Source organism: Periplaneta americana, chromosome 11, assembly GCF_040183065.1.
Source record: "Periplaneta americana isolate PAMFEO1 chromosome 11, P.americana_PAMFEO1_priV1, whole genome shotgun sequence".
Taxonomy (NCBI): Eukaryota; Metazoa; Arthropoda; class Insecta; order Blattodea; family Blattidae; genus Periplaneta; species Periplaneta americana.
The window spans coordinates 38516452-38588540 of record NC_091127.1 but is presented as its reverse complement, the minus strand read 5'-3'; positions in this window follow the sequence as shown (position 1 = coordinate 38588540).

Below are 72089 nucleotides of genomic sequence, written 5' to 3'. Positions count from 1 at the left end.
ATATCCACATGCTTCAAGTGGGTTGACAAGACGTCAAAGATTCAGCATTGAGTGCACATTTTTTCTGTGAGACTTAAATTTCGTTTCTTGTTAATGAACAGTGACGTGTATTATACAAATCTGACTTTTAACGAATAGTGCCCTGTAAAGTTCCTGGGTAGCTCAGTCGGGTCCACACCTGTGGAGTAACGACTAGCGCGTCTGGCCGCGAAACTAGGTGACCCGGGTTCGAATCCCGGCCGGGGGCAAGTTACCTGGTTGAGGTTTTTTCCGTGGTTTTCCCTCAACCCAATATGGGCAAATGCTGGATAATTATCGGTGCTGAACCTCGGACTCATTCAACCGGCATTATCACATTCACTTCATTCAGACGCTAAATAACCTGAGATGTTGATACAGCGTCGTAAAATAACCCATAAAAAACTCATTCGGTAGAGCGCTGGCATACTCAGCCAAAAGGTCCTGGGTTCTATATCCGGCCCCAGAACAATTTTTCCATAATCAGGCAAACAGAAGAAGCTGTATCAAATCTAAGTAAAACGCTTCTCAGCACGACTTCAGATCGATACTTCTGAGCTAAAGTGAGGATCACGTAAGAGTAGTAACTAAGGGTGCTATTCATAGACATTTCGCAGCACGCGCTACGAGCGTATTAAGCTAGCCCCGGCTATCCACTGGTTACTTGTACAGAATTCAAATCATATCCTATCGCTAACACTGGTTTATGAATACGAAAAGCGCTGATCATCCACCGAAAGCTCGCGCTAAATATGTCTATGAATACGGCCCTAAAAGGCTAATTTGGCCTTCTCTTCAGTGTTGCCAACTAATACCAGATATCACTAAAGAGCGTAAAGTTACAATGCCATGTACTCAAATATTGTAATAATAATAGTAATAGTGATAATAATAATAATAATAATAATAATAATAATAATAATAATATAATAACATGGTATTAACAATAACAAATAATAACAATGTCTTGCTTATTGACTTATTTACCACATCTCATCTTTATGCTGAGAGGCGTTTTCTAAATGGTTCAATAATTTTTGAGAGTATATTTTCCTCCTGGACTTCTCGCGCATTATATTGGTAATTAGTAGATTATTATGATCTAATGTTAAAATTTATTTTGTCTCACAAGGTGACTAAACATGTTACGATTCACGAGACCTAACCTAAAAATGTATTTTGTTTGATTACGTGAAATGATTAGTACGAATTCCGAAAACAGAACACCACTTCGAAATGTATACCCTACTTAAAAATTTTAAGTATGTATTTAAGTTAAAATGTTTCTAAGTCACTACCATGCTATTTCCTCTCTTGGAGATGTTAATACAAATCTGTCCATTAGCCACATGCATGTTTCATTCTAAGAAGATCTATAAGTTAGGCTTACTTACTTACTGGCTTTTAAGGAACCCGGAGGTTCATTGCCGCCCTCACATAAGCCCGCCATTGGTCCCTATCCTGAGCAAGATTAATCCAGTCTCTACCATCATATCCCACCTCCCTCAAATCCATATTAATATCTTCCCACCTACGTCTCGGCCTCCCCAAAGGTCTTTTTCTCTCTGGCCTCCCAATTAACACTCTATATGCATTTCTGGATTCACCCATACGTGCTACATGTCCTGCCCATCTCAAACGTCTCGATTTTATGTTCCTAATTATCTCAGGTGAAGAATACAATGCGTGCAGCTCTGCGTTGTGTAACTTTCTCCATTCTCCTGTAACTTCATCCCTCTTAGCCCCAAATATTTTCCTAAGAACCTTTCTATAAGTTATATCTTATTTAATTATACTTATCTGAATATAGTGTTGAATTGGAATCACAACGCAACACAACTGAATTTTGTATTGATATTAATATTAATACCGGCATTATTAATTAATTATTATGTTCAAATTCCACAAAGTTAGTTATACCACAGTGTAGTATATACAGTCACGAAGCTCAATACGTACTAAATATGTATCCATAGATAGTTGCTAACCACTAGGATCGCTACTATCGCTTCATTACAGACAATGCGAAATAGTACCTGCACAGTCTATTGTTCCTAACCCTCAAAACTCAAGCTTCGTGACTGTATATACTAGACTGTGGTTTTACTTCCTTTTCATCAGTTGTCTATACTGCAAACCAAAATTATTGCTTCCAACATAACAATTAGAAAATAGCTGCCGATTGTCATATTTGTTAGCACTCGAAATTCGAAATAAAGTTGGTAAAAGAAAATTCAACCTGACATCTATAAAATCACTATAATCCACTAGCATATGTAGTAATAGTGAAAAATTGGTTAGGTTTCACCCTTAGGTTATTAAGTAAGCTGGTCTAGAGTATACCTCATATCATCACGCTATTAACTGATTTTGTTAGAGAAATGTAACTTGAAATGATTTGCGACTATATTCTTAGTGATGATTAAGGAGCGGATTCCTATGTAATTAAATATTCTTTTTGCGTGTAATAAAACACAATTAACGAAGTTAAAAATTCCGAAGATGAAGTTTCAAGTTTAAAACCCGAATTTTATTTCGCATAAAAACACATATTTTCACAAAAAATTATGTAAATATATATTTTCAAGAAATCTATTATAAACACATTAATCTTGGATTTTTTACTTAAAACATTTTTTTACAAGAACTTTTAAATATTTTAAAACTAAATCAATTATATCACTCATGTCAGAAGTACGTTTTCTTTTTTTAAGAACTCTTCGTCACTTCGTGTTTCTAAGCGCTGTGTGATGTATCCGTGATCCATTTTCGTAATAGTATCACCTCATGTTCTGAGAACTGTTAGGCAGCATATCAATGCTATTATTAGAGAATAAATTAACATGGACAAAAAGGAGAAATCTTGCAACACATAATTAGGAATGTTTATTGTTACTGAAGATTATTTCATTCCACGCTTTGTTTGTGGAACACAACAGATAAGAGCTCCTGTATAAATATTATTTAATTTAAACAAATATCTCGTATTTCGCTCATGTCTATCAAGTAAGGCAATACATATTGTAATTCCCTGTTATCGGGCTTCGTCAATCGATATTCTTCAAGATATATTGAAAGATGGTTGTTTAAGAAACGATTTGGCTTTCCTATTAGCAAATTTAAACTTTTTGTGAGACACCATAAAAAACTCGAAACATCCAAAAACCTGTTGTCTGAAACAGGGAGGTGCGTGCCGTGGAAATTAAACTAGACTCGCTATCAGGTTCAGAAGCACAATTACTAAAGGACAAATTCCAGAATGTGTTTGGGAAAAACAGTGGATATAAAAAAATGTGTAAGTTGCTCAAGTATTGGAGGATGTGCCTGTAGGTGAAATTGACGGTGTATGTGTTTGTGACATTCTTCTCTTTAAATATGCACGTCTGACGTCCTGTGATGTGGAAAGATCGTTTTCACAGTATAAGTCGTTCAGAGATAATCGGTATGCATTTGTGATTTAGAATTTGGAGATGACCTTTGTTGTTTACTGTAATTCTCTGCCAACTAATAACACTCAAGTGTGGTTGGTGAGTACCTAGTAACATTTTTTTTCAAGCTAAGTAAGGTATTTTTGTTATATTTAAATATATATATATATATATATATATATATATATATATATATATATATATAGTGATGATTACAGAAACAATTATTAGACATCACTTACCTATACTTTCAAGTAATGTCATGTATATCTGTCCCGTTGTGGACATGTCAAACCGCTCGCGAGACCCGCTCTTTAAAGCACACAGCGCTTATTTCTCAGAATCACGTAATGTGCCTGCCCTGATCTAATTACCTATAGCAGTTTGTTTTTGAACTTCATACATTATAAGGAAACATCATGTCTTATTGCTGTGTTTTATAATACCGTATTATCATTTACGTAAGTAATTCGGGTTTGCAAGTTATTTAATTTTATTCGTTGAATACCTTATAGATGTTTAAATATTGTGATGGAATTTATTTAAACGCCGTCTTCCAGACTTTAATACAATACGGAGTTCGGACATTTTCTTCACATGTGGCAAGAGCGTCGAAGACATTTATTAAAGTGACGACCCCAAGTGCTGTGAAATTGAAGCAGTCCGCTGGAAGACTATTGGAAACGGAATTTAAGACCTTTCCTTCCTTAAAAAAGACAGTGCGAGATAGCTTACGTGATACTGGTGGGCATACGAGAGGAAATTTCCTGTTAGGAGCACTAAAAGTATTAGTAGTACTACCCTGCTACTACCCTTTAGGAATGATGCTTTTAATGTAATCAATGAAGACACTGTTCATTTGAATAGCTAGGTCAAGTATGGGCTGTGGACCGTGTAAAACCGCAGTTGGTCGAGTGAGTTTAAAGGACTATTCAACTTGTAGGATGAATTTGTGATATTGGCCAATAACGTTTCAGAACCGTCTTAAAATCAACCACAACTGTGTTTCTTGATAAGATGCTTTGTAAGGAAGCGTCTTTTCAGATAAGACAGAAACTCAAGAAATGTCAACAAAATTTAACTTTGAAAATTGCGTTTTAAATAACTATTACTTCAAGAAATAAATAAATGTACTGTGTGACAGCGACGTGAGATTCGAACTCACGACCAGCGTCCCGCAAGAGAGAAGATCGCGCGGAGCACTTTGTGATGGCGCGCGGCGGAGAGGGGAAAAGGGCCAACGCGGCGAGAGAGTGGAGAGAGAGTGCGCGCGCATCTGGTGCTGGTAGAGAGGAGAGGGCTCGGGATTTTTCTGGAGTGCCATCTCTAGAGACGCGTGGAACCTTCGAGGCTACGTCGCTGTGGTTATAAATTACGGACGCGAAAGAACGACAGCAGTTTTCAGAGTTTTCAGTTATTCAGTCAGTGAGTAAGCCAGAGCAAGCAAGCCAGACTTGTGTGCCGGAGTTCGACTCGAGTGTGCGTCCGCATCTGCGTCAGCATCCGAAGGCCTGAGTTCGAGTGCAGTGGACCGCAGTCGGAGGGACCTGAGTTCGAGTGCAGTGGACCGCAGTTGGAGGGACCCGAGTTCGAGTACAGTGAACTGTCTCTGAAGGTCTGTGGTTCGAGATACTGTGAACTCGAGTGACTGAGATAGAAGAACTGTGAACTGAGAACTGGTAGTTCTGATTTGTAAATAGTACTGTGTAAATATTAGTTAAGATTAACAGTTCATTGTTGTGCGTAATAGTCCAAGTAAGTTGTCATTGTCGTCGGTGGAGTGCTATAACGAATACTGTGTTGAGTGAAGATCCAATTGTTGACGAGAGCGTTTAAGGTGGATTGTAGAAAGGAATTATTGTGGCGAATAAATTACATTGTTGTTACTAATAAAATTCACAGTACTTATATAAAAAACCTTTCGTGTTTTTATTCTGTTAATGTAACATTTCAGCTTATCTTACTTTTCAGGTTAAGTACAGTAAAGTTGTTTCGTATTCCCCTCTGAGTAGTAGACAATAGTATTTGAAGAGTCCACTGCAAGAATGATGGATGTCATTTGGAATACATTTTGCAGGAGAAGCAATTGAAAGTTTGAAATGCTTAGCGCTCAAAGCTTAACTGTGATTTTCCGATCATTACTGGACAATGACTATCAGTGTTAATGCCATATAACTCTGTATGTACATTCTATATGTCTTAAGCTATGCATTGACAGTCTTGGATCATTTTCGACAAGAAAGTGACATCCATTATTCTTGCAGTGGACTCTTCATCTAGTACAGGGCCGGGCATGAGAGCGGCTCAGACTAGTCGGCCAGAGCTGCTCTCGCTCCGAAAGGCACTTCAATTCCAAGCCATAGCAGAACGCTCACGCAGTGGCGGACTCGCAATACAGCTACCTTCCTGCATTAATATAACAAGAGCCACGGTTGTTCTAGTCATTCAGTCTGTCAGTACATAATAGTTTATAAGGATATTACATCAATCCATTGTACATTACAGAATTTATAACACTCTTATTAATTTAATGAAATAAACTTCGCTCTATGCACACACACAAATCATTACGCTTATTTACATAACCCATACGCACATACTGCAATCTCCTCACCACGGTCCTACGAGACAAGCGTATGGCTTCCACTTACCCTACTTGCTGTGGACAGAGTTCATCTGCCAATATAATTAAACATCGCTTGATGAATTCACCTTCGTTGAATGTTTTCAATTCCTTTGCAATTTCGTGGCAAATTTTGTAGTTAATTCTCATAGCCGATTCACTAAGTGCATTATTGTCACTATATTAATATATAATATAATATAATATAATATAATATAATATAATATAATATAATATAATATAATATAATATAATATAATATAATATAATATAATATAATATAATATAATATAATATAATATAATATAATGTGATGCGATGCGATATATAAATGATATGATATATTATATATGATATGATATGATATGATACGATATAAGATATGATATGACCATAAATTAATACAACTTAAAGAAAAAGTTCCTCAGGTACATTATATTAGAGTATCTATTCGATATTTATATTGCATTATAAGTTATTCTAGTACATTTAGTAATATATAATTTTAAATTATACAAATATTATGATATATCATAGTATAGTATATTACAGTTCATGATATATAATATGATATATTATATATCATAATACTTGTATAATTTAAAATTATATATTACTAAATGTATAATAACTTATAATCCAATGTAAATATCAAATAGATACTCTAATATAATGTACCTGAGAAACATTTTCTTTAAGTTGTATTAATTTATGGCGTTCATTACCAACATATTTGTCATATTCAGTAGCATGTTGTAAAGAATAATGTCGTTGGATATTGAACTTCTTAATCAGTTGGAGTGTTTTATGCCAAATTAAACACTTTGCTAATCCACTGGTCTCTACGAAAAAAGAACTCCTCCTCCCATGATACATTAAAAGCATTGGCAGTAGCGGGACGCTTTAGTGTATGAGCGGAACTCCGTCTTCAAAGTTCGCCATCATACTGCAGAGTCACCACTGCACCGACACTGAATGACGTACAGTATGCATACGTCAAACCGCTCGCGAGACCCGCTCTTTAAAGCACACAGCGCTCATTTCTCAGAATCACGTAATGTGCCCGCCCTGATGTAATACCTATAGCAGTTTGTTTTTGAACTTCATTATAAGGAAACATCATGTCCTATTGCTGTGTTTTATAATACCGTATTATCATTTACGTAAGTAATTCGGGTTTGCAAGTTATTTAATTTTATTCGTTGAATAATCTTATTAAATTGCACTCGTGGTTTCGTTTTATTGGCATAATTTCACTCGCCCATCTGGGTCTTGAAATTATCAATAAGATGAAACAGCACTCGTGCAATTACTACAGATAATCTTAATTTTACCTAATAATAATGAATTACATTTCATTAAACAAACTGCAGAAATTATATTCATTAGATCTATAGCTGGTTATACAAAATCTGATAAATAAAGAAATTTCGTAATGCAACAAGAATTAAAAACAGAAGAATTGAATAATGTTTACAATATAATGTATGTGTATGTATTTATTAACACTACAATTGGGTATACACTCGGTGGCAGTGATATATAATGTACAATAATACCATTACAGTTATACAATAATTACAGCAATAAAAGAAAAATAATAAAATAAACCTAAATTTATTTCTAACTATAAATAAATAGATGCAATAAACCTAGGACTATAAATAAAACTATTATATAATAACGCCTAACAATAAGCAAAAGTAAACCTAAATTATAAGTACTTCTATTTCACCCAACTATTACTAATTTAAGTAATTACATATCACCTTAATTAACTACAAATCAACTTAATTGCATATAACCTTAATTAATTACATATCACCTTAATTTATTTATATATCAAATTACGTATCATCTTAATTAATTACATATCAACTTAATTAATTACATGATACAGCTTAGATAATGACACTGCACCTACAATTACATTTTCAGTCTAATCTTCTCAACCTTTTCTTAAATGTATTGATTTTGAGAGGACCACCCTGAAAGATTGCCGCAGGTAAGCTGTTCCAGTCTACTATTGTGCGGTTAACAAAGGAAAATTTTGCCACGTCCGTTCTCTGTTTTCTACATTTAAACTTCATAATATCATCTGCCCTGCCTAAGTATGATGGTGTTGCTATTCTAGTATTGATATCGGTCCATGCTTTGTGTCTCATTTGTGCCTTAAACAGTGCGGTGAGTCTGGTTTTTCGTCGCCTTGATTTGAGGGATTCCCACCCTAAGTCTTTTACTGTCTCTTCACCATGTCCCTTTCCCATTTTAACATATTTTGCTGCCTTGCTTTGGACCTTTTCTATTCAATCGATTTGGTTTGGTCTGTACGGATCCCAACTTACTGCTCCATATTCCATAATTGGACGAACAAGGGTTTTGCACGCTAATTCTTTTGACCTTAATGTCTATATAGGGTGTTTAAAAATACGGGGCATAATTTCAGGTATGTATTTCCCTCATGTAGACAATCAAAATAGTTCATTACAACATGTGTCCGGAAATGCTTTATTTCCGAGTTATGGCCTTCACGACATTGAAATTCACCGGAACGTTTTTCTTTCCGCAGGTCGTTGCCGTCAAAGGAGACATTAAGAGGGCACTCTGACAGTTCATTCCGAGGCGAAGGTTACATTCAGTGTTGTGTAGGCGTTAGACTGTGCGACATGTATTCAAATCAAGAGCTGGCAGAGATACACTTCATATAGGTAAGGCGGACGGCAATGCTGCGCTGGCTCGTCGTTTGTACCAGGAGAGGTAGCGACAATGCCCAGATCGGAAGACATTTGTACGTCTCCATTACCGTCTATGCGAGTATGGAAAATTTAACTCTCCTGGTTTGGGAAGGGGACGACCAAGATCTACAACTCCAGAAGTACAGGAGGAGATTCTGGAGGCTGTGAACATGACTCCTTCTAACAGCACACGAAGGGTAGCGTTGCAAGTCAATGTTCCTCATACGACTGTCTGGGACTGTTGAAAGAGTAGTCTATCAATTGTATCCTTATCATTTGCAACGTGTACAGGCCCTGTCACCAGCAGATTACCCTGCACGAGTTAGGTTCTGTCAGTGGTTCTTGCAGCAGTGTGGTGTAAATCCGAACTTTTCTGCCTTAGTATTATTTACAGATGAAGCACAGTTCACACGAGATGGATGGCATAACAAATTTCCACAATCAGCATGTATGGGCGTATGAAAACAAACCCTCGTGCAACTGTTCCATCTCATCACCAGGTGCGGTTCTCCCTCAACATGTGGGCCGGTATCATTGGTGATCGATTAGTTGGACCCTATGTACTTGTAAACAGACTTATGGAGCAGGCGTACACAAACTTCCTGGAAAACACCATACCTCATGTTTTAGAAGACACTCCACTGATCAATCGTCAACATATTCACTTCTTGCATGATGGCGCTCCTGCACACTTCAGTCGTACGGCTCGCCGGTACTTGGATTGAAGGTTTCCTGATCGATGGATAGGTAGAGGTGGCCCAATTGCTTGGCCTCCACGCTCACCTAATCTGAACCCTCTCGATTTCTACTTGTGGGGCCATTTAAAATCATTGGTTTATTCGTCTCCGGTGCGTGATTTGGAATCCCTTCGGAATCGAATTGTGGCATGTTCTGAGGGCATACGCTATACTCCTGGAGTTTGGGATCGTGTTCGCAGGTCAATGAGACATCGATGTGAGGTCTGTATTCAAGCAGGAGGTGGACATTTTGAACATCTTCTGTAATGACAACGACCTGCGGAAAGAAAAACGTTCCGGTGAATTTCAATGTTGTGAATGCCATAACTCGGAAATGAAGCATTTCCGGACTCATGTTGTAATGAACTATTTTGATTGTCTACATGTGGGAAATGCACACCTGAAATTATGCCCCGTACTTTTTAAACATTCTGTATATCTAGAAAGGATTCAGGAAGGAAGTCCAAACTAATTTTGAAATACAATAAAAAGGAAGAAAAAGTTTAAGAAGATCCCAAAGGAGACTAAAACTTTTTGTTCTGTAATACCTGCAGCAGATCTATGTAGGTGTGTCACTAAACTGGCAGAATAATAGTCTGTTCCTGAAGTTGCTACTATGTGCCGGATGAAATATTGCAGTACGGGACGGCAAGAGCGGACGCTTAGTCATGAGGGGTGAAAATGAGGCAGTAATGGAGAGTTTGCGAAATGTCAGTGGAGCGTAAGTAGCTTGAAAACAAACTTCAATAACACCGAACTTTCTCCTCACAAATTCTGCTTAGAGTAATCCGGTTTTGAATACGGATCTCTGGCGTGGAAAGCCAACATTCTATGCTCAGAATATTTTAGCATTTTTTTATTTCGAGTAACAGTTCGCTATTTTGTTCGATGCACTGCAACTTGTTGCTATTGTTGCGAACTTATGCTCTACTTTCTTTGCTGCTTTGTTCGCCTTAGTGTTTTAGGATTTCACTAACGTCAATCCGCGAAGCTACTAACTGTTAAAGTAGAAAATTTATCGATAATTGAAGAGTTATCTTCCCAAAGGGGCTAATTGCAAATTTTTCAAATTCCATTTTATACAGTCTAAGGGATATTATATATCCATATCAGAATATCATACTAAGTGGGCTCTGTCGTAGCTTAACTGTTAATGATTCAGTCGTGCGCCAAAAATGATGTCGGAGGTATCTCAGGATATTTTCTCATAACTAGAGCGGGATGTTAGGCAAAATGCCTTTGTGCGAGATCGTGCGTATTTGCTTGGTTTTTGCACAAAACCAATCCGCGGAAAGTCTAAAATTCCACGTTCAGTATTCTCAACCTAACACACATAACAATTTCCCTCTTCTTACCGCTTAAGTGATATATTGATTTTACTGCTTTAGCCTTTTAACATAATATTATTTTTAGAGACATTCAATATAGTAACAATTATAAGTTGGAAACTTACCACTGCAATTTCAACTAAATTGCACTCTTAATTATTGTTTTTAAATATTTGCAAAAATTAAGTAAACTCTACAACTCCATTAAGTTACTGCATTCGTGATGCAAGTAAAATTAAGGAAGCCGTGAAAAAATCAACAAGATTCCAGACTCATCATAGACTGGGGGAAAAAAAAGACAGACGTATATCACGGCTTGCTGAAGTATAGTAAACACAGAAAACATTTTAAAGCAACAATGTTGAAGATAGTTATTTTTGTTTTGCAAATTTGCCGTCATTGAACAGAAACCAAGATGGAGATTTCATTGTAACTAATTAGAAATTCCTCTTTCAGGTATGTAATAAACGATCTCCGCACAAAATAATGTACGATACACGAGCGGTATGTTTTCTTTCAATTCTCGGAAATTAAAAAAGCTCAACTACGTTTCGCTTTTTGAAACTTTTCCTCGAACATGAAAACATCAACATACCGCTCTTGTAAAGCATATTACTATTTTTAAACTGACTGTGTGTATGAAAGACCTATTAGAGATATACACGTTTCCACACATTTGGGAACGATAGCCCCAATTTTTTTTTTTGCTTTCTTTAGCTCCCGTTGCCTCTTTGAAGGTTAAATGCCTTTTTTCAACCTTTCTACATCGTTATTGTAAATTTTCTATATTTTTAATGCATTTCAAATAAACCGCACATAAATTATATCAAAAAACAAAAAAAACGGTGTACAAATTAAAAATATATATTCACCTCACACAAATGTTTGCTGTGAATCTTATTCTCCAACAATACATATGCTTCCAAGAAGTCGTAAACTTTTCTCCCCCACCGATTGCAGCTTATATGTCACTTAACAAATATGTTTGAACATTATAACCCTTAGTGCTTAGGTCACTTCGGAGTTTACCAGCTAAAGAAAGGGGATGAGGGAAGTATTAAAAGCAAGTCTTCAGATCCCTTTACTGTTGTCGCTTGCACGCACAAGTCACGCGTACTTTGAAGCCTCCAATCCCTTCTCACACCCCTCTTTTTGAGACAATACACAGTCGGTTTTTCCCGATCTATTTTGGGCTAGTCTGTTACATTCCAATGCTTGTCTTTGGCTTGGCTGTCCCATTCACAAATGAAACCACGGCATTTTTGTGTAGCCGGATTGTTGACCAAGTAACATACCAACTACTACTCGACCGAGGCGGGACCCGTCGTGGCAGAATGAGGAACTCTGTGCTCGCTGTGTATGTTTACTGCTGGAGTGTCATCACATCCAATACCTAGCATTTCAATCTGGTCTTAATGCCGCGTGTAGGAACAAGGGACGTGTATTTCACAACCAAGCGCGGAGCGTTATTTATAATGCCATAAAGTTTTGTGATGAAGAAAAGGCAACTGGTTTATTCCTACCTCTATCGAAGGTAAAAGAGCGTGCTGCAGTTATTGTCAAAGTAGATAAGGAAACAATTAGTAGGATTAGAAAGGTAGGTAAAAAATATGACAAGAGTGTAGAAATATCGACATCAAACAAAGTTAGACGATCTCCTTCAAATAAGGCTGAATTAGACGACATGGACAAATGTCTCATAAGAAGAGAAGTTCATAAATATTATAGTCTCTGGAAAGAGCTTCCAACATTAGACGAGCTGCGTAAATTTTGTAAAAGAGAGATAGGTTTTAAAGCGTGCAAGGAAACTTTACGAAAACTCATGCTATCCATGGGGTTTGCATTCAAACATATAAAGATAAAAGGAAATATCTAATAGAACGTTCTGATATAGTAGCTAAGCGCACAGCTTAATTATTTGGATTATATGAGAGAGGTGAACAAAAGCCCGTTATTCACCTGGACGAAACATGGTTCCATACCCATTACACTGTCCACAAATGTTGGCAAGACGTAAATGTGTCAGGAGTTTATACAAATAGCAGTGCAAGTCAACGACTTATAGTAGCCTATGCTGGTGGTAGTGATGGTTTTATACCGGATGCTTTCCTCATGTATGTACGACGCGAAATCCAAATCCGGGGATTATCATGATGAAATGAACTCAGAAAATTTCACGCAATGGATGACGAATGAAGTTCTGCCAGGGTTCCACAGGGCTGTATTTTTGTATTGGACAATGCTCCATTCCACAATAAACAGGAAAATGAAGAACCGTCAACAAATTGTTTGAAACGTGATATAGAGGATTGGCTTTCAAGGAATAATATTAATTTTGATGCAGGCATGCGGAAATTTGAGTTGCTAACTCTAGTTCGTCAGAATCGACCTAGGGTACAGTGTAGAATTGACGCATTGCTAAGAGCGCAGTTCAGCTTGTGCTTCATTTTGCATCTGATGCGGACTTTACAACACGGCCTGTGTTGTGAAGCGAATCGCAGCGCCATCACACAAAACGATTCCCGCCTTGTTCGTATAGTACTTTTAAATCCCCACAAAATTGTCCAAGAATGTTTTTCATAGTTCACGTATTTCAGCAGAGCTTTGAGATTTTCATACGTCCCCTTGAGATTACTGAATGTGCAATGGGTATTGAGCCAAACAAATTTCCGGAATGTAAAAGTACACCTTTGAGGCTACGTTTTGACGCGTCTATAAATAACCTCCACTGACTTGGATTATATTTTTTATTTTTTTATTTAAGTAGGTTATTTTACGACGCTGTATCAACATCTCAGGTTATTTACCGTCTCAATGAGGTGAAGGTGATAATGCCGGTGAAATGAGTCCGGGGTCCAGCACCGAAAGTTACCCAGCAATTTGGGCTAAGAGAAAATCCCGGAAAAAACCTCAACCAGGTAACTCTTCCCGACCGGGATTCGAACCCCGGCCACCTGGTTTCGCGGCCAGTGGCGCTAACCGTTACTCCACAGGTGTGGACCCTTGGATTATAAGTGACGTTAAAGAAATTCAATAAACCCTCAATATTACAACAAAAAAACAGTCTTCTTCTTTAAGAATTTTTTTTAATTCCTTCTCTCTGGTCCTATACCGAGATCACGAAACTCCGGGTAGTAGAAGATCGTTTGCTTTCAGTCTTGACCCGAGCAATTGGGCCGCATCTTTTGTCAGATTCAAATCACGAATGAATAATTCTGTAGTGCTCGGGAAAAGTGACACAAGTCAGTTTCCACAAACCTTTTTTGATAATTTATTGCAACTTACGGAACATCTCTTCGCTTGGAAAAAAATACATAGGTATTCCTCCCATTACAATTATTCTTACAGAAAAAAATCAAATCGACATAAACCACTGTAAGCTGTCAATAAATTATCAAAAAAGGTTTGTGGAAACTGACTTATGTCACTTTTCCCAAGCACTGCAGAATTTTGGTGCAGAATCTTCAGCTGGGTATAACAACACCTAAAATAAAATTTCCCTCCCTCGCAATAAATTTCCCTTTGTAGAATTTATGTTTAAATAAAAAGTGAGTTCACTTGACTTGCAAAAAAAAAAAAAAAAGAACTGTACGTGATAATTACAGATCTGAAATCAGCGCAAAAATACTTTAAGAACACGTAGAATTACAGAAACATAGAAAATCATGTAGCATAGTATAATTTTTCAGGAGGAAGAAAACATCAATTAAAAATTAACGGACCTACATAAGAATGTGAAGTAATTCGGTAGAAAAACGGTGAATATGGTGAACATAAAGACATCATCGAGGATCAGTATAGGGCTATTGATATTTAATTGATTTTTTTCTTCCTACTGAAATAGTAATATGCGTTACAAGAGCGGTATGTTGAAGTTTTCATGTTCGAGGAAAAGTTTGAAAAAGAGAAACGTAGTTGAGCTTTTTTAACTTCCGAGAATTGAAAGAAAACATACCGCTCGTGTATCGTACATTATTTTGTGCGAAGATCGTTTATTACATACCTGAAAGAGGAATTTCTAATTAGTTGCAATGAAATCTCCATCTTGGTTTCTGTTCAATGACGGCAAAGTTGCAAAACAAAAATATCTACCTTCAACATTGTTGCTTTAAAATATTTTACTATACTCCAGCAGGCCGTGATATACGTCTGTCTTTTTTTTTTCCCCCAGTCTATAAATGCGAACTTAAAACAAACGGCTTCCTTAATGTTACATGCATAACGAATGCAGTAACTTTAGTGGAATTGTAGAGTTTACTTAATTTTTGCAAATATTTAAAAACAATAATTAAGAGTGCAATTTAGGTGAAATTGCAGTGGTAAGTTTCCAATTTATAATTATTACTATATTGAACGTCTCCAAAAATAATATGTTAAAAGCCTAAAGCAGTAAAATCAATATGTCAATTAAGCGGTAAGAAGAGGGAAATTGTTATGTGTGTTAGGTTGGGAATACTGAATGTGGAATTTTAGACTTGCCGCGGGTTGGTTTTGTGCGGAAACCAAGCAAATACGCACGATCTCGCACAAAATTATTTTCTGTACTGTTACATTGGAGGTTTCATAAAATCAACTACGATATATTTCGTCATAGCACTTCATTACACGTAGTGGTGGACTTCACATTTCTCTTATGCGGTAACACGGAAATCATCCATTTTATTTCACCTAAAATAGGTGCCTGTTCATTGATATTGAATTATGCACAGGAGAAACAAACAATGGAATGCCTGATCAAACAGGAAAGTAGTTAATCTATTTTATTCAGAAAAAGCTGTTGCTATGGAATCATAGTAAGGATTTTTATTAGTCTGGATTACGGACTTCATTCTTCACGTCTCTTTGGTTTCTCTTTCTTATTAAAACATCATTATTCAACCTACTTAACTAAATTAATATGTTAAAGACAATTGTCTCAGGCAGTGAATAGCATTTAATAGACATTATTAGTAAACTTCATTGCCATGTTGATGTCTGAATAGTGGTGGCCATGATTAACTCATCGCACTGGCTGCCTTTGTTTGTTCTCTGGCGGACGTTTGGGTGTAATTAGAGGAACAATTATTTGTTTCGTGGATACTAGACGTCCTTTGATGTGGTTTTGAAGCACTGTTGCAGAGAATGTAGTCAAGTCCATTTCGTTAAAGATACAATTCTCCCAACTTGTAAGACAATATTAATATCTGTTAAAAATTAACCCATATCTGCCTAGTGTTGCGTTTTCGCAACAGTCTGCATTAGCTATTTTTCTGCAAAGATGCAAAGGAATTACTTACAAAATTATCTTTTATTTAATTGCTGTGTATACTAGAAGAATCAAAGGAACCTGCAGCACAATAATTAACTTCCATTTCAATTTCATGTGGTGGTGGAAAAATGATGAAAATATTCAAAAAAAAAAAAAGTCTTGGGCATAAATGGGTTAATATAATTTTTTTTGTTTTTAATAAAATGGGATCCATGCAAGGATTATAAAGTCTGCTTAAAATTTCAGGATCGTGAACATGTGTCCATGCAAAAGCTATGCAAATCTTATGGCATACAATTAGTTCACAAAAACATAATTTTGTAGCTGTTTCTTCCGTGTCACGGATGTTACACATATTTTGTCACGTGTGTTACAGGTGAGTTAATGTCCTCCATTTTTCCAGTTTCAAAACAATTCACTTGAACTGTAAGATTAATTATTATTTTTCCAAACTACTGAAAATAAATGGCACAAGAATATAGTAGAGAGCAAAAATTTCCTTGATCCTGAACCTCTGGAATGAACAGTGCAGACTCTCAAAACATTTCTTCAACGATAGCTCATTGATAAACATACATTAACAGCTGATCTCTCTATGAGTAAGTGCTGCATACTTTAGGGAAACAAAACAGTACCTATTATCCAGCCAAGACCACTTAGATTCAATGCCCATAAAACTTGTAAAATATTTTCCTTTTGAAAATAAAACATTAGAATATTTAAATTTAGAGCCTTAACTATGTCTTACACTAAAAATAAACAAATATTTCTGAAAGAGGCTTTTTCATTAGAATCCCAATTTACCCGGAATGGCTTTATAACACTTGTTTTATTATGTATTACTTGGTTACTTACAAATGCATTTTAAGGAACCCGCAGGTTCATTGCCGCCCTCACATAAGCCCGCCATCGGTCCCTATCCTGTGCAAGATTAATCCATATACATTATTTTGATGTACCGATGTACATATGATATTTCCATGCAGATATTCTGCGTCATCATACGATGAAAGAGTAATGGAACGGAGAAAAATTCTCTCCGGCGCCGGGATTTGAACCCGGGTTTTCAGCTCTACGTGCTGATACTTTATCCACTAAGCCACACCGGATACCACCCCGGCGCCGAACAGAATCGTCTCAGATTAAGCTCCAACTCTTGGGTTCCCTCTGGTGGCCGCCCTCTGCACTACGTCATAGATGTATATGAACGTAGGACCGAAGTCCACACATGTGCTGAGGTGCACTCGTTATGAGTGACTAGTTCGGCGCCGGGGTGGTATCCGGTGTGGCTTAGTGGATAAAGCATCAGCACGTAGAGCTGAAAACCCGGTTCAAATCCCGGCGCCGGAGAGAATTTTTCTCCGTTCCATTACTCTTTCATCGTATGATGACGCAGAATATCTGCATGGAAATATCATATGTACTTCGGTACATCAAAATAATATATATGATACGCGTAAATCACTTCGTGATTTAAGACGGCGCTTATTCCGTCGGATCCCGGCCAACTAATCACTCATAACGAATGCACCTCAGCACATGTGTGGACTTCGTCCTACGTTCATAGACATCTATGACGTAGTGCAGAGGGCGGCCACCAGAGGGAACCCAAGAGTTGGAGCTTAATCTGAGACGATTCTGTTGGGCGCCGGGGTGGTATCCGGTGTGGCTTAGTGGATAAAGCATCAGCACGTAGAGCTGAAAACCCGGGTTGAAATCCCGGCGCCGGAGAGAATTTTTCTCCGTTCCATTACTCTTTCATAGTAAGATTAATCCAGTTTCTATCATATCCCACCTCCCTCAGATACATTTTAATATTATCCTCCCATCTACGTCTCGGCCTCCCCAAAGGTCTTTTTCCCTTCGGCCTCCCAACTAACACTCTATATGCAAGTAAAATTTCCGTGTTTTCCCTAATCGTTTGTGGATTTTCTCCTAACATATTCACGTCGTCTGCATAGACAATATATTCTTCGAAAGTTACTACAGAGAGTATTGTCCCCCTTCTTAAAAATAGGTACAATTATGGACTCCTTCCATTGTTCTGGTACAATTTCCTTTTCCCAAATAGCAAGTGCAAGCTTATAAATTACGCGTAAAACCACACTTTGATCCCCAATAATTTCATCCTCATACGGAATTAATCTTCTCGAAAGAATATTGGACAAAATTTTGTACGACGTAAACAAAAGTGATATTTCTCGAAAGTTACTACAGATAGTCTTGTCCCCCGTTTTAAAAATCGGTACAATTATGGATTCCTTCCATTATTCTGGTACAATTTCCTTTTCCCAAATAGCAAGTACAAGCTTATAAATTTCGCCACATAATGCGCTTCTACCCTCTTGTATTAATTCTGCTGGAATTTGATCGATACCTGGACACTTGTACTTATTCAGATGTTCTATCGTAATTTCAACATCAGAAAGTGTGGGTTCGGGTATAAATGGCTCAGCTGTTTGTATTTGAGTTTCGTCCCGATCATTTCTATTTGGCCTATCTACATTTAGTAGTTGCCCAAAATAGTTCTTCCATCTGTTCAGGATTGAATGAGAGTCTGCAAGCAAGTCTCCATTCTCATCCTTAATCACGTTTACCCTTGCCTGATATCCGTTCTTAAATTCCTTTGTATATATTTTTTATTCTGCAATATCCGACATTTTCTCTTATTCGACCCCTTTCAGGTCCTTTAGATCGGATAATCGAGAATCCACTGTAATTGAGCAATGTGTGACTCTAAGAGAAAAATAACCAATATCATTATCATCATCATATCCCTCACGTATTAGACCCTGCAGGATCTGTTACGGTCTCATGCCAGCGCTTTCGTGGTCTTCCCAATTTCCTCTTTCCTCTTGGTACATAAGTAAGAATCTGTTTAGGCCATCTAGTGCGATCCATCCTTTCGACATGTTTTTTCCACTGAAGTCGATATTGTTGAACAAAATTAACTATAGGATCCATTTTGAGTTCCTGCAATATGTCCACATTTTTACGGTGTTCCAGCAAAGAGCATCCCGCTGTTCGTCTCATGAACCTCATTTCCGCTGTCGTCAGCCTTTGCTCATCAGCTTTTCTGATTGTCCAGCCTCGCTACCGTAAGTGAGGACCGGTCGAGCTAGTGTTTTATATACCTTTAGCCGTGTATGTTTCTGAACATGGGAGGATTTGAAGACGGCGTTCATGACGCCAGTGATTTTTATAAATTTAGATATTTTGTTTGACATATCTTCATCAGTGATGTAAGAGAGGTTATACCTAAATAGTTAAATGAATTAACACGTTCAATTAAAGTATTATTTATCATGATCTTACTTGGAATTGGGTTCTCTCCCGAAAATGCCATGACTTTTGTTTTCTCGTTTGAGATTTCCATATTGAAATCAGAGGCGATTATTTGCAAATTATAAATGGCTCTTTGTAAAGCATCCTCTGTTTTAGCGATAATAACCTGATCGTCGGCAAACATTAGTGTATCGAGAACTGTGTTTCGATTAATTTGAATTCCAGCATGATGACTTTGCCTCCAAATGTATAAAATATGGTTCATATATATATATATATATATATATATAATAAACAACAGAGGGGAAAGACCGCACCCTTGTCTAATACCTTGGTTGATGGAAGTCCAGCTAGTAGTTCCGCGTTCAGTTCCTATGGCAATTTCATTTTGTTGATATAAATTATAAATGGAGAGAATGATTTGGTTTGGCACATTATCATAGCGTAAAATCTCTAAAAGTTTATTTCTATCAACTATATCAAAAGCTTTTATGAAATCAATAAAAGCTAAGCGGGTTGGAATATTAAATTCTCTGTGCTTTTCAATTAAAATCTTCATGGTGAAATAGTTCCAATATCATTATGACCCGAAATAATAGTATAGTAGTAATGCAGGAGAAATGTGTAAGCTTGTCTTTGTATTTTATATCTTGTATATGAATTATAACACTTTATGGTAAACGATATATGTATGTGTATACATTTCTTGACTGTAAAGTTTCGTGTTTGGATATTAATTCCTGGAACTGGGTCTTTGTGACGCCGGTATAACCGGTTATGCAGTATTAGCACACTCTGAACTTCTTTAACTGCCTGCAGCAATGGATTTCAAGCGAACGCTAATATCCACTAACTCCAGTTTCACAGATGTGTAATATACTATATCAAAGTGATGGATGCTCTCTGATGTTCGATTGGCTAATGCGAAGTGAATTTAAAGTTGGTGCTACTGCTACCGCAGGGGGCATTCAAGAAGTCTCAGATTCTCATTTTGTTCCTCTGTGCGCATTTCTCTTACCATAGGATTCGAATCGCATTTGCGGAATCTAATTGCGCTTTGAGGGATTCTCGAATTGAACTTTATTGGTAACAGACTCACACGATCTTATTGGAGTTCTTCGCGTTTTGTGGAGTCTTCAAATCAAGGAATAAAACTGCACTCTGGAGGTACACTTTCAGAAAAAAAATAGAAAAGAAAGATTATGCGGAAGTTGATTTTCAAGCTGCAGTGACTATCCATAATTTGATAATGTTGTCAGTTATTTCAGTAGCAACTGCCAAGTTAACATAAACTAATCATAACGAGTCACCCAGCATTAGATATTTTGCTTCAAAATTAGAAAATGTGAAAGAAAGACCTGAAGATATTTTTGAAGGAAATCTTTTGGCAAAATAGAAATAAGTGCAAGCTCTTTGTTAGTTAGTTAGTTAGTTTGTTTGTTTGTTTGTTTGTTTGTTTATTTATTTCTTACTTTCTTTTTTATTTTTACTCTTAGACCCGGTTTCTTCAACTTTTGTTAAAATGCACCTAACATAGCGTTAATTAACTGTAAGTTAAAAGTATGAATTGCTGTTAAAAATATTGCGTTTCTTCAACTTTAAATTTCACATTTTAACATTCTGTTTGTTAACTCTCTGTTAGGACCAGAGATTCTAGAGTTTAACCATAACCTATAACCAAGTATAGGCTCACTTCTGTTTTCTGAACTCTGAAAATTGCGATTCTCGCTTGTTTCCGTTGTTTGATTCAGAGAGGATAGAATTCTTTCTATTCACTCAGGTTTGATTTCTGCTTCTTTCCTCGTCTGTATCACAATAGCGTGGAGCGGCGTATTGGTATTGCTGTTATGAAATGGAAAACACTGGAACAAAAAGAAATCTTGGGACTAATTTCTCTTCGTTCGAAAGAAACCTTCTGCTGGAAATTATTTCGCAGTATAAACTAATTAATGAGAATAAACAAACAAACGGATCTAAGTTGAAAGCGAAAAGTGAGGCTTGGCAGAAAATAGCCTATACCTTTGTATGAACTTCTGGTCTGTCAAATCACTGAAATCCTCCGCTCTGTTTATGTATTCATGGATATCATTTTTTAAATAATCCAGATATATAAGTTCAGCATCTAACGCACCAGCCATATTGGATACTTCTATGCTAACAGAGAGTTAAATGATTTAACTGTATGAAATTGGGCAGTTAAATTAACATAGGTTTTAACAGCCTGTTAGTACTAACAGTAGTTGAAGAAATGCTTCAACTGTTAAGTTTACAGTTAAAATGGAATAATAACACACTGTTATAATTTAACAAAGTTTTGAGAAACCGGGCCTTAGACTTCGAACAAAGGTAAACAATTATATTGATACAATTCGGAGCGCATCATCATCATCATCATCATCATCATCATCATCATCATCATCATCATCATCATCATCATCATCATCGTCGTCGACGTCGTCGTCGTCATCATCATCATCATCATCCACCGAAAATGAATACCTCCAAAGTGTACTGACTTCATTAGATATCTACATGTGGAATTTTACCGAACTTACAAAATAACTATAGGGTGATTCGCGAGGAGTTACCGTCTGTTACGGAGCTTATTCTGACATTCTGAGCAAGAAATGGCACATGAACATGGGTATTATATGTAATATTTTCAGAGTTATACTAATTGAAAGGTTAAGAGCCATAGTGGGCCAAGCGCCATTTATTAAAAACGGAGAAAGCAAGGGTTAAAGTTAAGTGAATACCATAGTTTAATGAAAATTGACATATCATTTAATTTAAATGTGGCTACTTTATGTTACTTGCTATATGTTTCCATTGAATTATGGTGATAACTTCATTTTAACCCTTGTTTTCTACGATTTTAGTAAATGGCGCTTAGCCCAATATGGTTCTGAACCCTTCAATTTTAAGTTGTTTGTAAAATACCTTTTTATTTAGTTTTAAGGGTAAAAGAATATTACAAATAGAGCATAAACTATTCAAAAGTATCATTTCTTTAAATGACTAGTATTATGAAGCTAAAAATTTGCTGTTAATTCCTCAGTTGGTTTGTACAGATTTTTTTTCAATGTTTAACTAATAATTACATTATTCTTATGCACTTATCACAATTGTTACAAATCACATAACTTCTAGAAACTTGATTCTTTATACAGTAGTTCAATTATTCTTCCTAATATAAGTCTTAAGTAGTTTACAAGAGTGGCATGATTTGTAACATTTGTTGTGGATATTGCGGAAAAATGTAATTTTGTAGTTAATAATCGAAAAAAACTGTACAAAGCAACTATGGAATTCAAAACACATTTTTAGCTTCAGAACACTAGCCAATTAAATAAATGATACTTTTGAATAATTCATTCTCTAATTGTAATATTCTTTTACCCTTAAAATTAAATAAAACAGGTATTTTACAAACAGCTTCAAATTAGTGTAAGTCTGAAAATGTTGAGAATAGATCCCATGTTTAATGACATTTCTCGCGGAATATGTCTTCGAAAATATACATCGTAAGTGGCGGTAACTCCTTATGGATCATCCTGTATTTATTAAATATGTCACTGATACAATCATATCGCCATATAACTGGACCATTTGGCATCTAAATATTTGGCTCATATCCAGTTGTATGTTCAAGGAGAGATTTCGCCTTTTATTTCAACCTTTGATTAATGCTTTGACCCAAATATGTTTAATGTGTATGAAGAATTTAACCGCAATTCTGTGGGTTTTCTTTCCTGAATAAACTCTAAACATTATTGAAATATATTGGGGCTGAAAATTTGTATATAAACTGTAGCCGATACTTGTTAGTTCAGAATTGATGTTGGCAGTTCAAGAATTTATGTCTCCACTCTGAACCCACTTATTTCGGAAACCTAGACTTGTACCTAAAATTGTGGAAATAAATATTGTTAGTATGCGCTAGCGATTGGATTTATTCCTCCTTGGAAATAAAATTGACATCCTACTTTGTCCTTGTAAGTTTGAAAGAGGGAAGCAATTGCCTCGCGAATCGAATATTTTTTATTCTACAGAAAAGGCAGTCATTTGGCCGATGGAAAGAGGTGCAGAATAGTACAGTATAATGGACATTCGATGAGTCTAAGCTTGTTAAATATACTTAGATCTTTTAAATATCCTCTTTGTCATGAGCAATATCGATTAAGTGAATTATTTGAGATGCAAGGAGAGCCAGGGGGAAGTTTTTCTGCTATCTTGCTCGTCACAGTGTTGTATTATATTATACTAGCCGTACCCGTGCGCTCCGCTGCACCCGTAAGAAATAAATATAAAGTAATTACATAATTAAAATAGGATATTTGATCCAGGGAACATTCGTGTTATATTATATTATATTATATTATATTATATTATACTATTTGTTAATAATTAACAAAATAATCTGCCCTCAATGAGGGTGACCATAAAGATCCAGAATAAAAGCACTACAGAATAATTTAAAAGACAAAAAGATTAAATACAGAAAGTGTTTAGTAAAAAATCCAGAGAAATGGAAATTCAATAAAATCATCAATGGCCAAAATATAAATGAAGAGTCCACTGCAAGAATGATGGACGTCACTTTCTTGTCGAAAATGAACCAAGACTGTAAATGCATAGCTTAAGACATATAGAATGTACATACAGAGTTATATAGCATTAACACTGATAGTCATTGTCCAGTAATGATCGGAAAATCACAGTTAAGCTTTGAGCGCTAAGCATTTCAAACTATCAATTGCTGCTCCTGCAAAATGTATTCCAAATGACATCCATCATTCTTGCAGTGGACTCTTCAAATGGTAATGTCTTTCCTGATTCGAATCCTGCCTGGGAAGGTTACATTTCTCACTTAGGTGTGGGATGCAGGACTCATAAATGGATTTCTCCTCCTCATCAACGTGTTGTGCCTGCAGGGCATCCCTCTCAAACCGGATTGTAGGATTAAGAACTATTCTCTTAGACTCAGGCCCGATTGTATAAACCATTTAATCTTAGATCAGAGGTTAAATTGATCCTTGTTTCAGCTGAACTTGGAATTTTGTGTTGTATAAAGTCTAATCTGAGATTAATTTGTCTCAAACTAAAGTCAACTTTGACTGAAGAAATTTCTCCGATTAAGTTAGATGATCCAAGTTCAGTTATTTCTTTTCTGTTTGAAATATACGAGTGACAGATTGTGCAAATAAAATATCCATTATTATTAATATTAATAGATATGTTAGGTACATATAGGCTATATATATTTCTTTCAATTTCTTGCCTTAATACACAAACATTCTTATATTTTATAAGGCTCTATCGTGTTCAGCAGTATCAAATAACATAACGTATACTTATATTATGTTTATAACAACAATTAATTATTAATGGATATGATAGGTACATTCATAAATGTTCAATTAACTGTATTACTAAACGAAAATTGTCGTTTTATAAAGCTTTATTATTTATTTATTTATTTATTTAAATTCAAATATACAAAATAAAGAAATATAATTACAAAACAAACAAAGAGAAATACAAATAAAATAATACAAGCAATATAAAAAGAAGATACAGTAGTATTAACAAAATTTGAGACCGAATGAGCAGCGCTCGTGCTCGGTCGCAGTTCAGATATAATATTAAAATAAAAAAAAATAATAATATAAATAAATAAGTGAAATAAAATAGGAACTAAAATATAATTACAGCGGCAATGGAATTATATAATATAATATTAAACACTAGAGAAGAATAATATCGCACGTGAAAAGTAGGACTAATATATATTTCAAAATTATAGAATGCAAATATAATATAGGTTGATGAATTCATACACATAGGCTATAAATTTATTTACTCAAATTGAAGATATTAACACGTTTCTAATTTTCTTGTTATATGTTAGTGGGTTACATGTTAGAAGTTCTGGGTGTAATTTAGTTAAAGCATTGTACAACCGAGGGCCAAAATTTATGCTATGCTTTAGACCAGCAGATGTGAGACATTTAGGTTCTACTAAAGTTGAATTAATATTTCGTCTTGTGTCATAATTGTATGTCTGTAATACAAACTTATTACGATTTTTATGACAAAATTTTAACAGCGTATACTTATAAATTTGTTCAATATTAAATACATTAAATTCAGAATAAATTAATTTAGTTGGATAATCGAAACGTTTCTTCAAACAAATTTTAATTATTCGTTTTTGTAGTAGATTTAACGGACTAAGATTAATTTTTGTACTTCCACCCCAAACCATTATACCATATTGAATGATAGACTGAATAATGGCCAAATAAACATTTCGTAGAACTCTAATAGGTAAGTAGCATCGAAGATTAACGAATTTATAAATTGTTTTACGAAGCCTCTTACAAAGATAAGTAATGTGATGAGGCCATTTTAAATTCTGATCAATAATGATACCCAGATATTTGACATACGTGGCTTCTTTCAAAGTGGACATTTACAATTTTTGGGATCTAAACAATTTTCACTGTGTATTATTAGTCTATATTTATCGCTAAATTTTAAATTTTGAACACTGGCAGCTGTTAACGAAAAAGGAACCAAAGTTGATTTAGATATATTTAAAGAAAGGAAGTTGGAATTAAGCCATTTTTTAACAATGTTAGCACCTATATTAGCGTTTCTATATGCTTCCTGCCAAGAGAAACCACTGAAAATACCTACTGTATCATCCGCATATGAATATATAGATCCATTAAATGTTTCTAAATTTATATTTAGCAGATCATTAACATATATTAGAAATAAAATAGGTCCCAAAATTGTTCCTTGCGGCACACCTATATCAATATATTTGTATTCACTAAATTGATCTTCAATTTTGGTCATTTGCCTTCTGTTACTAAAATATGATTGGAATAATTTTAAAACTATACCTCTAACTCCAATAGTATGTACTTTTTCCAAAAGTAAATTATGATTGATAGTGTCAAAAGCTTTCCGTAGATCCAAGAAAATACCCAAATATTTGTTTCCGATATCTAGTTCATTGATAATTTTTCCAGTAACATTAATAAGAGCATTATCAGTAGAAATATTATTGCGGAAACCAAACTGATTTTTAGAGAGGATTTTATGTTTTTCTAAATAATTTATTAATCTGTTCTTTAAATATTTTTCAGGCAATTTGGAAAATGTTGGAAGTAAAGATATAGGTCTATAGTTATTGAAATTATTTTTATCTCCAGATTTGTATATTGGAATTACTGTGGCACATTTCAAAACATCTGGGAATATACCTTGCACAAAACATAAGTTAAAAATATGAACCATGGGTTTTAATATATATTTCATAATAATTTTGAAAGTATTATTCTCAATTCCATCTATACCAGGAGCAACATTATTTTTTAACTTCTTAACCAAAATAATAATTTCATCTTCAGTTACAGGGAAAAGAAACATGGAGGAAGCTAAATGTTCATCTTGTGTCTCATTTTGTAGAGAAGAGTTAAAATTTGACTTATTAATGTTAGAAGTAACTTTGTGTCCTATCTCTGAAAAATAATTATTAAATTCGTTTGCAGTCTCTTTTCTGTAATTTAATATTTCACCCTTATCGTTTTTTAACTCCTTGATTGGCTGTTTATTTTGTACATTTACATCTGTAGCTTCATTTATAACTTGCCAGAATTTTTTAGGTTCATTTTTGTATCTATCAAATTTGGATTCATAATATTTAATTTTCGTTTTTCGAATGATAAGAGTTAACATATTTCTATATGCTCTGTAGTAATTTTTTAGTTGTACGTTACTTGGATTCTTTTTAACTTTTAAAGCAAGTTTGTCTCTTGTACGAATAGAATTAATAATGACGGCCGTGATTATGTTTAGCAGTATAACACACCATAACATGATAACAACTTGGAGAACAGTCAACCTTCTTCTTATTGTCCGCCATTATTTACATTGCAAAAAAATAGTTGCAAAGTCGCTAGATTTCTCATTATCAACAAAGAAAGATTAAATTTTGTCACTATGGGGTGCTAAAAAGGTCACTAAATCCCTATTTAAGCAATATAAAAGTTAAGAGAAATTGTTGTTGAAAAAGAGTTAAAAGCGCTAGATTGGCAACACTGAACAAACCTGTATAACATGGTCCGCGCATCACGCATTTCACATGTTTGTGCGATGTTGCCAAATTCTTTTCACGTGAACTTAGATTGCATTTGAACCAAGGTAATTTGATCGCAGAAAAGTTTTATACAATAGAAGAAGTGTCTGAACTCGGTTTACTTTTCGATCTTCGATCAAAGTTGATATTTAGTCAGGGAGTTTTATACAATTGGGCCTGAGTCGGTTAAGGCGCTTGCCTACCGGTCTGACTTGCGCTTGGGAGCGGTTTCGATCCCCGCTTGGGCTGGTTACCTGGTTAGGGTTTTTCCGGGTTTTCCACAACTGTAAGGTGAATGCCAGGTAATCTGTGGCGAATCCTCGGCCTCATCTCGCCAAATACCATCTCGCTATTACCAATCTCATCGACGCTAAAGAATCTAGTAATTGATACAGCGTCGTTAAATAATCAACTTAAAAAAAAGAAAGTTCTGGCATTCCGCTATGCTGCAATTTACTATCGGCGAGCTCACCAATGATAGAAACATAGAGTGCATTTTGTTGTACATGGCGCTGTGAAGAGGCTTTGTTCATTCTTAGCTTTTAGCATACATATCATTTCCGTTTTTTTCCGAAGTTTACGGATCTGCATACCACGAGTGTCTTCGAGTGCCCCAAGAGATTTATGTCGAAGAATATCCATCTTTTGCTCGAAGGCATCTCTCCTTGCATGAAAATCCGGTAAATAGAGTTGTCTTAACATGTTATTAAGCCTTCAGCAGCAATTGTTTTTTGAACTGAACTGGCTTATTACCCGACACAAAATAACTGTGGATATTTGTCCAATCAACTTTTCTGTGATCTTTATTACCGGTGGTGGCAGTAGAGAAGAAGAGGGAAGACAGCAGTTTCTGTGTCTGATCCATTCTGCACTTTTAGGTTTACTATGGAGAGGAATATACGATGAATAGGGAAATATTTCTGTAGAGATGAGAATTCCATGCAAATGCATGTTTTTATAGGACATAGCTCAAACTTAGTACTTATCCATTTCGTTACTTTCCGGTTCCAAATATGTGTACTTTTTTCGTGCATATTTGCATGTTTTGTCTTTTTTTGGGGAATAAAAACATGTATAATGCATATTTAAGCTATTTTTAGCTTAATAATGCATATAATATACATTTTATTCATTTTAAATGCATGTTTTAATGGTTTGAGTGGACACCTCAGTTTCTCGATTTTTATGTCCCTTATTTTAGCTTCAGGAATCAGGAGAGAAGGAGGAAAAGAAAGAAAAAAAACTAAATAACAAAAAAAGATTCATTCAAATTTGCACCCGTAACTTCTTGCGATGTATAGAAGTCATTCTCTGCCTACAAAAACATATTGACTGATGAGCCCAGAAACTTCACAGAAACCAATTTAGAAAAGTTGTTAGTTGTTAACTGTGGGAAATATATATGAATTGAAGTGAAATAAGAAATTTGAAACAAAAATGTAAGTGCATATTTTATTGTATTTTTCGCTTGATCATACATGTTTCATAGTTTGATAGTGCATGAATGCTTGAAATGTATAGTTATTAATGTCAATTCAAGAATCAGCCCCTGAGCTCCAGTTCTACTCTTTCAGGGGCGACCTAATGTTTTTCTGTACATATTTTGTTTTATGTAACAATTATTAGCAAAATAGATAGATAGATAGATAGATAGATAGATAGATAGATAGATAGGTAGGTGGATAGATAGATAGATAGATAGATAGATAGATAGATAGATAGATAGATAGGTAGGTGGATAGATAGATAGATAGGTAGGTGGATAGATAGATAGATAGATAGATAGATAGATAGATAGATAGATAGATAGATAGATAGATAGATAGATAGATAGGTAGATAGATAGGTGGATAGATAGATAGATAGATAGATAGATAGATAGATAGATAGATAGATAGATAGATAGATAGATAGATAGATAGATAGATAGATAGATAGATAGATAGATAGATAGATAGGTGGATAGATAGGTAGGTGGATAGATGGATAGATAGATAGATAGATAGATAGATAGATAGATAGATAGGTGGATAGATAGATAGATAGATAGATAGATAGATAGATAGATAGATAGATAGATAGATAGATAGATAGATAGATAGATAGATAGATAGATAGATAGATAGATAGATAGATAGATAGATAGGTAGGTAGGTAGGTAGGTAGGTAGATAGGTAGATAGATTTTATTTTAGTAGCTTATTTTACGACGCTTTATCAACATCTTAGGTTATTTATCGTCTGAATGAGATGAAGGTGATAATGCCGGTGAAATGAGTCCGAGATCCAGCACCGAAAGTTACCCAGCATTTGCTCATATTGGGTTGAGGGAAAACCCCGGAAAAAACCTCAACCAGGTAACTTGTCCCGACCGGGAATCGAACCCAGGCCACCTGGTTTTGCGGCCAGACGCGCTAACCGTTGCTCCACGGGTGTGGACTAGATAGATAGATAGGTAGGTAGGTAGGTAGGTAGGTAGGTAGGTAGGTAGGTAGGTAGGTAGGTAGGTGGATGGATGGATGGATGGATAGACGGATAGATAGATAGACGGATAGATAGATAGACGGATAGATAGATAGATAGATAGATAGATAGATAGATAGATAGATAGATAGATAGATAGATAGATAGATAGATAGATAGATAGATAGATAGATAGATAGATAGATAGATAGATAGATAGATAGATAGATAGATAGATAGACAGATAGACAGACAGACAGACAGACAGACAGACAGACAGATATTTTGGAATTTTACAGTGCATGAAATTCTCGTCTTTATATACCAGCTTCATATCTTTCTAAGCTCGAAACACATCTAAGTTAACTCAAAGTTACGTAATGGCAGTATTAATCTAAAGATTAACCAATGGACACACAATCAAATGGTGTAGAGATATTTTGTAATACTGTACATAATCCGTATCTGTTTAAAAAAATTATGAAATTTTCAAATAAGGACGTTATTATCAGCAAAGAATCTTATAAGCATTAATATTAATGACATTATTAATGGATTTTCACTTTAAGTAAATGATCTTTGTTATAAAAAATGTTATTAACTAGTCAAACATTACTTCTATTGCAGATAGAGGCAATACCTTTTGTCATAAACAATTTTATGTTTAATGGTTGGTTAAAAATACAAATCAGTAAAGAGTTTATGTACTGGCTTCCTTATTACAATAAAGTCACATTGTTGTAATAACCAACAAGTGTTCATTGATTGAGACAGAAAGCTAAAACTATTAATTAATAAGAAATGTCCCTAGATCATTTGGTTGTGTGTATTTTAATATGCATTTCACACACAAGCTACTTATAATTCGTAAAGAATCTTCTTTAGTAATAGCCCATTAAAATAAAACAGAAACTGGAGTTTAAAAATCTCTACGACGCCGTGGCAAAACTTAATCTTTTCCCTTGATAATTTCTGTACAGCCTCGCTGGAAGAACAAAGAGGCTATCTATTGTCTTTTTGACTTCCTTTTCGGAAATAATTAAAACTTTAATTTTCAGCTACGAAAGCTTTAGTTGTATCTTCTCATGGTATAATCTAAAAATAACATCAGTAATAAGCAGAAACTAGAGTTTATTGTGAAAATTCTTAAACAAATTATTATTAAACTTTTTTAATTAGTGGTGTTTTATGTTGAAAATTGTACTACAAATTCGCATTAATTTCGCGCTAATTTTTGAATAAAACTAATGAGTAATGACTGAAATGAAAGTTAACGAATATTAATTAGGTTGACAGGTAATTAAGGTAACATTGATGAGTGGTGTTCAAAATATCTATCGCCAAATTGCAACATTAATTTTACATTACAGCAGTATCATCCGGTATATTACCAAACTGCAACACAAAAGTTGTGACATTTTCGTTCTTCATAGAAGTCCATACAACTAAGCTATATTTAGAGAAAAATCTCTCGCTGTCAGCATTTCATATGGGTAACCAAAGACATTGATGGGACTTTTCATGAAAAACGTGGTAATACTCACTTTTTGCTTTCAATACTAACTGGTGTTATAAATTCAAATTTCTTATCTTAGCTTAATTGTTCAACAATAGTAGACTACTAAGTTTTTTGTAACAAAGAAGCAAATCAAAACTTGAAATAACGTTCACGATTGTTTTATTTGTAAAGAGTCGATTTTTTTGCAACTCGAAACAAATATACATGCTTTCTAGCCAAAATGGAAAATAATAGACATTTCTAATTTATTGCTATAAAACACAATATGCTTGAAAAAAAAAAGGCGAAATTTAGATTTTTTCTAGCCTAAACAAAGAATAGATATTTCTTATTTATCGCTAGAAAACACAATATACTCGAAAAAAGGCCAAATGTAGATTTTTATCTAGCCGAAAGGAGGAATAATTAAAATTCTTCATTTATCACTAGAAAACACAATATGCTTGAAAAAAGGCAAATGTAGATTTTTTCTAGCTTAAATAAGAAAGAAAAGAAATTTCTTGTTTATAGCTATAAAACATAATATGCTCGAAAAAAGGCCAAATGTAAATTTTTTCCTAGCCAAAATAAGAAATAATATACATTTTTCATTTAACGCTAGAAAACACAAAATGCTCGAAAAAAGGCGAAGTAGGCCTATAGGTTTTTTCCTAGCCGAAATAAGAAATAATTTAAATTTTTCATTTATCACTAGAAAACACAATATGCTCGGAGAAAGCTTGATTCTAAAAAAAAATGAGAAATAATAATGTTTTATTTATTTTTTATTTTATTGGGTTATTTTACGACGCTGTATCAACATCTAGGTTATTTAGCGTCTGAATGAAATGAAGGTGATAATGCCGGTGAAATGAGTCCGGGGTCCAACACCGAAAGTTACCCAGCATTTGCTCATATTGGATTGAGGGAAACCCCCGGAAAAAAAACCTCAACCAGGTAACTTGCCCCGACCGGGATTTGAACCCGGGCCACCTGGTTTCGCGGCCAGACGCGCTGACCGTTACTCCACAGGTGTAGACAATAATAATGCTATACACCGCTTTGAAACGATGTCAAATATGTATAAAACATGTTTAAAAAAATAAACAACTTTCTCATTTATCGCTAATAACGAGACTCTTGCCTCTGCTAATAAGTTTTGTGCGTGTAAAGAAATCAAGAAAAATGTCGTCGCAGCGAGATAGCTCGATCATTAATCTAGCAAACGTCACATAAAAGTCAGTGGCTGGTCGCTGTAGGAACGACCAAGCGAGTTCCGTCTTGCGTCTGGTTGTTTTGTACCCACCACAGTTATTATACAGTAACAGTAAGTTATTACATGTGGTTAATGTCCCTATTAAAGTCCCAGAACTAAACGGATTCCCTTACAGCTCTTCTGTTTCTCACGTAATTCTCATTAGGTTATTGCTTTGTTGTTGTAATTACGCAATTATGCTGCAGCCTACCTGAAGTACAGGTTTTCCCGAATACAAATTCAATGGGCCGGTTTCGGTTCCGTCACGAAAGTTAAGACATATATCTCTTTCGCACAGATTTATTGTCTTGCTCATGTCCTGTGCTGTGGCAGCCTTGTGTCGTGCTATCCACGCTGTTCCAAGGAGGAAATGGACTGCAGATTGGTCACATAGAAAACATACATTCAGAATAGTTAAATTAAAATTAAATTATGGTTTATTTAACGACGCTCGCAACTGCAGAGGTTATATCAGCGTCGCCGGTGTGCCGGAATTTTTATTCAGAATAGTGGCTGGCAAAGATTCTGCCATATAAAATGCAGCTCGCAGTACACAGAAAAGGGAAATGCTCAATAAGTTTTTGTAGCTTTGTTCTATTCAGCTGTAATCAACAATAACGACAATTTAGGTTGCCAGGCGATGATAGAAAACAAAAAACGTTTCCCCCTCCCCCCGTTGTTGGTAACTCTATAGCATCTATCAGATGCTTTATGGTTATGCTAACAGATGGAGTTACTTGTAAACAATGTGACGCTGTAACGTGTAGTTTTTATATTTTTGTGATGATTGGTTAATTAATATTAACCCGAAACACTCACAATCATACAAATTTCTAGACTCTAGACACCCAGGGAATTCCTTTTCTTCAAGAAAAAATCACCGAGATCCGAGCCCGGGACCTCCTGATCCGGAAGCCAGCATGCTGACCAACAGACCACGGAGGCAGTCTAAAGCAAAATATGTGAAAACAAAATGAATGAGATGTACAGGGACATCATTTATTTTTACTTCAATTTTTATTGTACCTGAGTTTTTGAATGTACTTCACTCCCACCCCTTCTACTAATGAAGTTTCAACTGTTTTCCAGACAGAATCAAGGCCGCTTATAGTAAACAGCACTGAGTTACCGAGTATAGTACGTTCCAGAAATATGTTCGCGTTTTCCAGTGACGAAAGAACTTTTAATATTGAATCATATTTTCGCACAGGTACTGTCCGTTTGCCTACGTCACATCCCGATTTCCCCCACCTGCTTCTGCACGGCCCTCTGTAAAAGCAGGGCTGTCTTAGCTCTTTTCTGAAAACATTAATTTCTGTTAGGAATTGGACGTTTACGTAATATTATACAACTGTTTAAAATAACTTAAATAAAAGGGCCTCGTTAAGTAATTAACTGTCACGTGATTTCCCTCCTTTCTACGATCCTGCGGCATAACCACTTGGACGGAGAGTAGATAGCATGTCCGAGTAATTTTATCTATGCGGGTCGGGCAGAAGTGAAGATTGAATTTACATTACATAAAGTACTCTTTTATAGAGTAGGTACAGAATTATTTCAACATGAGTTACTAGTACGACGGACGAAACTGGTAATTGGAATTAGATGCAATAGTCTATAGTGCGATAATATGCACAAAAGAACTGAAGCCTGTAGGCTATCGAAATGAATGGCTACCATCTTCAAAAATGTGTTTAAATATCCATTTTATGATTATTTTTCAATTGAACTTCATTATTCTCTATATTGTACGCTAATGTGCTGTAGACAGTATAATATACACTACATAATGAACACGTTCGCATGGATAGCTCAGTTCGTGAGTAAAAACACTCATTCTTAATACAGTACTGCATTTTGATTAAATAAAAATCCTAATGAAAATTATCGAACTCAAAATCGCGATATTTCCTAGTTTACGTAAATGGATGAAGTACTTTTCTTCCCTCCTATACCTAGTAAAGTGATGTGTTTGGGTTTTTCGCCAGTATCATCGAACTCCAGTTGTGGAAGGGGGTAGCGAACGGGTTTTCCGGTTCTCTAAAGGTATAGCCAGGTTAATATTAAAAATGTTAGTAAAAATAAAATGATGTCCCTGTATAAACAATTGAATACTCTTTCATATTTAAGTATAAAAATATAGAGGTGCTATTTGAAATTTAAAAGTGGGGGAGGCTGTGGTGTGGGGAGTGAAATCTAAAATTAAATTAAGCCTGGTTTCAGACTTCCACCTTGGTATTTAAATTGACGTGTTTTTTCGTTTAAATTTAATTCAATTTAAATAAATGAAAGCCCTGTGTATTTGTAGAGTTAGTTAAATGTTTATAAATTGCAATTCTTAAAAGGGAAGAAGCTTCATATTCAAACCAAAGAAATTATGAACAATTGATTGATGTTTATGTCTAAAGAAACTTCTCAAGCGATTAAAGTTGCTCTACATAAAGTTCAAGAGTGGCAATGGTTACTGTCTTTTCCCGCAGTAGTGTAAAAAATTGTGACAGAAACGAGGAGTATATTGTATGACAACGGTATATTTTTGAAATGGCGGATAAGAAGAAAACAAATAAAAAGATTCTTGATTAAGGTGTAGTGCGAAGGATAGTGTAATAATAATAATAATAATAATAATAATAATAATAATAATAATAATGATTTATTTAACCTGGCAGAGTTAAAAGCCATACGGCCTTCTCTAACACTCAACCAAGAGTAAAACTACGATACAAAAATACTACAAATTTACAAAGCACACTAAAATTTTACACACAAAACTGAATAAAATAGTAATAATAATATAATGTAAACAACAATTAAGTAGAAATCAGACATAATATATAACGTATGGAAAGAAAGGAAAATACATAATAAAATGTGAACAGCAGGTCAAAATAAATAAGACATACAAAGTGTAAAAATATAAGACAATAATAATAATAATAATAATAATAATAATAATAATAATAATAATAATAATAATAATGTTACATGTCCGAGAAACACATTGAAACAGTCACTGCATTAAGAATTAAACTGAAACACGCAATTGACTTTACTGGGGGCAATACTAGTGTTAGAACAATGCTAAAAAAGGGGAATTTATCGAAAGAAAAAGAAAACAAGTAGGTTGTTGTTACTGTTTTAACGCGACGAATAGGTCCTAATAAATTAACGATGAATTTAAAGATGCGTTAGCAATAATGATACTTGGTGAAACGCAAAAACTGACTAACGTGCCATTAAATTATTTAACGAGACGTTATAATGATAACGAAGGTCGGTGAAACCGGCCATGAGTCACACAGAGTTAATGTGCACTCATTGTAGGTTGCTTGACGGTTGTCAGCCCACTTTGAGATCTGTGGATATAGAGAGAAAAATTGGATCGGTGTCTGGTAGAGTTCTCGGGTAGCTCAGTTGGTGGAGCATTGGTACGTTTCACCAAAAGGTCCCGGGTTCGATACTGGCCCCGGAAAAATTTTCGCTCGAAATTAGGTCTATTAAAAAACTCTGTTGTTCAGAGAAAATGTAGGTTTGAAAATGTTATGGGTTATGCTGACAGCAGAGCAGTGTGAACTCCTGAGTGTTATTCTCTTGGATGATGGGTCTTGAAGTCTCAGAACTTTTGCCTCGTTGAGTTTGCAAACCTCCTCTCACTTTGAATACTTTTCACATTCTCTCTTACAATCTGTAAAACCTATGTATATTTCTTACTCTTAGATTAACGTACTATGTCCCCACTATTCCTGCCCCTTTCAGTAGCATGAACGGATTTTGAATACTGAGGGTTTTTATCCATTTTTCATCACTACTCATAGAATACATGTACAGGGACATCATTTTATTTTTACTAACATTTTTAATATTAACCTGTCTATACCTTTAGAGAACCGGAAACACCGCTTGCCCCCCCCCTCCAAGACTGGAGTTCGATGATACTGGCGTAAAACACAAATCACTCTACTAGGTATAGGAAGGAAGAAAAGTAGGTCATACATTTACGTAAACTAGGAAATATCGCGATTTTGAGTTTGATAATTTTCATTAGGTTTTTCCTTAATCAAAGTACAGTACTGTATTAAGAATAAGTGTTTTTACTCACGAAGTGAGTTATCCATGCGAACGTATTCATTATGCAGTGTATATTGTCTACAGCACATTAGAGTACAATATAGAGAAAGAAGTTAAATTGAAAAATAATCATAATATGAATATTTAAACACAATTTTGAAAATGGTGGCCGTTCATTTCGATACAGGTTTCAGTTCTTTTGTGCATATTATCGCACTATAGACTATTGCATCTAATTCCAATTGCCAGTTTCGTCCTTCGTAGTAGTAACTCATGTTGAAATAATTCTGTACCTACTCTACGTACTGTGAATTCAATCTTCACTTCTGCCCGACCCGAAAATATAAAATTACTCAGACATGCTATCTACTGTCCGTCCAAGTGGTTATGCCGCAGGATTATAGAAAGGGAGGAAATCACGTGACAGTTAATTACTTAACGAGGCCCTTTTATTTAAGTTAAATTAAACAGCTGTATAATATTACGTAAACGTCCAATTCCTAAGAGAAATTAATGTTTTCAGAAAAGAGCTAAGACAGCCCAGCTATTACAGAGGGGCGAGCAGAAGCAGATGGGGGAAATCAGGATGCGACGTAGGCAAACGGACGTACCTGTGCGAAAATATGATTCAATATTGAAAGCTCTTTCGTCACTGGAAAACGCGAACATATTTCTGGAACGTAGTATACTCAGTAACTCAGTACTGCTTACTATCTGCGGTTTTTGGTTCTGTGTGGAATTGGAACTTCCTTAGTAGAAGGGGTGGGAGTGAAGTACATTCAAAAACTCAGGCACGATAAAAATTGAAGTAAAAATAAAATGATGTCCCTGTACTTAAACAGCGGCCAGATTTATACTGAATTAACGCGGGAAACAACAAAATATTATATAATATTTGAGCTCCGAGATGTGTCATTGTTTGTCAAAATGCAAATGTATTACATTGTTGTAAATTATTGTAGCTTGTGAAACAGGATAAAAGTGTGAAATGTTGAGTTTGATGAAAATTTAAGAAATGAAGATGTTGAGTTTTGTGAAAACTCTCTACACTGAGGCACTCTTTCCAATGGAAAATGTTGAGGTTTGTGACATTGTAAGAACTGCAACATTTTCCTCTCATTAGAGTTAACTAAATCCGTCAAAACCCTCAATTCGAAAAAAAAATGGCGTTTGTTGAGTTTTGCTAAAACTGTCCTCAATTGCTCGCTGGTAATCGAACCCGAATTCGCTGGGTTTGTAGTTAAAAAAGTAATAACTTGAGCAGTAATAGAATTATAATTAGAAATATTATTTAATTACAATTACACAACTCTAACTACATTCATTTTATTTAAGCATAACTTATAAACTATATTGTTTTGTTTTCCTTCGTAGGGTTGTGACACAATTAATATTGGTAATTTATTTTTAAAACATTTAAATTTGTTTTTAAGTTAGATCAGGGAATTAGGTAGGGAAAAGAAAGTAATACGAACAACATAATTTTCTTTTAAATATTTTTGTGCTCGACATTGCCGAAATGTAGTAATTATACACCTGGTAGCAGCCCTTGAATGGACCTCATTAAAGTACACCTATTCATTAAAGTTCAGGTTTTCTACCAATCAGAAAGCACCATTGTAGCAATATGAAAGCGCAAGTATCGATTATTCTCGGATATGCAATCGAAAGACAACTAGCGAAACGTCACGGAGGCTGGAAATCCAATACTGTCGCAGAAGGTTTATGTTCTGTTACTATAATAATTAGCGTTAATTGTAAATAATATTCAAATAAATTCAATTTCTCATCTCGTTTTTCAATGTCAATTTCCAGGTTATATCAAGATTAATGTTTATTTTACTCTCTAGATTATATCAAGGTCAATGACATTTGTTCCTCGGAAAAGATCAATACTTTCGCGTCTGCGCACATCTCACAATTTACGAGATATTGCAAAAGGTCACTTCCGCTCCCCAGTCAGATAAGAATAATATGAATACTTATTAATAATTTCAAATTAGAAATATGGTCGAGCATAAAAGGTCGTATGGAACTTGCCTATAATGGTAATTAAGACGCTCGTATGAAAATTATGAAACTCACTTGCGCTCGTTTCTTAAACATACTCGCGTCTTAATTACTACAATTATAGGCTCGTTGCATAATGTACTAATGGAGATTTAATTTCCTTTTATGTAGGAAATACATATATTTTAAAGATATTGTCTAATAATTCTAGTATTTTATAGATAATTTATCTTTTAAATTGTACAATTTAAATCGAAAACCAATAGCAGAGATTCCTTTATATTCCCTCATAGAGATATATTAACTATTAGAGTAGAGAAAACTTGTAAAAAGTGGAGATGCTTTATTATTTATAATGGCGTAGTAAAGCTTCTTTATGGACACATTCTCTCTCTCCTCTCTCCAAAATTGCCAATGTCTGCCAATTGTGAGTAATAAAGAGTTATATGCCATTGTGTTGGAATTACTCAGCTGAAATCACGATATACGATCCAGTATTGCACGTTTAGCCTCCTCTGAAATAAATTGTGTTCTGTATATTGGAGCAGTGTGCCACAGTAATCTATAGAGAGGTTTGTATATTTGCAGATTACAGTGCATAATGCATGAGTTCAAAATTTTAAGTACTAAAGAACTTTGTTATCGAGAATTTAGAAGCAGTAAGAACCTCATTAATTCATTACATAAATATTAATGTACAGAACTCCTAGAATGAAAGTTGGGGCTAGATGAAAGGGACTTAAAAGCTGAGTTATTCTAAAGCGTTGTGTAAAATATTCCAGGCATTTGAAACGGAGTAATTTAGCGTTAACGATTTTAGGTAGTAAGACCATCGTATCCGGTTCAGATTTAGCTAAAGGGAAGGAATAATTATAGAGTATTTTTCGTGATATATAATTTGTACAGTAAAAATGAACAAGTTACAAATATCTCCTTTAGGAGTAAAATAAAACAAATACACGCACGAAAAATGAGTTGCATAATAATATAAAATAAAAGAACGCAGGAACACAAAGAGAAACTTTGGTCTTCTCAAAGGGGATGACAAGCTGAAGTAGGATCAGAACATTCTTGTAACACCATTATACAAAGTGTTTCATAAGTAGGTACATATCGGGTGTTTCAGACCATCCGTATCAGCTTTTTTTCTCGAAAACTATATGATAGTGGTTGTTCATAAAAAAAATTGATAACATGTTGTACCAGGTGCATCCAACAACTAGAAAAGATATGAAACAAAAAATTAGAGAACTCTCTGTGTCGATTTCTAAAACACGGACGAAATCGTGGTTCCAAACCCCTGCTTTTAAACCGCGATCGATGTCTGAATTCTTATGCGATTTCTAAAACGAAGTCGAGACGCAGCTTGAGAAGAAACCGAGGTTCGTGGGTTTTATACATGGCAACGCAGCTAAGAATCGATTTTTATTCCTGTAAACGTCGATATTAGAAAGAAATGAACATCGGGATTAATATTTTTATTGAACTGCAGTAAGTCACATTCTTTTGTTCTCAGCTAAGGTATTGTTATACCTACTAATTTACGGAATATATGTACGTTACAATACTAGCATACTTAGTATTTAATAGGGCGCTGATTTTTAGGTACCGGAATGATATTTCCCAAGTAATTAGCACAAATCGAGCATTTATGTTGCTGTTTATCATTTGTTCATAACTACTACCAACATTAACCACCTGAAAAACCTGGTTCTAAGGAATGAATAACCTGAATATTAACTGGATTAAAATTTCAATTGAAACTAAAATGTAGTATGATTCTATTTTCATATATAATAGACCTTCTACGTTGAAAGCCCTCGTAGCATAAAACTCAAAATAAGAAAACAAAATCACGGTTGCTTCATATTCGTGTAGGCTCACGTCATTTTCGAGTATTAAATAAAATGTCCAAAACTACTGTAAAGACTAAGAATTAAGTTATGTCATCTTACAGATATAAAGGTATAATTAATATAAAATATTATTTCTTACTTCCCTCAAAGCAACAAGAACGTGTAAAAAATTGTCAATCTGCCGCCTCTTACATTTCGTTGCAGATTATCATTTAGGATTTTGCGTGGATTCCTTCGAAAATCGAAATATTAGAATGAAATTATCGTCGTTATATAGTTACAAAGGATTATTCCTGTCTCTCATCACTTTAATCCGGGGATTTAATACTCGTAGACACAAATTTTCCTTCTATAATCACCCAGCTGATTATCTACCTCCATCTTGTACACATGAAGCCTTGGTTTTAAACCTACCTCAGCCGTGGTCTCTGCTTCAGACCATGGTTTCGAGCCATGGCTCAGAAAAATGAAAAAGACCTCGTTTTATAAATCCAAACGAGGTTTAAAGCCATGGCCGTGGTCTAGACCTCGTTTTAGAAATCGACCCTCTATGTCTCTTAGCTTTGCTGAAGATCTCCGTGCAATCACGGATGTTAGGAGGAGATCAGAACATTGTTTAACACAGGGTGGCGGACATTTTGAACACTTACTATGAAGAGTGTACGTACATAACATACAACATTTATCAGAAAATACCATTTTTGTTGCTTTGTGAGTAAATAATAAAAGTTAGAAAAAAAAATTTCAGTAAAAATTGTTTCTTTTTAAAAGTAGTTTCCAATGGCACCTTCAAAGACCCATGTTCTCATTTGAAATTTCGAAGTTGACCACAGGTATCCCTACTTTCGGTTTGTTACGGGAAATGGTATTGCCACCAATCGGTTCTTTACATAGGTTTAGGCTACCAAAATTTTTTTATGAACAACCAGTATCATGTAGTTTTCGAAAAACAAAAAAGCTGATACGGATGGTCTGAAACACCTGGTATACGAGTAAATAATTTGCGGGTGTAATGTGGAGATAAAATGAGACTAAAATGGCCTATATAACTTAGAATGATGAATGAGTGGAACAGAGGAAAATTCTCTCCGGCACCGGGATTTGAACCCGGGTTTTCAGCTCTACGTGCTGACGCTCTATCCACTAAGCCACACCGGATTACCATCCCGATGGGGGATTGAATCCTCTCAGTTTAAGTTCCACCTCTTGGGTTCCCTCTAGTGGCCTACTCTCATGCACTGCGTCATAGATGTATGAAAGTGGCAACAATGTCCGCACATGTGCAGAGGTGCACTCGTTATGAGTGACTAAGTGGCCGGGATCCGACGGAATAAGCGCCGTCTTAAATCACAAAGCGATCATTTTTCGCATATCACATATTATTACGTAGAGCTGAAAACGCGGGTTCAAATCCCGGTGCCGTAGAGAATTTTTCTCTGTTCCACTTATCCATCATCATATGAAGACGCAGAATTTCTGCTCTGAAATATGATATGTACTTCGGTACATCGTAATAATATATGATATACGAAAAATAATCACTTTGTGATTTAAGACGGCGCTTATTCCGTCGGATCCTGGCCACTTAGTCACTCATATCGAGTGCACCTCTGCACATGTGTGGACATTGTGCCACTGTCATACATCTATGACGCAGTGCATGAGGGTAGGCCACTAGAGGGAACCCAAGAGATAGAACTTAAACTCAGGGGATTCAATCCGACATCGACATGGGAATCCGGTGTGACTTCGTGGATAGAGCGTCAGCACTTAGAGCTGAAAACCCGGGTTCGAATCTCGGTGCCGGAGAGAATTTTTCTCTGTTCCACTCGTCCATCATTATATGATGACGCAGAATTTCTGCACTGAAATGTCATATGTACTTCGGTACATCGTAATAATACTATACAACTTAGGTTTGAACACAATTTACACATAAAATACAGAAACTATAAATATGTGGAAACGCTATTAAGAAAAAAGATTTGAATTCTAAATAGCAATAGGCCTATTTCCTTTGTTGTGAAACTCTTAAACTCTTAAAATATAATTAGTAAGTATGTGTCATATCCATGACACTTTTTACTGAAACCGTTGTTTTGAGACGAAATTGATGTTATAATTTTCACCTTCTTACTTCGTAAATCATTTTATAAACTGGAATGAGCTCACTTATTTGCTTGTTTGTAGTCTGTCGTATTTTACCTTATAAGTGTCGAGGTTCTCATATTTCACTCGACCTACACACTAGACGAATATATGGTGGGACTTTCGTGACAAGTGTCAGCATGACGGTTAACCTCCACATACTACAACATAACAAAGCATATTATGAACGGATAAACATTCGCGTTTGGTGTGGTGATTTTTGCATGGAATTATTTTTTCTAATCACTATCACTGTCATATTAAAATATATGCCAAGAACTAATACTTTTTGTTCCTTCCGCCGTTTGAGAAAATGTTAAACATGATTCTTGATGATATGGTTAGTGTAGTGCACTCTCACAGCTTAAAACAAAGGACATAGGCTAGTGCAGTGGACACACACAGTCTGTCTGAAAGGGAAATAAATCTTCACTTCGCTATCGGAAATCTACCCGGAATCCGGACATATTGGAAATACAGTCCTAGCTCATTCTTCCACATGTCGTAAATCTTGAACTTCCTTTGCGAAGAAAGTCATTAAGTAGCAATATCTCTAAAGTGGGACAGAAATCGCGAACCTCCAATTTAATTACCTACATGTGTTCAAACTTTTAGACTATTAAGGACCTCTCAATTTTTCATATTAAAAATTTTTTTTTTCAGTATACAATTGAGTCTTAAGCAAATACTAATATTGTACGTGTTCCTGGATGCAGATTACAAACGAATGTTCCTATGGAGTCAAAAGTCATTCTTTGTTGAGGTAATGCTCTTGAACGTCGTGCTGTGTAATGTAGTGATTATAGTCCATCCATGTAGGAAGATGTTTAGCAGCGCATGCGTATTTTACACAACTCCCACTCTTGTCGCAGTCCTACTCCAAATTACACCCTAGTACAAATGTTGTAAGTTGTTTGTCTATTTCTAGTAAAGATCTTTCTTTACGTGTATACTCTTTTAACATTTATATTTCATGAAAGAATGGAAGGTACCGTATGACATAAGTCGTTTGCCAAAGGGAAAAAAACAATATTATTTTGAAATGACAAAAGTAGGACCATGACAAAGACAACAAGAACAACTTTAAGGACCACGACAAAGACAACAAAGATCACAATAACAAAGACAAGAACACCAATATGGATCACCACAAGTATCACGACAAGCACCGCGGCAGAGTCTCTATAATGACCACGACAAGGATCACGATAAGGACTACGACTACAACTACGACAAGGACCATGCCAAAAACAAAAATCACTATATGGATCACAATAAAGGCAACAAGGACCATAAATAAAGACCACAACAAGGACAATAATAATGACAACGATGGGGATCATGACATGGACCACGACAAGCACCATGATAAGGACTACGACTACAACTACGACAAGACCAAGCCAAAAACAAAAATCACTATATGGATCACAATAAAGGCAACAAGGGCCATATAAAGACCACAAGAAGGACAATAATAATGACAACGATGGAGATCATGACATGGACCACAACAAGTACCACGATAAGGATCACGATTCATTCATTCATTCATTCATTTATTTTATTCCATAGATCTTACATGAGCAATGAAGCTTTAAGATGTGGAACATGTCAACATTTTACAATATTACAATTACAATTTTTACAAATTTTTATAGTTTTACAATTTAGTAATTTTCTACAATTTTTACAATTTTGTACAATTTTTTTACATTTTTTTACATTTTGGCGAGATGTAGTGAGATGAGATGAGGTCCGAGGATTCGCCAAAATATTACCCGGCATTTGCCTTTTCGGTGGGGGAAACCTCGGAAAAACCCAACCAGGTAATCAAATCAAAGGGGGTAATCAAATCAAAGGGGTTGATGCCAAGGACTCGCCATAGACCATCCGGCTTCAGTCCCACGGCTGGGGAAAACCTCCGAAGAAACCAAAGTCCAAAGGGGGATCCAACCCAAGCCCGAACGCAGCTCCGGATGAGCAGCCCAGCGATAAGGACTATGACAAAAACAACAAGGATCACAACAAAGACGAGCATCGCTATAAGGACCATGACAAAAAGAACAGGCCACAGGCGTGAATCAGTCGGTTAAGAGCCCTTGCCTGCCGGTCTGAAGTTGCGTTCGAGCGCGGGTTCGATCCCCGCTTGGACTGATTACTTGGTTGGTTTTTTCCGAGGTTTTTCTCAAAAGTAAGGTGAATGCTAAGTAATCTATGGCGAATCCTCTTCCCCATCTCGCCAAATACCATCTGACTATCACCAATCCTATCGACGTTAAATAACCTATAGTTGATACAGCGTCGTTAAATAACCAACTAAGAAAATAAAAAAGAACAAGGATCACGATAAGCTCAACAAAGTCGACAACAATGTCCACGATTAGGACCACGACAGGGATTACGATAAGGATCAAGGTATAGACAAGCACTATGGTTCATGTGGTTTTTGCCGTGATCGCTAACATAGTCCTTGTCGTGATCCTTGTTGTCTCTTTCATTGTCCTCATTGTGGTCCTGGTTGGCTTTTTTGTGGTCCTTATTATCATAGAGTGATTCAGTATTTCGTGCGTCGAGCGCCGTGAAAATAGAAGCGTGAAGGTGAGAAAAGTGAGATGTGAACTTTGAAGTTACCTGTTTTCTTGCACTAAGGAACATGTCACATTTTCTTTTACCTATTTTTTACATTGAAAAATACAGTAGATATCGCTGGTATTGTTCGATCAGTTATCTAGTTCTTGCATTACGTTCTGTACGATTTTTGCTTTGCTGCGATAGAGATAACTAAAAAAGAAGAAAAGAAGAAAAAGGAAAAAAAAAACGCAAATTTCGAGTTACCTAGTTCTTGCATTCAGGTGACGTAAATGTACTTAAAAATTTTATTGGAGTTAACTTGTGTATAATTTTGTTAGACGCCTACGTTCGTTCATAGGTATTGCATACTATAGTGATCCTATTTACAGTAGTTCATTATTTTCATACCTGACTTGTTGAAATAAAAGTCACGTAACTTTAATTAATCAAGACTGAACGAATATGAATGTAACTGTATTTGTATTTAAATATTATTCTTTTTATCGAAATGAACGAGGAAAAACAATTGCTACTGAAGCGACTCGAGCTTCGAAGCTAGGAGCTCAACTGTGATACTCAGTTTTGCTTTTGTCGACAGAGTTTGTAATTAACTCTCCGGAGTCAAATGGGGCCATGAGCATGCGATTAATGGGTCGTCTGGGATTGACAGAGAGAGCCACAGTCTCGACGGCCCTATTAAATAACAATTATGTATCTGGTGCAAAACACGAGTACGTCAAACGACTGTGGATAAATAGGACTTCAACCTTGCTGCAGAATTCCACAGATAAAGCAAAGGACTTTATCATCATCATCGAATGGCTGCAAATAATATTTCAGTTATTTCTGCAGTGCTTGGGAAAAGTGACATAAGTCAGTTTCCACAACCCTTTTTTGATAATTTATTGACAACTTACACTGGTTTATTTCGATTTGATTTTTTTTCTGTAAGAATTATTGTAATGGGAGGAATACCTATGTATTTTTTTTCCAAGCGAACAGATGTTCCTTAAGTTGTCAATAAATTATCAAAAAAGGTTTGTGGAAACTGACTTGTGTCACTTTTCTCGAGCACTACAGATCTGAACCGTGGTTCAGTCTGTCATTGTCAGGGAATCAGTGAGTTAGTAAGTAAGTCAGCCAATCAGTCGGCTAAGGTTTCTCACTAAATATGTCCGAATTCAATCTCAGGCAGGTCCTGTGAGATTTTTACTTACCACGCATTGCGATTTGCGATGCTGATTTTCTGAAGGTACTTTGGTTTCCCTTGGAATTTATTTGAGAAACACTCTATCGACCAAAATGGGCTAACTAGAGTTAAGTTTACATTCATTTAGTGTAGAAATCCATTATGTGATCTTTGACTACACTCCCTTTTCATTGCTTTGAAAATTAAGTTTGGTTCAGGAAACCCCTCACTTGTCTAAACATAGAGTGTTCATAAAAATGTACTTATTTTGGGGGAAATAAAATAGTTTAAAGCTTTTAAGATAATTATCAACAGTAATCTCACTAGACGTTTTGATTTATCTAGAGAAAATCAAAACTCGAGTGGGATTTAATTGACTATTACACGATTAGAAAAAAGTATATAAAGATTAGAAGTAACGAAGTACTCCAATACAATAAAATATTAATTGACTTACGAAAATACAACTGTCTTCAAAAGTATTATTGTACCACTTCAACATTACAAATATTACGCTAGATGCATGCTAGATGGCAGTATTGTCTTTATACAGACACTGTAATGATTACTGTTCAATAAATCTTAATATTAAACAATCTCTGATACGTGGCTATCCATAATATCATATAGCAGAAGTTCTTTTTATCCTCTCAGAGCAGAAGCTATAACATAACCTAACTAATATACACAAGTGTTAGAAAAGTTTTAATTAACGACGATGACATAAAAAATAAACATGAATAATTTTAAAAGGAATAATTATTGAATGTACAATTTTCAAATTTGAATGTGGTTGGTGGTTCAATTGATGTTATATTGGACGTGTGCGTAATAGAAGTGGAACTCGTTGATTTAGGCCTACATGGTGTATTCAACTTATTCAGCATTTCCGAATGAATAATTATTGAATGCACAATTTTCAAATTTGAATGTGGTTGGTGGTTCAATTGATGTTATATTGGACGTGTGCGTAATAGAAGTGGAACTCGTTGATTTAAGCCTACATGGTGTATTCAACTTATTCAGGATTTCCGAATGGTGCTCTTCATTTATTTGTAAATCGGATTTCAGAAGATGCATAGGTATGATCAGTGATTTTTATTAATTCTTGTTCTTGAATGCCAATGCGAGTCATATTTGAAACTGCTGTGCATCGACTGGAGTGGTTTGTAATTTTATATATATTTTTGACGTCCAGACCAGCGCAGTTTCAAATGTTGGCAAACAAAGAAACAAATGCTATGGACGCGATAAAATTAAAGAAATGCTAGGGACGCGATAAAATTGTGCGATAAGCAGCTATGATTGGTTGAAATACGTCCTTTCGTATCGTTTTATTGGTCGAAAGTAGTATGATGTAGTAAGAGTGTAATAGTCACTGAAAAACAAATTTTTTTATTTTTCATCTTGCTCCGAAATGAAAATAGGTGGATATTACTAATATGTGTGCCCTAAATCTGAATTTAAAATTCAAATTCCTCAATCACGTACCATTTTTCGGGGAAAATGAATTCAATTTTTATGGAAAAAAAAAATGATTGTTTTTTATTCTTTTACTACTACTGGTAAAATTACAACACACTAGGAATTCAAAATGCCTCATAATACTTGAAACTATATATATACTAATATGTGTTACATAGTTTAAAATACAACAATAAAAATATTTCATGAGTATAATGAGAAAAATCTCGGAATTTGAACTTACGTTTAAAAAAAAAAATTCTGGATGACTTCTGTTTATAACTAGACCCAGACTGTCTTTTACAAGGAACCAACAATAATCTGCGAGCATGCTGGATGATGATGTTCCTGTATATCGCTTTTCCATTTCAGATATTTCTTGATGAAATCTTTTCCCATGCTCGTCGCTTACCGCTCCAAGATTAGGAGGAAAGAAACCCAAATAAGAATGTAAAAAGTGTATTTTGAGATACATATCTTTTCAGTGCTGGACCCCGGACTCATTTCACCGGTATTGTCACCTTCATTTCATTCAGAAGCTAAATAACCTAGATGTTGATACAGCGTCGCAAAATAACACAATAAAATAAAAATAAAATAAAATAAAAGAGATACATATTATACCCCATTTTCTCGTATACACTTGACATGGTTTCCACAACAAGTTCTATTTAGTTATCTGCCCTAGAATTTCCAAGGAAATTTGAGCCAACATATTTGAATGCGCTCCATACCATTTTTCTGTAAAGGAAAATTTTTCCTCAAACAGTCAGCCATAACTTGTGAATTTGTGGACCGATGAAAATTCCTTCTCTTACTTTGCCTTCACTCAAAAGGTAAACTTTTCTTTTAAATACTGAAAACCACATCCTTGTTTGTTCATTGCGTAGATCTCGCTGTCAACTGTTCTGAAATTTACTGAATAGAAGGGACCAATACCTGTTTATTTATTAGAATACAAAAGAACCGGACATAAATTATAAACTCATAAAATGCATTAGCTTTCGTTTTGGTTTACAACTCCCAACCAGTGCCAGATGTTTCGAGGGAGAGGTCTTATCGAAAAGTGAAATCATGGTATAGCTTTGAAACCTTACGTGATACGAAGAAGAGAGTTGCATTTTCGGATTCAGCGCACACCAAACCATAAGGGACGCATTGTTTTTAGTCCGAGTAAAATTCTTGTTGTTCAGTGTATTTAAGTAATAATGCCCCTAATTATTATTATTATTATTATTATTATTATTATTATTATTATTATTATTATTATTATAATATTAATCCGTAGTGCGAAATCCAATTAAGTACCAAGACTGACCGACCAATCAATCAGTAAGTTAGTAAGTAAATAGATAAGTACGTAAGTACATACGTAAATACAATAAAAATTATTACCCTGAACCTGAAATACAAATTTGTTGCCAAGACCTACTAGCCGACTTTGTATCCACATACCTCAGCAGAGGTGTGAAGAATCAAAACAGGAAAAGGGTAACGTGTCGTTAGAACGACGATCTCTCCTCCCAAACTTTATAGCTGAATTTACGAAACAGGATTTCGCTACTCACTCTAGCTCTACAAATTAATCAGGATGGTAGTGGACACCGATTCCATACAGTGACCGAAATTTCATGAAGACACAATCAGCACTGAATCGGAATTTGTAATCATTAATTGAGGGGCTTAGAACAAAAAGCAGGTAAGTGACATTATTAAAAAAAATGAGGTAAGTGCGTGTTGTGATAGCCCAAAAGAATGTTTCTTTGGGATAAAATCAGGTAAGTGATCACACTTCGCAGTGCTGCTATATGGGCATCATTTCACGAGACTAGTGTATAATACAGGGACATCATTTTATTTTCACTTCAATTTTTATTGTACCTGAGTTTTTGAATGTACTTCACTCCCACCCCTTCTACTCCAACTCCACACAGAACCAAGACCGCAGATAGTAAGCAGTACTGAGTTACTGAGTATAGTACGTTCCAGAAATATGTTCGCGTTTTCCAGTGACTAAAGAGCTTTCAATATTGAATCATATTTTCGCACAGGTACTGTCCGTTTGCCTACGTCGCATCCCGATTTCCCCCACCTGCTTCTGCTCGCCCCTCTGTAATAGCTGGGCTGTCTTAGCTCTTTTCTGAAAACATTAATTTCTCTTAGGAATTGGAAGTTTGCGTAATATTATACAGCTGTTTAATTTAACTTAAATAAAAGGGCCTCGTTAAGTAATTAACTGTCACGTGATTTCCTCCCTTTCTAAAATCCTGCGGCATAACCACTTGGACGGACAGTAGATAGCACGTCTGAGTAATTTTATATTTTCGGGTCGGGCAGAAGTGAAGATTGAATTTACAGTACGTAGAGTAGGTACAGAATTATTTCAACATGAGTTACTAGTACGAAGGACGAAACTGGCAATTGGAATTAGATGCAATAGTCTATAGTGCGATAATATGCACAAAAGAACTGAAGCCTGTATCGAAATGAACGGCCACCATTTTCAAAATTGTGTTTAAATATTCATATTATGATTATTTTTCAATTTAACTTCTTTCACTATATTGTACGCTAATGTGCTGTAGACAGTATAATATACACTGCATAATGAATACGTTCGCATGGATAACTCACTTCGTGAGTAAAAACACTTATTCTTAATACGGTACTGTACTTTGATTAAAGAAAAACCTAATGAAAATTATCAAACTCAAAATCGCGATATTTCCTAGTTTACGTAAATGGATGAACTACTTTTCTTCCTTCCTATACCTAGTAGAGTGATTTGTGTTTTACGCCAGTATCATCGAACTCCAGTCTTGGAGGGGGGAGCAAGCGGTGTTTCCGGTTCTCTAAAGGTATAGACAGGTTAATATTAAAAATGTTAGTAAAAATAAAATGATGTCCCTGTATTTCATTGCATGTAGAACTTTAACTGTAATTTCCTCAAAACTAAGTTTCTGTCACTTACCTGCTTTTTGTTCTAAGCCCCTCAATTGAGCAGCGGCAGAAATGTTCTATGAACTGGGTTTAAAATATGTTTCTTTGTATACTCCGCGTACATTCAGAAAGTTTCTTAGTTCTTGCGCGACGTAAAACACCTTTATGCTTGACTAATATATTACACTATCATAAATAAATTTTTCACATTGTTTTCCGTATTGCTGGCACTTTCGGTTTACATGATAAACATTATCCCCTATTAACGTTGTGTCACGACAAAAATATCACTCGCAGATTAAAACAGTTCTGTGTCAAATAGATAAAAGAACTTGGGTTCGTTGGTTGGCTTGCAATCTCGAGCACCTGATAGAAATTCATTGACACTCCTCGACTGGTTACGGCTTAATTAAGGTAACGGTAGTTGTTTTAATTTCTGAAACTCGTACCAATACGTCGGCGGGATTCGCTGCACACAAAACACTTTAAACCAGTGCTATTTTCCACCAGAGACCTCCACAATTTTTCTCGTGATATAGAGTGGCTCGGGGGAAGATGCCTGACCTTTTCTTTGATTGAAAATTTAAGATACTGTTCATTTAGTTTCGAATTTCATATTGAAATATCAAATTCTGGAAGGTATTTTGAAACTATACTTTTGGTACAAAATGGGAAAAAGTAATTACTTTGTTTATAGATACAGGTTTTCTTCTTACCTACACTGTAGGCATCTTTCCCCGATAATCATGTAAGATGGCAAATGCAATTAACACATTTACTGATGCAAGTATTTTACCTGAACTTGGTTTGATACATGTATATAACAAAATTGACTTAATCTAAAGATCATGGACACTTTCTCACTCGTTTATCACTACGTAGGAACACATTTATTGCATATATTTTATTGCCGTGTGCAAGACTCGTGAAATCACTTCTTGCACACAATGAATTCAATCCAGTAGATTTTTTTTGTCATCATTCTTGTTTAGGAGGCGTTTAAGGTACGGTAAGAAATCCCGTATGCTTGCGATGCTCTAAAACAGTTCATACCGTCTGTTATAACATGTTTCATCGCAAGTTTAACACTGTCCTCAATCCACTGACTTCTATCAGAGGATCTTACGTAATGTTTACACATTCCCTGCAATAACACAAAAAATTAAACTCTTGCAACAAGTTGCCATCTTACCCCGAAAAAAGTGATCATCTTCTCCAAGTATTGAGGTGAGATGCCTAGTGCTGTGACGCAACCTAAGATGGCGGAACAAAATCGATGGTTGTTAACAATATAAACTTTAGAACCTTCACTACAATATCCATTACAAAGGTTTGACACTTATTACGAATTCAAGGATGTATTGCAATTTTAATATACCTTTGAAATTATTTTATAGCAGAAAAATTAGCTGTTTCTTGCTTTTCTTCTTCTCACAACAAGAACACGTGGCAAAATGAGTTAGCTTCTACTCTACAGACATTCAACTGTCTCAGTGATCATGAAGACATGCGCGTGGCGTTCTTTCTTGGAAGAATGTGAAACTACAAAGAAATAAGCATCTTCCCCCGATTCACTCTACATCAGTTACTAAGAATTATTCCGAAGACAGTAATAGCGGGCTTGGACATAGAATGCTTTGCAGTGTGGATGCCACCTTAGCCCATTTTGACCTGCAGTGACTGAACAAAAATAAAATGCCTTAGGAGGTCAAGTGCTGGCTGGAAATTATGCACTTCAACTGTCAGCGAAAATGACGATTCAGAATTGACGAAATTATGACAGAAAGAACGAGATAATTTACTTTAACGGTGTTTTTATTCCTTTTCTGTTTTATGAGCAACAAATTAGACACTTCTAAGTGACTTGCTAGGCCGGCCTAGAGTATACCATTGCCTCATTGGCCGATATTTTCAGGGTTCCTATTGGGCCTTCACAGCTACCGTAGCGGTCCCGGGGCGCACTAAATCCCCACCGAGCATCACCCCGATAGGCATTCCCCTACTTATCGTTGCCCACTTCCCGCGACGTGGACGCTGAGGGATATTTAATGGATACAGGAGAAATAAATTTATTTGCTTATGCAGATGATGTTCTTCTAATTAGACATTCAAAAGTTAACTTACAAATTTTATTACAATATCTTGCACTGGCTTGTGACAAATATGGAATGAGTATAAATACATCAAAATCAAAGGTTTTATCAGTAAATAAATATCCGTTAAGATGCAAACTACAATTAAATCAACATGTACTAGAGCAGGTTATGAGCAAAGTAACAAGTGATGGATGTTTAAAGGAAGAAGTGAGGGATCAAGTTAATAAGGCTGCAGCTGTTTCGGGGTATCCTAATGATTACATCTGGAAAAATAAATAGGCCTATTTAAGAAGAGAAACAAAAGCCAGAATATATGAAACAGTGGTGAGGCCAATCATGACTTATGCTGTGGAAACTAGATCAGACACAACAAAAACAAAACAAATGATGAATGTAACAGAAATGAAAGGTTCAAGAAATTTAACAGGTAAAACCAAATTGGATAGTCTCCTCAGTCCTGGGGAAAATTTTGGGATTCAAATATCTATTAAATTTTAATAACATAGTGTTGCAAATGGACTGCGTATTGATGAAAAAACTAGGAAAAACACATTCAAGTAATAGAAGTAACTTAAAATTGATATATCCTATAGTATTGTAAATTAATTACATTAATTGTGATTGAATATTCACTTTTATTTCATAATATGTGATATGAAATAATTTTTACTTTAAAATCTAGAAGCCTTACGTCTCCCATAGGAGACTCAATGCATATATCAATTTTAGTAATATCCTAGATCATATACAGGGACATCATTTTATTTTTACTTGCATTTTTATTGTACCTGCATTTCTGAATGTACTTCACTCCCACCCCTTCACTAATGTCCTTGCTCCCGTCAGACACACAAACTTACGGCCGCTGTTGTATTCAAAGTCTTCAAGTAGTGAAGTAAACACTGCAGTGTATAGTGTGTTTCAGAAATATGGTTGCGTTTTCTATAGAAGAAAGAACCTAGGCTAGATTAATAATATCGTACTAAAAATTATATTCAAGAAACGATAAATTCAATTTCAGAGAATGTGCTTCAAAATGTTTTTAATAATATGCGTAAAGAATTGAAGCCTGCATTGTAATGAACGGCAACCATTTTCAGCAACTTTTTTAAAAATTCAGATTAGCTTATTTTGAATTGAGGTGGCTAGAAGCAAAGGAATGCTAGTGACATTTGTAATAACATGAATTAAGTGCATCCAGTGTAAGCTAAAGTACCTAAAATTTTAGTGGCAAAGGGATATTTTAATCTCATCACACATTAAAATTTAAATAAAAATTTCACCGATTTTACGAGAGCTTAAATATTTAAACCCCATTATCCCAAAAGTAAGTTAAGTGCACTTACAGCCCTTTACTTATGAGCCCCTCAATTTAAGTGCACTCTCTATATTGTATGTTAACACCAATAATTAATATGCTAAATAAAGTAGACATTACATAATGAACATAGCCGCCTGAAAAGTTGAGTTTTTGAAAAAAAAAAATGTTACTACTGTATTGTATTTTGATAAATTCCATAAAAGTGATGATCAAACTGAAAATCGTAATATCGTATTTCCTACAACATAAATGGATACACTACTTTTCTCTCCTCCTATAGCTAGTAAAATGATTTGTTTACATATTGCACTAGTAACATCAAACTCCTGTAATGGAAGGGGGCAACAGTGTTTCCGAGTATAGCCAGGTTAATGTTAAAAATGTTGGTAAAAATAAAGTGATGTCCCTGTGTGTATATATATATATATATATATATATATATATATATAACAGATTGGCCATCCCTATGTTAAATTCGGTAGCAGTTTGAAGAGAACAGCAGCCAGGATCGCCACCCGTCCGCCGTAAACAAACACGAGATGGCAGTGCAGTCGCTAATGCAATTCAAATGGGAGTTATGACGTGACTCCTTATGTAACAGCTAGATGGCAGCATAGTAAACCTGACAAAAGTTTTACCATTAAAGCCTATTAGGCCGACCAATCTGGGTATATAAATGGTCTAGGGTAATGTGTACAAATTTTAAGGCACGAATCTGATTATACTATTAAACAGAACAATGTTTTATTTAGATCATTCAATATAATATTTACTTAATTTTTATATGATAAAAAAATCCAGCGATTTACCTACATGCATACAGCTCATCTCCTTCTTTCCAGAAGCAGCCATCTTAGAGCGTCTATGGCTGGTATGTAAATTAATTAATTTTGTTCAATTCATGTTTAGGTGGTGCTGCCGTCTTTTATAAACATCCTAAAGTAGTTTCAAGTAATTTAAAACATTCTTGAGATGGCGGGATTAAAAAAAAGTACTGTTTAATGTAGCCCATAAGAGACGCTAGGACTGTGGAGGTTAAAGTACGAAATACAGAAATTATAGATATCTGCAATATTCAGCCTATTGAGAAATGGACTGCTAGAAGAAGGGATGAATGGAATAAGCATGTTGAACGCATGCCGTTGAGTCGACTAGTAAGAAGAGTAAGAGATGGAGTGCCAAGAGGGGGAAGAAGTCCTGGAAGATCTAAAAAGAGGTAGAGCGATTCCCTATCTGGTGGAACAGGCTGATAAGCCTACAAGAAGAAGAAGAAGAAGAAGAAGGTGTTTTTATGCACAACGAATTTCACAGTGGACTTTTCCATATTGGAATTCTGGTGTCTAGTATTGAAAACAGCTTCACTAACCATTCAGTGAAACCAATGCGCTATTAGCCGCATTGAAAACAACCACGTCATAATTGAAAGCAAGTTTGTTTATGATTGTATTAAGCATATTCAGTAAAGTTGAGAATTGGGTCAAAATGGGAAACCGCTACTGTAACCGCCCCACAGTGCGGCTTCTAGTTGCGACCATAATGATTGTTTGGTCTCTCTCGTTCACTCGTTGTCCTCACCTCCATTTGAAACAGCTGACGCAGCTTTTCTCATAAAATCCCTTGCCAATATTGAAAAAGTAAGCAGCGGGACAACTTCGGGGTTAGGCAGTACGAAACTTCGTTGCTGATGTCTACTTGATGCCCAGTAAACAGCCTTCTTAATTCTGAGCCATTTGAAAATTGCAGTATTAATTATTTATCAACAGGCAACTTCGACAGTCTATCCACGTAAAGAAATTCATTATATTTCTCATCATTTAAAAGCATATAACAACGTATTTATTCTATATAGGGTGATTCACGAGGATTTACCGTCCTTTACGGAGCTTCTTCCCGAAGACATTCTGAGCAAAAATGTCATATAAATATGGGTCCTATTCTCAATATTTATAGAGTTACGTTTCGTTATTGGAACGCATTGCTGTGAACGCGTGCTCTTGGTCAGCGTGCAGTCAGCAGCCAGCGCGAGCGCTACGGAAATCAAAGATAGCCGTATGCAGTTACGTAGAGGGACGAGTGCCGTTCACAAGTGTGCGGCCAAGTGTACTCAAGCGGACGGCGACATTTTTTTTAATAGGTTGTAAACTCTCCAAGACTGTAAATTAGGATGCGAAATTGAACTGCAAATAATTAAGTCGGTGAAAGTGGTGTGATTGGTAATAATTGTTTTGATAAGTGCGTAAGAAAGATGTAATTTTCTAATTAAAAATAGAAAAAGATGTCTGTACGAAGCAACTAAGGAGTTCGCAGCACATTTTTAGCTTCATAATACTTTCCAATTAAAGAAATGATACTTCTGAACGGTTCATTCTCTATTTGTGTTATTCTTTTACCTTCAAACTGAAGAAAAAACGTAGTTTACAAACAAATTTAAATTAGTGTAACTCTGAAAATATTGAGAATAGGAACTATGTTTATATGACACTTATTGCTCAAAATTTCTTCAGAAATAAGCTCCCTAAAGGACGGTAAATCCTCGTGAATCACTCTGAATCTTAACATATAGTTTCTGAATGTGTATGAATGCATGTACTTCCTTCTTTACTTATTTATTTCCTTATTTACTTCCTTACCTACTTATTTACATATTTATTAATTAATTGATTAATTGATTGATTGATTGATTGATTCATTCGTCTCACCCAACATTTTGGATTTGCTTTGCGACGCGACGCAGAATAGCTAGTTCACAATAAAATTTAAAATTAAACATTATATAAACAGGTTTCAAACACAATTACAAGTTCCTTGTTTAATAACAAAATTTCAACATTCTCAACAGTGGAAGAACCATACTATTATATAAAGAATGGAAAGGAGAGACTTCCAAAATTAACTTTCGCATATAGCCCAATAAGACCCAGGCATCAAGGAAAACCGAGATATCAGTGGAGGGATTAAGGTCATCTTTCTTACAATGGTGTCATATGTCATTATCTAAATAATGAAGTTCATGATGATGATAACATTTTGTTTTAATTAAAATTCATGGATGACAAGAAATAAAAATTATAAGTGGTGTTTATGTTCAAATTTAATATTTTTATGCCAAAATTTAATATTTTTATAAATGAGATAATTATTAATAATATATAGTTTTAACAAATCTACTGTATTATCAGGCAATACATTCACTTGACTATAAGTGTCGGAGGAAAAACACTTGTTTGTATACAGCTTAAGTCTGATTAGTGAAATACGTTACTAGTCAGAGATGTATACAATGAATGGGGAAAGCAACTGGCCCCTTTACCCCATTATCTTCTGGCTTAGTTGCCTCGTGAATAATACCTTATTGATGTCACTTATGAGGCTCAAACCTGTTCTCGGATAGTTCACTAAACAACAAACCTTTTTAAGTTTAATTAGTTTTATTTATATTCATTTATTTTGTAACATAAAATATAATATAAACAGAAAGAAACTTTAGCTCACCCCTGAAAGAGTAGAACTCGTGCTCAGGGGCGGATTCCTGAATTGAAATTAAGAAGTATATAACACAATTTGTCTTATGTCTACTACATAATAAGAATATATAAATTTAAATTTACAATTTTTTTATTATTTATAAAATCCATACATAACTTTTTAAATTTAATACTAGAACTATTAGAATTGACAAATATGAATTTGTTATATATACTTGGGCTTAAAATACTACTATGATTAAATACTGTAGGAGTGTTGCATTTTGGTTCAAACAATCTTAAAAAATTCATACCTTTTGTTTCATAACTATGAGACTACAGTTCAAAATGATTTCGATTTTTATGTATGAATTTTATTAATACAATATAATAAATTTGTTTTATTTTAAGAACATTGAAGTGTAAGAATAATTTTTGAGATGGAAAATCAATAGGTTTATGAAGACACATTTTAATTATTTTCTTCTGTAATAAATAAAGCGGATTAAAATTGGATTTAAATAAGCTACTCCATCCTATAATTCCATACATAATTACCGATTGAAATAAAGTTAAGTATATTGTGCGTAATAAACTTATTGACAAGTAATTCCTCAATAAAACAAAATAATATATTATTTTACGTAATTTATTAGAAAGGTAATTAATGTGTTGGCTTGTTGTTATAATTTGGTTGTTCAAAATGATAATTATAATTTGAATAAAATTAAGCATGGAGCAGATTGTTTTAATTACAATGATGTAATGAGATACAATTTGCATAATTACAACGTTTGCAAAAATGACACTGTTTGTACAGGTTTAATTAATTTTCCGCATCACTCGCGGACACTTCTATGCGTGCCTTGAATTACAAAGAGCCGACGTTGGCAAGAGATTAGCAACTCGTCACCTGCGCGAACGTTGTGTCAGCAATAGATTTAAAGTAATTGAAAATCTAAAACTGTTTCCAATCAAAAGAACAGCGCACTACTGTAGTACCTGCCTGGTTACCGTGCACAGAATAAGAGCAGTAACTGCGAAAATATTATCTGTATAATCAAAATAAGAATTTTCTTAATATTTACAACGCCAGGAACAGTATTGCCATAAGGATAACAATTACAGCAATAATAAACATTTGAATAATTTCAAGGGAAATATTGTTCCAGGGTCGGGCATCGATTCCGGGACCTCTGCTTGAACGAACCAGCACTCTACCAACTGAGCTACCCGGGAACTCCACCCAACACCGTCTCAACTTTTCCCTTTATATCCACACAACTCGCGTGGGCTGACGAAACGCCAGAGACCCACATCGAGTGCACACAAACTCTGTGTGACTTGGAATTGTGGTTTTCTGTTAACGTACACAGTGACGTATATATTATGCAAATCTAGTCTTTCAGGTAAAGCTCCCTGTAAAGCAGATTTGAATAATTTCAAGGGAAAAATTGTTCCGGGGCCGGGTATCGATCCCGAGTTCCCGGGTAGCTCAGCTGGTAGAGCGATGGTACGTACAACGAGAGGTCCCGGGATCGATACCCGGCTCCGAGACAATTTTTCCCTTGAAATTATTCAAATCTGCTTTACAGGGAACTTTACCTAAAAGACTAGATTTGCATAATAATAAAAATATTAATAACAATATTTGTAATAGGAATTACAATAATAGTAATAGCAATGTGACAGTAATAAATAACGGAGACAATTGTAGTAACGATAATATAATACAGGTAGGCCTAATGATAGTATTACTCGACCAAGGCCAGTGGAGTCCTGCAGCCCGGAGCCGTGGCGCTACTGCTCCTGCGTTCGTAATACCGCATCGCGATAGTTCACATTATGCCCGCGGTTCCATTCGCCTTGGTGTCGAATAATAACATTTGAAGAGTCCACTGCAAGAATGATGGATGTCACTTTCTTGTCGAAAATGAACCAAGACTGTCAATGCATAGCTTAAGACATGTAGAATGTACATAGAGAGTTATATGGCATTAACACTGATAGTCATTGTCCAGTAATGATCGGAAAATCACAGTTAAGCTTTGAGCGCTAAACATTTCAAACTTTCAATTGCTTTTCCTGAATAAATGTGTTCCAAATGACATCCATCATTCTTGCAGTGGACTCTTCATTTGTATCAATAATTTATTTATTTATGTAAGATGGTAAATTGACTATAGAATCATTAACCTTCAAAGAAAACAAGTGAACAAACTTAAATAAACAATTTTATGGAAAAAAGACCTTATTCCTGGCTTCCCAATAGCGTTCCACTTCTGTGAGTGACTGTAGGCCAGGACATACAGAAAGGTGATGTCGGTCCATCTCTGTATTAGAGTTACACAATTTGCAGGATGATGTCTACATTATCCTAAAACGGAAGAGGCGTTTCGCCAGTAAATCATGCCCTATTGTTAGATGAAAGTGTGTATGCACTTTTGGGGGGGGGGGTTGAATTGATATTTTCAGAATTGACTCTCTCCAGTATTCTCATTGTCAGATGTTCTTGAGGCTTGCAGATGTTAGGTCTTGAATTGCTCTTTTATAGCTATTTTCACAGGCTGGAATGACATTGGTAGGTTAGTGGGAACTGTATTGTATCATTAATAGAAATAATAATATATCGTATACTACTTTTATAATAGAATTGATTCTTGTAACAAAGACAGCCGAGCAGGTTTAGCGTGGCTAAGATTGGGGACATGGAAAGGTAATAAAATAGTCAACGAAGAAGGAGAGCGCCTATGTCCACTGTGCGGAGAAAGGACTCCTGGACACATATTTTATTGCAGTGTGTCGAATTGGAACATATCTGGAAAAAATATCTACCACCCTCGATGCTAAGTCAGAATAGGAGTTCGCTTGCAAGTCTTGACCTCATGGGGAATAGAGAATACGAACAAAAGACTGGATTGTTCCTTTTGAAGGCGAGACAGATTAGAACTTCAGCTCTTGAAGTTTGTGATGCGAACTGACGAAAGGATACTCAATTATACACATTTATGCCTGTTTAGGTTAGGATATATTATATATTGTGTTTTGTTTATGCCATTTTCATTTTAATCTGTGTGTTTTTTAGAGAGTGGTTGAATCTTAACTTTAAGTGAGGGGAGTAAACTTACAAAGTAGGGCTTGTTTTACATAGCACGTACGGTCAGAGGACCCGTGCATGGGATTTAAGAGAAAATTTTGTCAATACAGTACATCTGCATGAGTTATATTACTCAATAAATCCAATAATAGAATTGATAAAGTCGTGATAATAAAATTAACAATAATAAGATTAAAAAAGATCGTCATCCATGGTCTCATGATCTGGCTTCTGCGTCTAACTTTCGAGAGCTCAAATCCGGCCAAGGGCGATAGATTTTGAAGACCTATATAATCCTTCCTAAGGCTTCCTCTAGGAGGGAAGTAAAGCTACCGGTATCATGTTGAAGATTTACGACATGCAAAAGAACCGTAAGTCTGATAGGGTTATTTTACGACGCTGTGTCAACATCTAGGTTATTTAGCGTCTGAATGATATGAAGGTGATAATGCCGGTGAAGTGAGTCCGGGGTCCAGCACCGAAAGTTACCCAGAATTTGCTCGTAAAAAAACCCGGAAAAAACCTCAACCAGGTAACCTGCCCCGACCGGGATTCGAACCCGGGCCACCTGGTTTCGTGGCCAGACGCGCTGACCGTTACTCCACAGGTGTGGACAAGTCTGATAGGAGGTTCCAGGCAAGATTTGTTGCCAATTCTTGTAAAACTTGAATTTTTACTCCTTGCAGTTAAAAGCGTAATTAAAAACATTACCAGTACTACTGCTACTGCTAAAGACATGTGTAGTTTCTCAAATAACCGATTCACAATTTTCCTGCCTACGAAAAGACATCCTCATTCTTGAGATGTATAATAATCTGTAAAAAAAAAGTCCATAGTGATCTAAAAAATCATGGATTTCATACATTTAATTACATTCAAGGCTCATATGATATGCTACCTAAACACATCGTGAAGTAAATTCCAAGTCTGAACACAGAACATTTTCCAACTAATTGGATATATACACTCGCTAATATGTTTTCGCGGGATATCAGCCGAGTTAAGATTTTGGAATGCTCCAAGCTTTCGACTGCTATCTCTGCAGCCATCTTCAGGGAAGTGATGTCCGAACAGAAAGTCGAAAGGTTATATAGATGTGGCTGTCTCAGGTGAAACGGGATTGGTTGGCGGATCGGCCAATCCGGGGCCGGGAATTGTCATCGCTCGTAAGCTCCGCCCCTCCCGGGATTACTGCGTGAAGTTTGGCGGGCGGCGAGCCCTGTTCCGCCGGTTGGAATCGGTTGCCGTCCTCGGTCCGTGATCTTCATGACCTTGATTGTAAGAGGGCCTGAGTTGGTCTAAGGCCGGTGTCCATGCCTGACTGAGCTGGAGTCCACTGTCTCTGTTAAGGTTGTTTTTCTCCAGCTTGATCTCTATGGCCTCCTTGATTGTACGATCCCAGTAGTGGCTTGATTTGTTAATGACCTTGGTGTGGTCAAACAGTATTTTATGCTCCTTTTCTATGCTGTGTTGCGCCACTGCAGATTTTTCCGGGTAATACAGCCTCAGGTTCCTCTTATGTTCTTTGATTCTGTCTTCTATTGTGCGGACACAAGATTGGAACAAGGACACAAGAAGAGGGCAAGTCTACTATGTACACTTGCTTTCCTACGTAGATGTCGAGACAAGAAAGTCGTCCCTAAATTTGCTGTCGTTAAACATGAAATCCGAACAGTGAAGGCCCAGAGAATATGCAGACGAGCCAGCTTGGCCCTCATAAGGGAGAGAATTCATCACACATACCTGGAACTCAACAACATCTCACGGGAGCTACTACAGCTACGCTTACAATGCTACGGGAGGCTACAACCATCTGATCAAGAATGGATCGACAGGTCACTAACCGCCCAGATGCAGATGCATATGAAGAAAGTCAGAGGGAGGCAAATGGAGAAATTCCACAGATTGGCCCCCTCACAGCCATGCATCCAACCGCTGGACAAGAACAAACTTGTCATTAATGTATCAAGTAAAACATTGGACGAAGACACCATATCGGTACTAGCCAAGGGCCTAAATTTCGTTCCAGCTCCAAGAAAATATCCAGTCAAGGACATTATCAGTGGAGTGGAGCAAGCTATCTCCTCTCTTCCTCCTGGAATATCTGAAGAAGTGAGAAGAGATGTCTGCCGAATAATCAACACAGCCAGACCACCCAAACCCAATATCACGAGGAATGAACGACTAGCGCTCCGGGAGCTACGTGAAGATGAGAGTATAGTCGTTCTCCAGGCCGACAAAGGAAACGCTACGGTGGTGTTGGACTCTTCAACGTACCACCAGAAAATTGTTGAACTACTAGCAGACACGACCTACAAGAAACTGACACGTGATCCCACTAACAGGATCATAAGAAGAACCACCACGCTGCTGAAATCTTCCTCGCTGCCTGCCGAGGTTATAAAAGTTCTACTACCACACTCGGCCACACCACCTCGGATTTACGGGCTCCCCAAGATCCACAAACAAGGGCTACCATTACGACCCATTGTTAGCACCATCGGGTCGCCCACATACCACCTGGCCAAGCATCTAACCAACATGCTCCAACCCCTGATTGGAACGTGTGAACATCATGTGAAAAACTCTACAGAATTTGTTAGAATTTTGGAGAACATCACAGTGGTCCCATCAGATCTACTAGTGAGCTTCGATGTAATTTCACTCTTCACAAAGGTTCCGATAAAAGAGGCTCTTGAACTGGTAGCGGAACAATTCCCGGATAATATTCTACAACTCTTCCGACTGGCCTTGACTACTACTTACTTCACGTACAACAGTGAGTTCTACGAACAAACCGACGGCGTGGCAATGGGCTCCCCGCTGTCACCTGCTATTGCTAACTTTTACATGCAGCACTTCGAACACCAGGCCCTAGACTCAGCCACACACAAGCCGAGCCACTTCTTCCGCTACGTAGACGACACCTTCGTGGTCTGGCCGCACGGACAAGACAAGCTACAAGAGTTCCTACAACATCTCAACAGCATCCACGCGAATATCCAGTTCACCATGGAGGTGGAGTAAGAGGGCTCACTGCCGTTCCTGGATATCCACATACACAGGAAAGCAGATGGTACTCTCGGACATGGCGTGTATAGAAAGCCGACGCACACAGATCTGTACCTGAATGCACTCAGCCTCCACCACCCTTCGCAGAAGAAGTCCGTCCTGACTAGTCTACTACATCGCGCCATAGTCATTTCCGATATCAACAACTTGCCTGCAGAAATGGACCATCTTCGTAGAACACTACAACAAAACAACTACAGCCGGAGAGACATCAGCAAAGCCCTCAAACAAGTTACCACGAGATGTAACACAATAGACTTAGACAGCAAGCAAGAACCGACAAAGAAAGCTTTCATTCCATTCTGCGGGAGCGTGTCACACAAAATAAGCAGAATCCTCCAGAAGGTTAATATCAAAACCATCCATAAACCACAGAGCAAAATCCGGAGTCATCTACGTCAGGTTAAAGACAGTCAGGGCTTAAGGACTCCAGGGATTTACAAGATTCCATGCGAGTGTGGCGAAGTATACATAGGGCAGACTGGCCGCACAATAGAAGACAGAATCAAAGAACATAAGAGGAACCTGAGGCTGTATTACCCGGAAAAATCTGCAGTGGCGCAACACAGCATAGAAAAGGAGCATAAAATACTGTTTGACCACACCAAGGTCATTAACAAATCAAGCCACTACTGGGATCGTACAATCAAGGAGGCCATAGAGATCAAGCTGGAGAAAAACAACCTTAACAGAGACAGTGGACTCCAGCTCAGTCAGGCATGGACACCGGCCTTAGACCAACTCAGGCCCTCTTACAATCAAGGTCATGAAGATCACGGACCGAGGACGGCAACCGATTCCAACCGGCGGAACAGGGCTCGCCGCCCGCCAAACTTCACGCAGTAATCCCGGGAGGGGCGGAGCTTACGAGCGATGACAATTCCCGGCCCCGGATTGGCCGATCCGCCAACCAATCCCGTTTCACCTGAGACAGCCACATCTATATAACCTTTCGACTTTCTGTTCGGACATCGCTTCCCTGAAGATGGCTGCAGAGATAGCAGTCGAAAGCTTGGAGCATTCCAAAATCTTAACTCGGCTGATATCCCGCGAAAACATATTAGCGAACCAACGCCGAGAAAGCCTCAAATCATACATGGATATATACAGTTTAAGTTGTTTGCAAAAATATGTATACACCTAGATCATATATTGATATTGATATTGATATTGATATTTATTTGTCATTCAACTTTACAATTCACAGTTATGGTGGACCTTCACATTTCTGTTTTTCGATCCACCATCCCCTTAATACATATAACTCTTTTCTATTAAGGTATTCTTTGCCGAGAATTTCTTGATTGCTTTCTAATATTCTGTTATGACTGAATTGCTATATGTCCTTCCCCCTCTATCCTCTTCTATTCTCTCCCTCCTACCTAGACTGTTTCCCTTCCATTCCTAAATTTCCTATTCTATTACCCCTATCCATATATTTATTTCGATAATACTCCCACAGTTATAGTACCCCTGCTACTACTCCCAATCCAAAACATTGAAAAACATCAAATATCTAATTCACTTAAATTACACTTCCAATTTCTCTCTCATTCCACTTCACATAGATCATATATACCCAGATTGCTCGGTGTTATAGGTTTTGACGGTAACAACTTTTGTCAGGTTTACTATGCTGCCATCTAGATGTTACATATGGAGTCATGTCAGAACTCCCATTTGAATTGCATTAGCGACTGTACTCCCATCTCGTGTTCGTTTACGGCGGACGGGTGACGATCCTGGCGGTTGTTCTCTTCAAAATGCAACCGATTTTATCATAGGAATGAGCAATCTATGTGGTCTGGGGTATACAGTATTTATCTAAGGTTTCTAAGAAATTCACTTGTATGTGATAAACGTATTTTATGTGTCGTGTAGAAATTAATTTGTTATGTTGTTAATAATATACTTAAATATGAGTGGATCAATAAATGAAACTGTATCGGTAATATAAACATTACTGAATAGTTAATTGCGGGGCGGGATTTCAACTGTCACTCTAGCTTGTCGTGCAATTCTCAATATCCTGTTTCTCCATTAAGGCATTATCATTGCTTTTAATACATCTTTAGGTTGAGAAATGGACATTAAACATAGAATTATTGTAATTTTAAATCAAGATATAACATCAAAATGTGTGTAAGAAGATCGAAGTTAAACGATACTATTTAGGCTCTGTTCTTATATGTTGAAAGTAGGTTATTTTACAACGCTTTATCAACATCTTAGTTTATTTAGCGTCTGAATGAGGTGAAGGTGATAATGCCGGTGAATGAGTCCGAGGTCCAGCACCGATAGCTATCCAGCATTTGCTCATATTGGGTTAAGGGAAAACTCCGGAAAAACCTCAACCAGGTAACTTGCCCCAACCGAGAATCAAACCCGGGCCAAACGCGCTAACCGTTACTCCACAGTTGTGGACATGTTGAAAGTATTTCATTTTTATTTCAATATAAAATTTTTCTTTATTCTCTGCACGAACTGTTTCATCTGTATATTGTTAAAACTGTTCGTTCTTGTCAATTTGTTTTCTTAAGTTTTTTATTGCAGGCACGGTAGATAACAAGTAAGTTTCATTGTAGCTCTATCAAAGCAGTAGAACGCTTCGGAGTAAGTCGAACGACTTTTTTTTATCCTTCTTCTTTATTATGCATTCCAGTGCTGCGACTTCGCGCTAGTTGAGCACCTAAACCTAAACCAACATTTGTTTTATAGGTAACCGGGAAAGAAGTTTGCTTTGTTGTTTGATATGCTTGAATGACGATCTCTGGGATTATACGCTTGGCTGCGGAGAGTGTTTCGTTTTAATTAAATTTAACTCTTTAGGAATTAATTTCTTCATGAGACAGAGCTTCAAAGGATAATTTCAACGTTAAACCTATACGCACATAGTATCCGTCCACCAAATCGATACCTGTATAACACATATCCATGGATAGCTCAGTAGCAGGGAACGGAAAACTTGCCGAACATCTGACAATTTATACTCTTAAGTCTTTTTCAATTTATCCTAGAAAAAAGTAGCAAATTGTAGCATTATGAAAAAATACAGTAACTCTGGATATAGTGAATTCGGTTATAGTGAACCTAAATCGTTGGTCCTGACCAGTATATATTAAAAACTACATTAATATTTCCATTTATAGTGAACCCTCGCTTCGGTGACAGAGAACCTTAAAAATTGAATATATATTATTTTAGTGTACCGAAGTGCATATGAAGTTTCCATTCAGATATTCTGCGTCATCGTGCGATGAGTGGATAAAGCATCAGCACGTAGAGCTGAATACCCGGGTTCAAATCCCGGTGCCGGAGAGAATTTTTCTCCGTTCCACTACTCTTTAATTGCTTAAAAATTGAAGTTACAAGAGTTGTAACCTGACAAATTCTTATTTGAAGTCAGACCTTCTTGTATAAAACTGCAATAATGCGTTGAGAACAACATTCTAAGTTTCTTACTCATTTAGTCAAAGGACAAAGGTACTGTCATTGCAAGTTATCTTGAGCTTCCTGAGCGAGGACAGAGGGGCAGAGAGAAGGAAGCGCGTAACATGGGTGGAGCCAACTGAGTTGTTTGCGAATGCTCCGCATCATAATCTCTTGTCAAAAAACATAGAACTATTTCCTTCACTGCGTACCAGTAGTGTTAACTTGGAACAGCAACCACAGGATAGTAATTATGGTGAAATCATACCACCGCGGAGAAAAAGTAACGCTTTATCCACAGCGGAGAAGAGGAATTATTGCAAGTATAATTAAATGTTGCGAGGAGAAAAAATTAAACAAATGTTTGCTGGAACCTCTTGATAAGGAATATGAGAGAACGACTAAATACTCTGGCAAAAGTATTAGTTCCGTGAAGAGATTTAAGAATAATATTGAATTACAACCGAATGAACCTCACACTACTCGGGAAAGAATATGTATGTAATGTTTAGAATTATTGCTATAATAGTTATGTACAATAGTGTGTGTACTGTGAGCGACATAATAAATTACTATTATAAGTTATTCGTCATAGTTCTTCAAAAAACATTATTTCATTCCAGAATTAGGACTTGTGTAAAGTTGAAGTGGACGACTTCGATCAACATGTCATTCGGGATACAATCGAAGAATTCTATCTTGTTCAGAAAGTAGTACCTACGATTAAGAAGATAATTCCGAATGGATGATGCCATTGGCGAAATAATTAATTTTGGAACAAGCGATGATAGCAGCAATGATAGGGATATGGATTGTGCATAATAGTAAATTAATGTAAATTCAAATAATAAGCCTGTAAGATATTGTTATAAGAATATGTACATATTAGTCATGTAGGCCTATATAATGTGCAGAAATAGCTGTAGTAACTCCGCCATTGCCGGTCCCCAGCCCGGATGAGAGAGGAGTAGTGTACACACAATTATATTTAAATACTTATTCATTACAAGTTAATTAAAACCTGCTACGAAACCATGTTCTTCTCTCAAAACCGGAGTGTCGTGAGATGATGTTGTCTGTATTGAACCAAGTTATTTTACAATAGAGAGCTGTAAAGTGGAAAACCAACGTTTTCTGAAAAGAGTCACGTTACCCGAGGTGCCTTTACGTTGATGAGTACATGCCGTACCGAGTAGTTCGAAAAACAGACTTAGGGGATATAAGGTTCAAGATAACTTGCAATAACAGTACGTTTAGTGATTCCTAGACAATGAGCTGTACTGTAAATCCAGGCAACGCGCGACGATCTCGTCTCACTCCACCGTCGAAGGGTTACCATTCTGTTCTCAGGCACACTACTCTACTGTTATTCCTAAACTTCCACCGTCAAATGGTTGCCTTTTGTTCTCAGAAACATTTCCATTATGACGGATTGCATCGAAACAACGGAAAATGAAATTTCCTTCATTTATTAAAAGAGGACGGACATTATGTCCAGAGCATAAATGAAGGTAAGATACTGATGGCTTTCAAACTCCATCAATCCCCTTCCAGTTTCCATTAAGTAACCCGGGAAATTCCAAAATAAAAAGTAAAAATTGAAGTAAAATTGAGGGTATTGTGATGACACTTTCTCTCTTTCATCATAATCTCCGTTTCTTTGTCATTTCGAGATTGCTCCTATGTACAGTCAGATGCGGCCCGCCATGGAACTTCGACCCTGTGTGCTGGTGGTAATGCTATGTACCGTGGTTTCGTGGTAACTGGAGAGACTAGGGTTGAGGGACCGCGATGATGCGGTGATGCCTACGTAAAAAGTAAAGGGAATCTGTAGCTCAGGGGGACCTTAGTTCAATTTCGGGTAATACAGTGGGCCCACCCAAGCGGCATACGAGCGAGGGAAGTCTCAACTCGTGCCGCTCCCCTCAAAGGGGACTAATAGAATAGAATACTAAAACATATTTAAGTAATATTGATATTCATCTATAAGTTGTTTAAGTACCAAGTTAGGTGCTTAGAACAGCAACATACAAAAATATAAAATTAGCGACTTTACTCCTCTATAGACAATTCTATATCTCGTGAAACCTACCTGTGCGTAAGGGGAAATAATAAGTGGACTGGGAAGCTTTCATCCCTCGCCACACTTCCATGGACTTGTAGCCTAGCTAGCTCGCTTACCCCCACCATAAGGTTCTTACTATAAGTTACGGTGCACTCAAGCATTTGGTTTCACGAGGTAACTAATGATAAATGCATGTTGCTTTATCCATACAATATGGGTCTACTCTATGTATGTATTATTTCTTTGTAGAATCGTTATCTTCCGACCCGCTTTTTATGGAGAATAACAAGAGTTATTTACTCGTATGTAACTACATATATATCATTATGATTTATATATTGTTATAATAATTAACTCCTTTCCTGGTAGCTAAATATGCTGCTATTGTTGATGCAGGCTTTTTGAAGAAAAGGAAGGGAAAATGAATGGATTAATATGTACAGTAAAGCATCAAATGAAATTAATATTCATCTTTCCAAAATTTGCAGAGAAATTTTGATGTGAACTGAATAAGAATTGTAAATGCTTACTTTCATTTTTGTTGCTAGTTTTCTTTGTGTGACAAATTGATGAAACAATAGAGTTTTATAAAACGTCTCAACATAAGCAGGTTGGCTGGCTTTTCGAAAATTATATCCGGGATGGATCTATGCAGTTCAGGTTGGAATTGACCCGAAATTCGGTAACTAGCCTCGGTGGCATGCATGAATCCGATGCTGACAGGAAAAACCATCCTGCCTTGGCCCTGACGGAGCCAGGTTCCGTCTCCAGACGAATATCTGATAAGCTCAAAATTCCGAAGACCCAAGCATCAGCATTGAAGATCTGTATCAGACTGGGGCTCGAACCCGGAATGCCAGAATGGAAGACCAGCTTGTCGGTTCTCTCACCTTTTCACTGGGGAACATATTACAACTGAAGAGTGTGATTCCAAAACGCGTTAAGTCCATTTTTATGAAAGATTGGCTAATTTTCAAGTGACGTGCACAATAACACGAACTTTTGTCGAGGATTGGAGTTGTTTTGGGTGAAAAGAAGCTTAAACTACTAGGACATTCGAAAAATAATGGAAACATAGTTACTGTTTCAACACTAAATTATTTTTGTTACTTTTGGCATTACATACTTCAAATACAGTATAGTCCCCTGCCATGTCAGCAATGCGTTGACAAATCCTTTCAAGACGGCGGACATTTGCAACATCATTTCTGGACATCTCTCTCCCTGATCGATCTAAAGAGTGTACATCAATTGAGCGCGAAAGGATTAAAAGTGCATCAGTTGAGCGCAGGGTCAGTTTTGGGTATACATCAGTTGAGCGCGGTGGTCAGTTTTCCCTAGGCTTAGAGATGACACGTAGCGCGTGAGAATTTATTTGGTGAGTTAATAAAAATTTGTTGTACTTTGAACTACATATATTCTTTTTGCTTTTCAAAATTGGGGTGCGCGGCTTATTCAAGGGCGCGGGATATTCGAGAAAATACGGTACTTTCTGCCTCAGAAGACGCGGCATGAACTATTAAGTTATTTAGCATCGATAGGAATGATGATAGCGAGATGTTATTGGCGAGATGAAGCCGAGGATCCGCCATAGAATAGCCTATGTGACATTGGCCTTAAGGTTGTGGAAAACCTCGAATAAAACCTAACCAGGTAATAAGGCCAAACAGAAATCGAACCCATGCCCAACCGAAGCTCTGCATCAGCAAGTAAACGCGCCTGCCGACTGAGCTACACCGATGACTGAGAATAAACTGTTGCAAAATGCCTAACACATATAATGAGAAAATGCCACCTTCAGGACACCTTTTTATGTTATTTCAGGATATCCTAGGCAACTGTACCCACTAATGAAATTTCATTTCCTCAGTGCGAGTTTATATCACTGTCTCTGACCTACCCTTGTTATAAGACAGATATATAATAGGTTAAGTGAGATATGGTCCACTGTGCAATAAGTACTCTCTACAGAAAATGTCTAACGTTTAGAAATGTCCACATAGAAAATTCGTCCATGTCATAAAATTTCCTTACCTGAAAAGGTCCACTGTCAGCAAGTCCTCTCCTTAAAAATGTCCTACGTTTGAAAATGTCCACATACAAATTCGTCCGTTTCCCTAAAATGTTTAATAAGGAAAACTGCAAGAAAAGTGCCGAGGAATTTATTGTCATTTCAATTATGTTATACATATTACATATGTAATACAGAAGATAATCTATTGTTCATCTTGAGGGTCACTATATAATTTCAAATCGTATGATATCACTCTAAGATATCGGAACATTTCATTCCTATCTTTGTAATCTTGGTAATTACCGACAATGTTGAAAATTCTGCTTTAATTATTTCGTTTATTTGCTAGTTGCCTAATATTTGTATGCCCACCAAGGACCTTTGTTACTAAATGTTCTGTTTCCGATTGCTGTTGTTGCAAATGGCTAAAGAATCGCCAAATGTTCACGTGATGTGTCTCTACAAGTCGTTGAAATTGGGAGTGGAATTCTTCAACCACATTATTCGTACGCT